A 70,062-nucleotide genomic window follows, 5' to 3' on the forward strand; every position below is an offset into this window, starting at 1 on the left:
GCAGGATTTTGCTGCTCAGGACACTGACAGAGTGACCCTCGGGGTACTACATGGCCCATCTGATTCCCATCCTTTTCTCCACTTCCCGGATCGTGCAGGTCAGTACCTTCCCCCAAAGGTCCCCCTGGACAACACTTCCCTTCTCAGGGAAACCGGTGCTTGGGCACGCAGCTGCGTCACCTGTACCAGGGGCAGAGGCCCCTGTTCCGTGGTGATGGACCCTCTGCTCCCTGCCCCATTTGATCCGTGCCCCAGGCAGGGTTTGGCTTGAGGCTGTGCCGTGTGGCACCCGACAAGTGCAAGGGACACTCATCCCACGAGGGGACACCGGCCAACTGGCCCAGGGGTCCCATTCTCCTGCCAGCACAGTGCCCCGCCTGGGCCGTGCTCTGCGTTCTCCTCCCCGTGACACCTCCTTCTCCCCCATGCCCGCAGGAACCCTGACCTCTGTTTGCTGATTAACTTGGAGCCTGGAAAACTGCCAAGGGTCAAGGCAAGGCCCAGAACAAACACGGCAACACCATCACTGACCTTTGTGACCCACCGTGCGTACCAGGGACCCTTGGGACGAGCCCTGGGCCGTCTCATCACCCCATCCCTCCGCCTGCACTGACCCTGGTGCGCGGCAATGGCCTCGCCAATGCCTGAACCCTAAAAAACCATTGAGTGTAAAAGCCTGGGTACCCCAAGAGCAGGTTGAGGCGCACGGGTGGCACTAGATGAGACACGCCAAACCACAAAATGCACACAGGACCAGCTCCGCCAGGCTTGGCACCACCCACAGGACAACACCTCGCCAGAGCAGGGCTCCTGCAAGCCCATCGGGGCTGTGTCGTGGCCACCAGCATGGGACACCATACGGGAGAGACACAATTCTGTATTTGGGACCTCGATGCTGCTGTTACCACAAGATGGAGGTGTTGCTCGTGGCACCCGGCGGCAGGAGCGGCGCCTGCGTGGACGGTTTGGGTGCACAAGGCAGCGTGCTGCTGCGCGACGTGCTGACGGCCTGCAATGACTTATCCCGGGCGGCTTCTTGAGGCTGCGATTTTATAGCCCCTTAGTGCCAGGCGTGCGGTAACGCCTTTGGAGTTTTGTCAAGAGAGGAAGGCTGGGGAGGGCACTGGGAAATAAATGACATTCGAGCGAGAGTGCTCTCTGTGTATGTGGCTCCTTGCACAAAGGTTGCCGGGACCGTTAGACCTGTCAGACAGCGGCACTGAAGGGCCCTTATGCTGCAATAATTACCCAGCCCGAGGAGCAAAACCTATCAACGTGATTCATAATAACCGGTCTAGTTGCGGGGCGGATCCACGAACGTCCCGGGGATCCCCGGTGAGTGGCTGCTGTAGCAAACGCCCCTTTTCACGCAGCCTCTTCTATACATAAAGCCACAGGTTGCGAGTTGCTGCAGTTTATGAGGATTAGGATGTACATTTCGGGAAGTCCTTAAACCCAAGAGAAAAGCCCCCAGTGCTTTGCACCAGCCCCTGTTAGTCGCAAACGCACATTGCAAAAAACCAGGGCTCCCTGGGCTCACGTTGGACCGCACAGCTCACCCCAGCGGGGGTCTCCTGGTACGACATACAGTAATTACATACAGTAATTAGCCACACAGTAATTTCTACATATACATAAATGAATATGCTGTGAACCCTCCAGAAGTACCTTCTGCTCCATTTGGCAGGCCTGCTGCCCTTCAGAATCGGATCGACCTTGGGGCTATCCTTCCCACGCGGCGCTACCTTCCTCTGAAGGTACCTGCAGCTGATGTTTTGGGAGACTGCTTTACTTTTGGAACTACAAAGAGGCCGATCTGCCTGGAAAACGGCTCCCTTGGAAGAGACAATGCAATTCCACGCCTCCCTCTCAAGTGTACCACTTTTACCTCGGGCTACGCACAGATTAATTATAAACCCCCACTCTCCCGCTGAGCATCCCCGGGACCTGCGTCAAGGCTTTCTTGCTACACAAGGGGAATTTGGGCCCTGGGTTTTGACTCAAGCCTATTTGCTTGGCATTCGAGCAGATATCAGGGACGTGCTCATGCAGGGAGCCCGGCGGCAATCCACACTGTCACGGTGCCGGGGAGTGAGAGCCACGCACAGGGGCTGAGACCTCCCCCTCCTGCCACTGGGGTGATGCCACTCCAAAATCCCCCCCTCCCAACTCTCGCCCGCTCCTCTTGCCAGGCCGGTGGCAGGCACAGAGCGGGAGGGACGTACTGCGGCTTCTCGAGCGCAACGCCCGGTGCAATGTGACCTTGCCGGGCTCGCGCTGCTGGCCCTGCCGTACTTTGCCCTAGTTTAGATGGGCTTTCTTCCCAGCGTGTCTTTCATTTGCCAGGCTGCGGGTGCCTACAGACAGGATGAAGCGACAAGCGGCTGCGGGTGACGCGATCGCCCTCGCTGCTGAGACCGTGCAGGGGAGCTGAGCCGCAGGGCTGGTACATGCATCCCTGGTTACCCTCTGCCATCCACATTACTCTTTTTCACTAATCTGGTTATCAAACCTGAGACACAGACCTTCCCGGTCACCCCCTCCCAAGTCCAGCCAACAAACCCCATCCCGAAGGCGGGGGTCTTCACCAAAGAATATTTACAGCCGCTGCACGGGGCACAGCTTCCCCCGCCTGCCAAATTGCAGCCCTTCTTAGACACGGATGGGGTGGAACCCAAACCTGAGAGAGCCCAACTAAGCCCAAAGCATCGACAGACATGGGTTTTGTCCCATCCCCTCTGTCATCCCGGTTAGATGGCACCTCTGTCCCTGCCCATGTTCGCTGCCCACTTGGCCTCTCTCCTTTCGCTCCTCGGCTGTCTCGGGGAACCGCTCGCCCTTGCAGAAATAACGAGAGGCTTTGCTGGAGCTCTGCGAGTGGCAAGATCCGAGAGCTGTAGGGAATGATTACTGCTCGGGATTTCGAGCCAGGGATTCCTGGCTTGAGAGTGCAGAGAGGGGAAAGGAAAGGATTAGTGACCTGCAGGGCTCAGCCCCACTGAGAGATTTGGCTCCTCTGGGAAAAAGGCTGCCAATTCTTCATGTCAAAGCTAGAAGACCCACAGATCATCGTCTAAGTGACTGCTCAGAGCGGTGTCTTGCAGAACTTCCCAACGGACGGGCACTGTGGCATGCAGACACCACTCGGCCATGCCAGGCTCCCCAACCACGCCGGACACTATCGCTCCTTGGGCTTCTGCTCTCGGCAGACGCTGGATCTTGAAAAAATAATACGTGACAGCCCGGATCAGGGCAGGAGGGCTCAGAGGTCCCATCCCCTGAGACCTTTGGTTCGAAGGCAGGTCCTGCGGAGACCAGATGCCTTCCTCTTTGAAAGCTCCCTGCATCCTACGACCTGCTTTCCCAGGAGCGACGTGCTCCGTCGCTTCCCAGATGAGCTGGAACAAAGGCAAATTGCCAGCCCTGCTCAGAGACCTGCGCGTTCGACACACACCTCGATTTGCTCACTCCAGGAGTGAGCCGCACGTGTGGCCCTTCTTCCCACGGCAGCAGCGGGCTCTTGCCCCCAGCACCCCTGCACGCTGAGCTCTCTGCTGCGTTGGGCCTGAGATTGGGCTCCAGCAGCGTGTTGGACTGTTTTACTCCCCGACTCAACTCCAGTGACATGCAATGTCTCCTTTAAACAACTCTATCTGCTCTCTCGCTGAGGCTCTGCGGGGGGGATGGCTGTTCCAGCCCTAGGGTCTCCAGAGCCCTCCGGGACTTCTAGGGCTGTGCTGGGGAAAGGCAAAGGGGAGAGGGGAAGGAAAACCGAGGGGCTGGGGGCTCCTCTCCTTGCTCTCGGAGTTCATGGCATTTGCTGATGATGAAATCCAGATGGACCTTAAAATAAACTCTGCTCTGTTCCCCCTCCCCTTTACGACAGGAGACGGGTTCTTTTTTCAAGAAACAAAAAGTACCTTGGCAAAGGAAACGTGTGTTTCCCTCCACAAAGAAAGAGCTATTCATCTGTTAGCATTTACCAGCCCTAGGTTCAGCCGAGAGGTCCTTGCTCCCGCGCTCTCCCTTATGCCCACCACACCGACCTGGCAGGAGGGAGGGAGTCCCGCAGGGGGGACGGGGACCCTTCCTGGCTCTGTGCACGAGCGGACGGTCGCGTTGCTCAGAGCACCCTGCGAGAAGCGTGAAACGGAGGCCAGGAGGAGGACAGTGAACCCCCCGCGCCTCGATTTCCTCCATTTAGAAACTGCTACAAAGCTGCTTCCTCATTTCTTACTATTTCTCATTCTGTTCTCCCTCTGTTCCTTATTTTGGGGGGGATTTGGTGGGGCAGAGCGGATCACTTCACGGTCAGTGGAACGTGGCAGTCCTTTCAGAAAATGCCTCTGTGGCCTTTTTGGGTCCCTCTCACCTGCCTGCCACGTCTGTCCCAGAGAGCAATCGGCTAGAGAGATTCCTGCACAATAAAACTCCCTTATTGACTCTGCCCTTACCCACAGTGACCTCCGGGCCTCAGGAGGGACATTACACCAAGTCGAGACTGCTAAAAGCTTTATTAGGAGGGCTTGTAATTGTATTGACTGGATAATTGAAATACACTAACTAGGTTTCTAGGTGAAAGCACCTCAGGGAAAGTTCTGGACAACGTTTGTGCTATTAAAGCAAGTGAAATAAGGGGGAGCGAGACTGCCTTGGGGCTGTCCATGGGATTTATAAACTCCCATTCCTTTGCTGATGGGTCACATCCATTTTCTTTGAAGATTTCCCGACAATGTTAGAAATGGCAGAACAACGTATGGCACACGAGGCGGAAGAGACGCAACCCATTAGTCTGCTCTCAGGGCCTCTGAGACAAAAGAGGCTAGAAAGCAGGTAAGGCCTTTTCTTAGCAGCAAGACTATGCCTGGAAAAACACCTCTGGCTTACAGAGACAAGCCGGGGCCAAGCAACAGGCACAGCTCAACTCTCCCATCATCTCCCACGGTCACCCCTGGCTTCTTAGAGGGAGCTGCGGATGAGCAGGACACAACCCCTGGGACACGGCACTGCCCAGCACCAAAAAAGGCTGCACATGACAAAGATTTCCTTCGGAACGGCCGCACGAGCCCCAGGCAGGGATGGGGCAAGCTGCTTTCTGGAAGGGAGGCACGAGATGTTCCTCTCGTGGCTGCGGCAGCACTGGGGAAATCCCTACAACCGGGAGACCAGCGCTTTGGCCTGCCCCGATAAAGTGGGGTTGCGGCCACTAGCAGCGGTTCTGCACCCTCCTCGCATAACCACAGCCCATCTCTGCCACGCTGGTGAGTTGTGGGGACCGCACGGTGAGTGTTTTATGGGGGAGCACACAGCTAGAGAACCTGACCCTGGGTGGAAAGAGCCGCTCCACTGGCACAGCTCAAACCCGCCTGCCGGGCACCACGGGTGGGAGAGGTGGCAGGAGGGCCCGGAGGGACCTGGGGGTCCTCTGGCTTCCTGCTCCCCCCTGCAGCTCGGGTGAGACAGCGCTGACCTTCGCAGCTCTGCCTGGAAGGAAGATGGTGGAAACTGGGGTGGAGAGCTCTGAGGGCTGCCAGAACTGTACCAGGAGGAAGTTTGTCACCATAATGTATGAAATCATTCGCTCCTTTTCCTCGGTCCTCTTGACATCCATCCACACCTTCATCTTCCCATCCAGGGACAGCCGCAGCTCCTCACTGCACCCACCCCACCCTCTCAGCAACAAGGACCCGAGCCCACATTACTGCCCGCCGAGCCGTCCCGCCAGCAGGTCCCTCGCTAGCCTCTCCTCCTCACAGCCCGGCGGGGAGCCCAACCTCGCAGCACGTATGACCGATCACCGGGAAAACTGCTCACCCAAAACAGCCCCCCGGCACCGTGCTTGATAAAAACTAGATGTGAAACATGACTGTTGACCCACAGGATAATCTCCCCAGTGCATATAGACTGCACAGACCTCATAAATCTTCGCTTACAGGAAACAGCTCTCTACCAGCTGCTGTTTTTTCCCATTAAATATAAGATGTAGCGAGGAGCCTCAAACCGATGCACAGAAAACCATCGCTGCCCCAGTCGTGTGACTGCATGAGGCTGGTAGATGTTTAAAACCAATGAGGGGTTCCTGGGGATGGCTCCGCAGCAGTAACTGCCCGAACTACCAGAGATACTGGTAAAAACTGACTTGGAGAAAGAAGAGGGACCGGGCACATGTGCTGCAAGCGGGACCTCCAGGAACGGACACGAGCAGCAGAGAGCTTCCAGGAGGTTGGAAAGGGTTCAAAATGGCAAGTCAAGCAGATTCCACACTCCTCACGGTCAGTGGTGGGATTAAAGTGGCCAGAAGAGCTACAGTGCCAGGACAACCACCCCTCCTGTCTATCCCTGCTCACCTGGAGCAAGACATTTGATCAACACGTTCAGTACACCAGGGGAAGGTGATGGTCATAGGGAGCACGAACCCTTTTTCCCCCAATAGGCCCCTCAGGTCCTGATGCAGAAGGGCCCCGTGCTCCCAGCCCAGGCTCTGCAGGGAGCGGGGACGTGCTCAGTGGCACCGATGCGGGTCCGGGGCATCCCTGTCACAACAGGGTCCCCGTGCATGAGGCCCACAGTTACCCCACGCATGCACAACAGCCTCTGCCTAGGACACGTGGGCATCTGCAGTTTTGGCATCTGTTTTCAAACATCCCCAAACCAGTAGACAAATGGCAAAAGCAGCAGATCACCGGTGCGAGCTGCAGCAACAGAGGCGAGTCGGGCTTTTGTTTGGCAACTGGCAATTTCCAGCGCCGTCCTTCCCGACACCCAGACCATGCTCGGCCTGCCTGATGCTCCAGGGGTCCCCACGGGCCCCCTCACATTAACCACCCCCTACACAGCCACGGGTGACATCAGTGGGGACCAGGCCTGGAGCACTATTAAACCTGTACGCTTGCACGGGCAGTCACAGAATCACAGAGTGGTTTGGGTTGGAAGGGACCTTAAAGATGGTCCGGGTGCACCCCCCTGCCCCAGGCAGGGACACCTTCCAGCAGCACAGGTTGTTCGGGGCCCCGTCCCACGCCGCTGCCCACCCATACCGGGGTGCTTTGGGCACACACTGCCGGGGTGCGCACGGGAGGGGGAGTGCAGCTCGGTTTGTTTTTTTTTTTTTTTTTTTGGGGGGGGGGAGTGGCAGGAAATCCTCACCCATCCCCCACCGCTGCACCGCTTTTATTTGATTTCATTTCATTTAGTTTCATTCCACCGGACTTTATTTCTTGTCGTTTCGTTGCCCTCCATCCTCTAACTTCCCTCCCGTTCCATTTCACGGGGATCCCCAGCATCCTCCGGAGGGCTCCGCCGCCCGCCTTCGGGGAGGGGGGCCCCGGGCATCCCCCGAGGCGAGCGGGCGGCGGGGGCGGGATGCGGGCGCGGGGAGGCGCGGAGCGGCGCGGGGAGGCGCGGAGCGGCGCGGCTGCCCATTGCACATTCTCTCCGGGCGGCGGCGCGGCGCTCCGCTCCGCTCCGCTCCCCTCCGCACCCCTCCGCTCCGCTCGGCCCGGCCCGGCCCCGGCGGCACGAACATGGCGCCGCCGAGCAGCGGCGGGACGCGCCGGGCCGCGCCGCTCCCCCGCCGCCTCCTGCGGCCGCTGCTGCTGCTGCTGCTGGCGGCCGGCGGCCATTCCGCGCTGCTGCGCGCCCCGCCGCCCGCCCACCCCCCGCGGAGCCGCCGCGCCGCGCCGGAGCCCATCCAGGTGTACGGACAGGTGAGCCGCGCCGAAATACCGCGTTACATCACCCCGCGGGGCGCTCCCCCCCCCCACCCCCCCCCGCGGTGGGGACACACGGGGGGCCGCGGAGGGCGGCAGCCCCACGCTTGTCCCCCCCCGGGGCGGTGTCGCGAGTGGGTTGCGTGGAGCCGGGGGCGCCGCTCGGCCTCGGCGCCGCAGCCCCCCACGGGTGTTTCTGGCGCGGGGGGGGGGGTGTGCGGCTGGGTGGGTCGCACACTTGCTGCTCGGCAGGTAACTTCCGCGCCTGCGGGGGTCCCGCGGGGGGGGTGGCAGTTGCTGGCGAGGCAGCCGTGGCTACTGCTCATAGCTCGTTTGTTGCCGACCACTTGCCCCGTGCCACGGCGCAGACATTTAGAGGCGATGTGCTGCCGGTCTCTGCCTGCAGCTATTCCCCCTTCACTCCCCCTTCCCCCCAGAGCCACCTCAAACTAGTGGCACCGTCAGGTTTGTATTTTATACTTGGGGGTTCGTTGCCAGCAGGATGAGGAGCGGTGGCTGCCCGGTGGCCAAGGGCACGCGCTAGCCAGAAGGGCTAGCTCATCCCCTCGGCCCGTGTGCGGGATGGGAGCGGTGGGCTCTGCTCCTGGAGATGCTCGTGTGGAACATTTCTGTGCCTAGCAGCTGAGCGGAGGGGGGGGGGTGGCTGCTGGTAGAGGCTTTGCTATTTGTGAGGCACCGTGCCCTTCTCCGTACGAAGGGCTCCTCTCCGAATCTCTGATCCATCCTCCGCTGCTCCGTGAAAAACATAGAAACTGCTATTTCTGAAAGTGTCCCTGCTCGAGCTCGATTCCCTGGCAAGTTTTGCTGCCAGGACCATAAAGGCTCCCCCTCGCCACCCCCTCTTCCAGACAACCATCACTTTAGGGGTGATGTGGGGTTACACTCAGGCTGCCTGGTGTCTGCCTTGGAAAGCTTCCGCCTTAAAGGGTCAGCTTTATTTTTTAACTATAACGCTACACTGCAGTAAGTTGCCCCACTTGACCCTCCTTGCTTACACTGCCCGCATCCCATCATGTGCCCGAAAGGCTGCTGGGAGGGTGGGGGGACCAGCCCACACAAGGACAAGAAATGCTCCAGGAGCGGCTTTGAGCCTTCAGCAACATGTGTTTGCCTCCTCGGCTAGCGCTTTCCCTTCTGGGTGCCCTATAATTCCCCCTTTTTGGTACTTGTAGGGTGGGAAAGAGCCGGCCGTGAGACAGGCCTGGCTCTGGAGCGGGGCTGGTGCTGCTCCTAAAGCCCTGCTCCTGCTCCCCCATTTAGAGGATGGGAAAAGCTGTTCCTACTCCGCTTGAAAAATCTGCTTCGCCTCCTCTACCTCCTCAACGTTTGGCTGTTTTTAGCATAACACAGCTACCCCATTTTAGAAAAAAAACATGACACTTGTCTCATCTACAGAAAGACATCTGTAGCAACTTTCCCTTCCGTCTCCCCGTGGCTTTCATCTGCCCGGGTCAGGCAGAGCTGCTTTGGCAGGAGCAGTCTCCATCGCCTGGACATGTCGCTGCAGATCTAAGAGGGTGCGGTAACCCCGGCACTATCCAGAACAGGACTAATAGGAAGCAGTGGGAATTCAACAGTTCACCACTGTTTGGTCTTTTCTCGTTGCCTTAAGCTTCCAGAGGGGATTTGCCTGGAGAACAGAGTTGCTCTCGCTGGTGGCATGGCTAGCATACAAAACCCCAGCCCTCCCGCCGCTTCGGGGCGGGACGCACAAATTTTGAAGCATGTCACCAGGAAGAGTTTATTGGCACTAAACAACAGTTCTGAGTTCTCCCAAGAGCTACAGTGCTTTAAATCAGGGTCTGCTTTAATAAAAGGGATGAGAGGGAGCCCGTGTGTCCTAGCCTCCGCTACAGATCTGATCGCAAGAATTACTAACGCCTACGAAGCCAGAAAACTGTGCAACACGGTGCTCGGGGGTCTCTCGCCTTGTCACAAGCACCTAACGATCCCCGTGTCCCCCCTTCCCCAGATCTCTGGTGCTCTAATACCAGCAGGAAATCATGCAGTCAAAAAAGCAGTCCTCTCTCAGGGGCACCATCATAAGGGGCAGTGCTTGGACCGAGCATCCTAGTGCCGTGCCACTGCAGTCCCTTATCTGGGGCGCATCCTGCTCCCGTGTGTTTGGCAGGTCGCTCGGCCATATGTTACGCGCTGGCTCGCACCCCAAAGTTCCCTGCCCTTCCCCAGTTCTCGACACAGCCTCGGTGGGCCGGCTTAGAGCCCAGGCTCAGCTCAGAGGCGAAGGGAAGTGGCTCGGGAGGTCGGTGCTGCCTGTCACTGCTGCGGGTGACATCGCCAGGGGACCAGAGCGAGAGGGAGGGACACATCGCCCCAGCTGGAAGCAAGGAGGGGAAGAAAGTCCAAAGCTGTTGTGGCTCCTCAGGAGCCAAACACAGCTTACTTGGCACCGTCAGCAACAGGCGCGGACCCCTCTTGCCATAGACACCAAAGACACAAGCACAAAACATTACTTGGATTCCTCATCCGGATCCTCTCCACTCAGACCTGGATACAGGTACTCAGCTCCATGGTTTTGCATTTCCAGGGCACGTCCCCACCATCCCACATAAATCCCATCCTCTCCTGGGGGAAAGCCAGACACGAACCACATCGCCTGCAAGGACTTCGCTTTGTGCAACAAACAACGAAAAGAGAAGTAGCCGCTTTGGCTGCCTACCTGGTGCTGGGTCGAAGCGTCCTCCGTGGCGGTGAGGTTGTGTGTCTCACGAGTGTCATGGTGTAGCCACAGCAGACAGCGAGGAGAAGCACCGAGGCCGGGGGCCAGCGTTTGTCTGCTGGTCCTGAGGGGCGAGAGAGGATCAGGGTTATGGAGAGCATTTGCATTGCTGGGCTGCTGATACAGACACACAGGTCTAACCTTTATCTGCAGACACCCCTTTTCCTTCTTTGGAAAGGGCTTATCCTAAACCTCCCCCAAAAACACAGAACTCACAAGAAACCTTTGCCTTAAACCATGCTGGGACAAAGGACATCTTGTCTAACTGCTGGCGGCTCCAGGCTCCAGCCAGCTCACCTTCCATGCTGCTGCAAGGCCGTGAGTCTCTCCCCGTGCTCCGAACTGGCTCACGGCCATTGCCTCTGTGCCCCCCTGTCCCCTGAGCTGATGTCATTGCCTGCCCTAACATCAGCTCATCTCTTTCCCTTCTGGGGTGAACCTACTTCATTGCTCTCAAGCTTCCTAGTGATAACCAATCCTGCCCTTGAGGAAAAGGACCAGGTTTTCATCATTTACAGGCCATTTACTACAAAATTACCTTTTATCAGCCCACCTGCTTGACCTTGACACCACCCGCCCCGCACTGATGAAGACCTCAGGTGACCCCCTCAGCTGCTCGCACTCGGAGTGCCACATGCAGCCTGCGTTAGATTAAAACCAACGCCGCACCGTGATGCCACTCAGTGATCTCTAAGACAGAAGTTTTTCAAGACAACAGAGAATAATGTCACCCATGCACATAACAGCACGGCGATGACTCTGTGCAGATGTTAACACCTCTGGGTCCGTGGCACAGCGCACTTGCAGACTACCAAGAAAGCGGGTGCTCGGCCGGCAGCCACGCTGCGGCTCATGGGCAGAGCTGTGCTTAGGCCTCGGGATCCCTTCCCTGCACCGTGAGCTGCCCTAAAATACTGTTAGTACATGGCCAAAATAGTGCCTGAGCAGGGATAGCTGAAGCTTCTCTTCTTTTGAGGCCACTAGCACGTCCTGGGTAGAGAGCCCCTCTCTACCTTCCCTCACAACCTGCAAACTGGCAAAGAGCCTTTCTTCTTTCAGAGAAGACACAAAGTGCTTTGCAGGGTAAATGCCATCCAGCTATGTGAACAGAGACATCAATCACGCTGCATTGGAATTGAACCGTACTTAATTTTGACCTAGTTTGCCAGCCCGGCAGAGACTTCCCAGATTAGACTTTAACCTTCTGGAGGTGCCCTGCGTGGTGACGGCACATCCTGGCAGAGGGCTGGCCACGAGCTCCTGGACCCACCGTCTTTTTCTTCCTTCCTCCCGTTGGCAGATACCCCTCCCCATCGCTGCGTCTCCCCAGGCCACGGGCACCCCTGCCCCTTTCCCAGCTGTCCCGGGAAGCGTCCCCGCTCCCAGCACTTGCTTTTTGCACCTGAGCTTGCCAGGAGAGACGGATCTCCGGGAGCCACACAGTTTCTGCTCCCGGCACCGTGGCAGCCAGGAGAGGTGTTTGTGTTTTTGTTCATTGTTTCTCCTTCAGCAGGTTCTACTGTTGGACTAAGCAAGCGTTGCGGTGTCCCAGGGGCATCGCTTATGCTTTCTCTAGCTGTAATGACTCGCTCGTGGCGCACTTCGCCAGCAGCGCTTTAGACCTTTTCTGCTGCCTTCCTCCGTGCCTTGGTTATGGGAGAGTGACTTTCATCAGCGCTTACCCAAATTTGCCAGGGCAGCCTCGATTCCTCGTCACACCACCCCTCCATCAATTTAGAAAGAGACCGGGACCTTCTTGCCTAGGGACCCACTCATTTCTGGGTAAATGAGGCTCCCACCTCGACCCCGATCTTCCCCCTCCCGTACCCTTTTCCTTTCTCCTAGAAACAACAGCTAACAGAGAGCTCTGTTGGTGGTAGCAGAGAGAAAACAGCCCTGCAAGCAGATGATTTCAGTATTAACAAAATTAACATGGGCCTGGCACTCTCTGAAATGAGTCACCCGTGTTTCATATCAATGATTTCAGACCCTGGCATTTTCAGTCCAAGCCACAAGCAGCGCTACAGCAGGCACAGCCTGTATTTTAAAATATCATGGCAAGGCTAGAAACAGATGCTCGGGAGCAGAGCAGAAGGTACAGTAATGAGGCTTTAGTGGGAGCGCACGGGGAACGCGGCGTGCTGGGAATGCAGTAGCCACCCATGACACTCGACTCATCTGTGATGCCGGGCTATTGCATAAGCCTTGCCGGGGGGAGGCAGAGGAAGGGAATGAAGAGGCCCAGCACTTGTCCGCTGCGGCTTCCAGCGAGCTGGAATGATGAGGAGCCTGGTGAGAGCACCTTTCTTTTAAAAACCTTGTGCTAACCGAGCCACAGCTTCCCTTCTGGGCCCTTTCAGCAATAGCTTTCTTTAGCCTCATCCTCATTCCACCAGCTACTGGGTACCAAATGTTTAGCCGATTCTTCTTCTGCAAGCAACTCCTGACAGCCTTCAAGCCAAGATCTGAGCTGCTGGTGAAACTTTGATGGTTGCTCTCCAATACCCTCACTCATCAAGCCATAGTAATAACTGTTAACTATTCAGAAATTGCCTAGGAACTGCATTTGTTTGTAGGCATCCCATTTGCAGTTACATAACCAGGACGGGAGAACACATCAATGATCCCTAGCAGTCTTTTTTTTCTGCACACCCCCAATTTTACAGCACTGAGCCTCAGCCCCCGAGTAGTCGCGCTGCGTCGCCTCCTGATTAATAGCGAGCGCCTGGGTCGAGCTGCGGTCCGAGTCCTGCAGCTAGAGTGTTAATCCTCGACAGAGCAAACCCATCGACGCACACGGTTAGCTCCCGAGCCCACTCGGCACCAAGAATAGCCCCGGCTGCTGTCCTGACACTTGTCGCTGCGCGCGGGTGCTAGGCGCTATTATAAGTCAGCGAGCGCGCAGGATTTCTGCTTGTGGTTCATCGGTGTGATTTCTGCAGGGGGAAGTTACGCTTCCTACGCAGAGCAGCTCAGCCTCGCTGGTGGCTCAAAGGCTGGGATTCAGAGTCCTCCCGGGATGGAAAGGCCTGAGATACTGCCGTCTAGCCTGCCAGCAGCCCTAGGAGTAGCTACAGCAAGGTGCCCACGCCAGAGTCGCTCATCTCCTGGCCAGCCTGCACCATTTTGGAGCCCAGGGCTTTTGCTAACGCTGCAGTTTGTCATGTGGGAGGGGTGAGACACCTCCTCCGAGCTTGGCAACCAAAATCCTGCCCCGACCTCTCCATTCTGGGCACGTGATGGGAAGGGGAGCTGACGCTCAGGCGTTGCAGGTGCCAAGGAAGGCAGGATCGGGGCGCTGCCCCTGGCCCCGGGCACTCAAGGAGCCTGGCAGCGCACGCTACGCACCTGGGTCCAGCTCACCTACCGACAGTCATCGCCTCGGTAGGCTCGGCAAGGCAGTGCTGCTGTCTCGGTTCCCCCTCCCAGCCCAAACTGGGAGCACTGGAGCTCCAGCTGAGCCCCTTGAGAGCTCGTACCTCCTCTGGGGTGTGATCCCATGGCACAGCAGCTCCAGGGGCTGTCCTCTTGGCCTGTTTCTGCAGGGGATTAATTTATTGGAAGATACTGTTAATGAAAAATAAATATATAGCGTGAGCAAAGCGAGCAGCATTAACTACATTAACTAGAACTACAAGCAGCCTCTGCTATGTCTTGGCTCCTGTTCTCCCCTCCTGGACTTCATTTGGCACCTTACATATTAGGAGGACAAATTAGAATTTCATGCATATTTCATATACACTTAATCACTTGGCAAAGACCAACACACTACCCCATTAAGTGGAATTTATGCTAAATGCTGTTTCCATTAGGCACCAGCCATTGCCTGTTCATAGGTAAGTCAGTTCCCGAGGGAGGTTTGCCCCATTCGGGGAGGCTGTGACAGTGGGCTCCTGCAAAATGAGCCTCATCCCCGCAAGCAGGGCAGGGTCACTCGTGTCAGGGGTAACAACAGCCTTTTGTGAAGCTACTTCACAAAAAACATCCTGGTCAACGGGACATTGGGTGCTTTTTACCAGGGGGCACAATGCAGTGCTGCTGCCTGGACAGCAAAGACTCGGGGTCCCGTTTGTGGCTCCCCTGAGCCCGTTGGGTGGTCGATTTTTTTTGCACGAGCCATTCCTGGAGGACTTACAGCCTAAGGCATCCTTCTGGGGGCTTCTCTTTCCTTACACCCCTTAGTAAGGCATGCTCTAGCAGTCTTTAGCTACTCCCAAACTTTCTGCTGAGCACAGCCCCTAGGCACTCAGTGCTGATCTTCCTCCCTCCTACCAGGGAACCAAACCCATTATTCAGGCCCTGCTTGGCCCTTATGCAGGGGCTCTGCCCTAATTAGTCTGGTTAAGGTCACACAGCTCCCAAAGAGTAACGAGGCTCAGCTGCCTCTTCTGAGCCCAAACACGGTGCCCCTGGTCTGAGGAGGGGGGTCTCTGGGGCTCGTTGTTTCTTTCAGCTCACAAGGGGAAAAAAGCCGTAGAGGTTTACTGCTGAGGTTGGAACAAGGCACAGGTAGGAGTCTCTTGTGGTTTTTCTGGTTTTGAAACTGTCCTAGTGTCAGATTTCTTGCAGAAAAAAACCACGAAGTGCTACTGAAATTGCCACAGAGGTGGTAACAAGCCCCTCTTGGCTGAGGGGAGCTGGGGAGGGTGTGTGCAGGGCAGGGCTAGCACATCTAGACTTTGGCTTTCTTGGGGGGAGCAGACAAATCTCCCTCCCGAGGGGCTTTCCGGGGCAGGGAGGCTGGGCAGGCGTTGCTCACTTCTGTCTCTGGATGGGCAGCGATGGGCTCCCCCTCACTATCCCCCTCCCCTCCAAATAACTGCAAAACTCTAGCCGGGCTGATAAACCTGAGCAACCTCAGCCCGGGCACAGCTGGGAACCCAGAAAAGCTGCACCCAAAATCACTAATATAGGTGTAGGAGATTTAGATGGGGTTATTCTGCTTTTAAAGGAAGGGAGGGGGATTGGGGCTGGGAGCACAGAGCTGCTCTGGATTTCAGACCCGAGGCTGTATGTTGTCTGTCTCAGTGGGCATCAGCAATTCCTTCTTCTTCTCTGCCCTGTTTCCCTGCATCCTCAAACAGCATTGCTTCTTTTTTTTTCAGCGGGTACGCAGGGCTACCGCTGCCTTGCTTTGTAGCTGATGCTGCTGCCTGACCTAAATCCCTGCCGCGTTTTCTATCCGGGTGCCGTGGCGCGGTGTGCCCGGTGTGGGGGTCTCCGGCTGGGCAGATTGGGAGTGCAGCTGGGGGCACTGGCCCTGGGGGCTCCCCCCTGCCTCTCTGCCAGGTTTTGATTTATTTTTTTTTCTCCCTCGTGTGAGCCTGTTGCATAAGAGGGATTTGAGGGCTTCTGCTTCACTCGCCGCCCCCCCCCCCCCACCTCTTCCAGAATAAAGACCTTGTTTTTCCAAGCATTTTACTCGCCAGTCACTGGCGGAGGTTAAACCGGCCCCGTACCCCTGCCAGCGCTCCTCACTGATCCCGGGGTCAGCGGGAGCCGCAGGGTATCAGGCCTAAGAAGGGCTTAGCCCTGTATTTTTACAGCTTCCCAAGGCCATGAGCTTAGGGGTTACCAGCCCTCGGCTGAGCTGCGGTGGCACGCGGGGGCTCAGGCACGCACGTCCGTGGCCGAGCTCTGGCCGCTGCCGAGCTGCTTCAGCCGGCTTCCCCGGCGAGGCTGGCCGTCCCCGCTCGCTACGGGCACCAGGTTTGCCCAGCAGCTCCTGCACCTTCAGCTCCTGCCACAGCGATGCTGCGATAGCTTCCCCCTAGAAACCAGCCCCTCGCAGCTGGCGCTGTTTCAGCACGCCCAGGGAATCGCGGGATCGCCTGTGGCTGCGTGGTTTGTGTTGGAAACCAGCACGTCCTTTCGGGTACGGAAGAAGTCGCTGTAGGAAGGTGACTCTGTTTCCCTTCGCCTAGTCAGCCTGGATTTGAATTCATTTCTCGGTCCTTGGCTTTAGTTTTCATTCTCATCGTCCCCCAAATCCTATTTCTCTGAGGAATAATAAAGGGAAGACTAACCTCTTTGGGCACCTGGATTTTGCCAACATGTTCATGAGAGATGCTGCTTTACATGGGGCCATGCTCGGACACCACCATGCCAAGGAAACCTTCTCTTTAACTGTTTGGTGGCTCGCAGTGAGTGCTGGAATACCTCGCTGTGGTGACCTCGTTGCTCGGTGGCGCTGTCTGTGTAATCCCCGTCCCCTTGGCAGAGGTTTCCAACCTCTCTCCTGCTGAGCCTGTTTGCTTGGCTGTGCTTTAAATGGGGGGGCTTTAAATGAGAATGCAGGGGGAGGTGGGAGTGCGATGAAGGCACAGCAACCTGGAAAAGTGGTGGTGGAAAGATAAAGCCCTCGGCATGCACCTGACAGTTATGGGCCATCCCGTTGCATTTTAGCCCTCCAGGCTGCAGCTGAGCTCACCAAGCGTGCCTGCGGGCACACCCCCGGCCCCTCTGCGGTCTGAAGAGCCAGACACACAGTTCCCCTCTGCTCTTTACCTTCTGGGCTGTTTAACTTCTGCCCCTGGTTTGAATGAGTTTCCCCAAAGTCTGTGTTTTTCAAGGAGGGGTGGTACAAGCAGGCGTTTGCTCTCCAACTGTCGCTGCGGGTGAGGTTGTGGCTCAGGGTGCCCTTGTCCTTGGCGTTGCAGGTCAGCCTCAACGATTCCCACAATCAGATGGTTGTTCACTGGGCAGGAGAGAAGAGCAACGTGATCGTGGCCTTGGCCAGAGACAGCCTGTCTTTGCTGGGTCCCAAAAACAGCGATGTAAGTAATGCAACCTGGGGCTGCCTCGGGGCACCCTCTTCGCTTCTGTGCCAGGTGAGGTGGCGGCGGCTGCTGAGCCACGGCCCGCTTGTCTGTCGTGCTCTGGGAAGATGAAAGAAAGGCTTCCCCCCTTGTAGTTTTCTGAGTTTTTACCAAATCTGTCAGAAGGGAAGCCAGAGCTTTGCATTCCTCATGCTGGGGCTTCTCCTTTGCAGGTTTACGTGTCTTACGACTACGGGAAGAGTTTTAAGAAGATTTCGGAGAGGTTCAGCTTTGGCGGGGGGAACAGCAGCGAGGTGGCCATCGCCCAGTTCTACCACAGCCCGGCCGACAACAAGAGGGTGAGGAGATGGGGCAGCTGGCCCCAGCGGGTTCCTCCACGGGGCACAGCCGCTTTATCACTGCCGACAGCACGAACACGCACGGCCCTCGGTGCCGGGGCAGTTACACCGCAGTGGCAGTGCCTGTAGTGATAGAGCTGCTCCTTGGGGTGGGAGCGGTAACTGTTAAGGTATTCCAGTGTCAGAGTGACTGCATCCGTGGCACCTCGTCTAACAGAGCTGCGTGCCCATCACTAGCATTGTTACAGAGCTGCAGACACAAATATTTACTTAGTGCTTTATCAGCAGCAAGGCCACCTTTGTCCTGGCTGAAGCCCTTCTAGGGTGAGGTGAGATGTCCTTGCCCTGCAGCAGGTGAAGCTGCCACTTGCCATCCCTGTGGGTATTCTCCTCTCCAATGCTAGGATGAGGGAACTGGGTGTGCAGTCACCCTGACCCATATCTGTGGGTCACGCTGAAAACTGGCATCAGGAGCATCGGAGCGTGGTGGAAGAGGGGGCGGCTGGGGCAGGGAAATTCCTCTCCTCCAGAGTTTGCCTTCCCAAAGGCTCCTCCAGGACATGTGCCTTTGTTACTGCCAGCCTGAGCTCTGCTCCGACCTCCCGGAGGCTGACCACCTGCTTTCTTGTCATGCCCTCTCTTCCCAGTACATCTTCGTGGACGCCTTCGTCCCGTACCTCTGGATCACCACCGACTTCTGCAACAATATTCAGGGCTTCTCGATTCCCTTCAGAGCAGCAGACCTCCTCTTGCACAGCAGGAACCCCAACCTCCTCTTGGGCTTCGACAGGTCTCACCCTAAAAAACAGGTGAGCGCTTCTGCTTAGATGGGAGGGCCAGCATCCTGCTGTGGCATTTGCCCTGGCCCCTTTACGTGCCCCACAGCCCTTACGGTGTGCCAGGAGCCACCCTGCCTCATGCTTTGACCATCCAGGGTGTCTGATCTCAGGTTGCTGCATGCAGAGCTGTCCCAAATTGGCCAGGACACCCCCTTCCCTTCAGGTCAGTCTGGTTTCTGACCTCCGGAGCGGTGAGGATGTAGTACCTGCAGGATGGCTACCTTGAACGTTTCCTCTCCCTTTTCCTTCATTTATGCTGCTCCTTCATCCATGCCGCTCCTGACCGTATCGATCTCCCTGACTATTGCGGTTGTAACTCGCCGCGGAGCGCTGGCAGCCGAGGCAGGACTGACCTCTGCAGTATTTCATGCGGGCATGTGGTTTGGCTTTGGGTCTTGCATAACAAATTGCTTCTTGAAAACAAACACTTTTTTTTTTTTTTCCCCCCTGGAGCTGTCGGGTAAAGATTGTAAATAATTACAGCACCTTCCTATAGACACAGGCAGTGTAAGCAAAACCTGGAGATAAACCAGCCATCCCCCAACATGTGAATGGGGACAGTCGAGCAAGGTACAGGCACAGTCCGTGCTGTTTTCAGGGTGTTGCTGATGCCTTCCCGGGGGCACAGAGCTGGCTGGGAGCGGTACCTTCCCTGGGCAGGCTGCCAGACTGACTGTCGAGGCTGGAGCCTGGCTGGCTGTATCCACATACCCGCAAAAAAGAGGCAAAAATTGCAGCTACAGGTGCCACCATAGTGCTTGGAAAAAAAACCAGGCCGGTTTCAGAGACACGGGCCCTTCAGGGACGGGATCTGCAGAGGGGCTGATGTGCTGTGGGCTGGCGTGTTTATCGTTGCTGCTTTCGTTGGCGCAATGAAAGATACTATCTCTTCTCTTGACCTTTGCCATGCTAATGCCTGCAGATCTGCAACAACAGCGTGTCGCTGTGCTCGGGGTTGTAACTGCCTCCGAGGGAGACACGGCTCTGCCCAGATATTTGCCATGGCTATCGCACTCCATGAGTACATTATAACAAGTTATTTTTATTTCTGAGTTAGAGTAGAGGCAGGTGGATCAACAGACAGTGGGAAATCCTTCTGGTAGGAGACTAAAGGACGGTGTTTTTCCTGTTGGAGTTATTCTCCTGCAGCTAGAAAGATTGCTGTTCCTCCAGGCAGCTGCCACATAGAGAGAGGTTCACAGTTTTGCGATGGACTCGTCTCCATCCTGCCTTTGCTGCCTGAGCTTGGGTCTCTTACAGGATTGGGCCTGTTTGGTTGCCCAGTCCCACTGGCATCTCTCACCTTTGTCGTTGCAGCTCTGGAAATCGGATGATTTTGGCCAGACCTGGATAATGATTCAGGAACATGTGAAGTCTTTTTCTTGGTACGTGCCGCTGCTGGGTGTGATGCTCAGCTCCTCTCTTCTCTCACTCCTCACCTCTTGCCTCGTTTGCTGCCCTACACAAACCAAGGACCTGGGTACTGAAGCATGCTCCAGCCCCAGCCCCCTGCTCCCCTCACCCAGCAGAGACCCCCCACCATGGGGACGTGGCACGGTGTGGTGACAAGACACAGGCACCTGGGGATGCTCCACGTTCCCCCTGGTTCTTGCCCACCCACCCCATCCCATGAAAGGGCTCCTGCTCCTTGGTGCCCACAGCCTTCTGCATTGTTCTGGGAGTGCAGAAACAACACCACCACCACCATCTTTTTTTCTCTTTCCAGGGGAGTTGAGCCCTATGATAAACCAAATACAGTGTACATCGAGCGGCACGAGCCTTCTGGAGCGTCGACTGTCATTCGCAGCACCGATTTCTTTCAAAGCCGAGAAAATAAAGAAATAATCCTGGAAGATGTTGAAGACTTTCAGCTCAGGGACAAATACATGTTTGCGACAAAGTCTGTGGTAAGCATCGAGCGAGCAGTTCACCGCCGAGGGTGACGGTCGGTGCTTTGGCACAGTGCCACAGCGGGCGGCAGTTCTGCTTTCAGCTGGGACCTGTGTCTAAAGCATGGTGAGAGCGTTTGCTAAGGATGACTCCTCTCGCTGCTGTTCCTCGTGGCCTTCAGACCTCACGTTTAGCTTTTGGGGAGGTGTCGCTCAGGCTGCCTGCAGCTGCCTTCCCCCCTGCTTTCCCTGGCAAAAAAAGCATCATCTACCGATGCCGCTCTGCTGGCCGGAGCAGCGGCGTTTCCGAACGCCTGCCTTCAGCAGGTTGGGCAGAACTAGGTCAGGCTGCAAAGTGCTGGGAGCCGGGAGAAACCACAGGATGCCTGGGAAGGCCAGCGAGGCGGGGGGACGGCGGGGCGGGGGTGGCAGGGGAAGGGGGGATGTGGCTCAGCAGCTCGGTGGTTAGGAGGCTCCTTGTCAGAGAGGATTATCATCAAACGTGGACTAGGGCCAAGTAGCCTAACGTGCTCCAGCCTGGAAAGAAAGCTGGATTTTCAGTTTGGTTTCCTAAGAAAAGAAGATGCGGATGAGCAGAAGCCTCTGCAGGCAGGGCCTCCCTATCCTTTTTGCAGCTTTTGGCCAGTTTCAGACAAACCTGAAAAAAAGCTAGAAAGCATCTGTGCTTTCTCTGAGGGCAAGTCCTTTATAGACGATCAGAGACACCCCAGAGGGATAGAGTCCTGTTCTAGGATTTAAGGAGCAGTTTTCTTTTAAGAAGATGCTAGCCTTGCTTTCCTCCCCTGGAAATCGAGTCTGTTTTAACGAGTAACTTCTACCATTTAGGGGTGTCTCCTTGCAAAACCACGTAGGGTTTCCTAGGCAGTAAACAGCAGGTGCGTCACCTCCGGCCACCCGAGCAGCCGCAGAGTCTGATGCTGGCAGGGGACATGTTTGCAGAGCACTTCCAGTTTCTCAGAAGTCTCTCTTGCAGGTAGTACAGCCTGCAACTCTTAGGGCCCATCCCCTTGGCGCTATGCCTGATCTGAAGCCTGCTGCGGTTTGCAGAAGATTTTATCTAGGCTCACTGTTGGTGTTGGGTGAAACATGGGGGATGGTCTGTGTCTCTGCGGAGAAGCCGCAGGGCTCGGGGGGCAGCATCCTGAAAGCGTGAGGCAGGTTTCAGTCAGGACCTTTCAAAGCTTGAACTCAGTTTGGGGGTTCTTTGGAGTTGTTCCTGCTTGTGGAGGGCTCAGGGGTCCCAGGGACCACCATCACGCTCTCTCTTGCAGCTCTACTGACTGGTGTTACCCTAAACAACATTCAAATCACCCGTATTCCATGCCGAGGCAAAGACCGATGGGGAACAGAGAGACTGGGAGGGAGGCCGGCCTGGCTGCAAACCCCTGATTTGGAAATTATATCCCCAGGTCTGGAATTGGGCACTTGCATCAAGTCTCAGCCACAGCAGGGGCGATGCTGGGGAAAGGCTGGGCTGGGTGGCAGAGGCACCCAGGACTCTGACTTCTGCTCCTTTCCGTGGGAGGCACGGTTGCTTAGCGATACGGAGCCTGGGAAAATCAGGCTGCTTATTTTTGGAGCCTAAATCTGGGTTTAGGTTCTTACTGTTGGCATCCCATACAAAATAGGTTGCCCCCAGCTTTTTACTTTTTTGGCTTTGTGCTGGTGCCTTTCATTTTGCACAAATCGTTAAAAATAGGAAGGAGAGGACAGACCGCTCTGCAGAAAGAGGAGGGATTAAAACCAGCCTCTCTACGTCCACCTGACTGGCCAGAGAGGGCAGTTTTCTCCTTGCTGAGCGCTGCCTGCAGCGGTGTAAACCATGAGCGGGGAGCGCTGCTCCCCACCACCAGTCCCAGGCAGCTCCCACGCTTTGCCCACGCATAGGGAGGATAAAGTCCCAGGCACATGGTTTGTGGGTTTGCCCCAGTCTTGCCTTTCGGCTGCTGCTGGAGACGAGGGTGATTTCGGGGGCGAGAGCGGCTCCTAATGTGTCCCTCTGCTCTGCCGCAGCATTTGCTAGGCAGCTCGCAGCCGCCTTCGGTCCAGCTCTGGGTTTCCTTCAACCGCAAGCCGATGCGCGTGGCACAGTTTGTAACCAAGCATCCAATTAAGGTAAGTGGTGTTTTCTGAGAAGACCTCCTCTCCCTCCCTTGCCAAAGACGCCCTCGGATGTCAGCAGCAGTTCTCTGTGTTTCACTGCGGGAGTTGGAGCTGGGAAGGGACCTCATATAACCCTGCTCGGGTGGGCTTGGCTGAGCAAAAGCTGACGTTAGGATGATCTTGTGGTTTAACGAGGGTACGTTATTCTAGTGATTCGTGCCTCTGGAGTGCTGCTGTGCGGGGCCAGGACTGTGCTGGCTGTGAGGCTGTCTGGAAAGAGACAGCCACCGAGTTCCTCCAGCACTGGTGATGGAGGCTGGCAGCAAAGCCCAGATACCCAGAGAGGCGCTGATCTCAGTTCTCTCAGTGCTTTGGTTCTGCTTTTGGGGACCCTACTTCTTCCCATGGCATGGGGCACTAGGTCGCTGAGCACGTGTGGGCTTCACCAGCATGGCCTGGAGCATCCATCTGCTCTGGGGGGGGGACAGCCAGGGTTTGAAGAGTGTGATCCATTAACTAGACATGCTGTGATGTCCCCAGGCTGGTGGGACGAAGAAGAGCACGAGCAGTACGCTCAGCAATTGGCAGAGCAGTGGGGCGTGCTCCCGGCTGCGAGACGCCCCCAGCCTCAGTGGGGTCCAGGCAGGGAGAGATCCAGCACCCATGGGGCTTGGCACCCAGCGCTGCTTCTGGGGGGCTCTGCCAGTGGGTTGTGCAGGGCAGAGGATAGCGATTGCTGGAGGAGGAACACAAAAGAAAAAGGAGGAGAGGGGAGATGCTTATTTGCCAAGTGGAAAAAATACAAATGGGTGGAGGGGAGAATAACTTTCAGCTAGCTAAGAGGAAATGTTAAACCAGCCTGCATGTAAACCCTGCTTGTGTGCCCACACGTATGAGGCCTGTCGTTTACATCCCAAAGGAATATTATGTTGCCGATGCCTCGGAGGACCAGGTGTTTGTGTGTGTCAGCCATGATAACAACCGTACGAACCTCTACATCTCGGAGGCAGAAGGCCTGAAGTTCTCCCTGTCTTTAGAAAACGTGCTCTACTACAGCCCGGGAGGAGCTGGAAGTGACACCTTGGTCAGGTAACGTGGGACGTGCCTAATCGGCTGCGGTAAATGAGAACATCGGCCAAAGCTTTGGTAGTTTTTGTCTGTGTTTGATGAAATCATTGCCCTGATCTCCAGGCTTGACAGTCCCCCGCTCCCCAGACCCAGGGAGGCTGTGTTTTGCTGATCCCACCTTTGCATTTCCTCACAGGTATTTTGCCAACGAGCCCTTTGCCGACTTCCATCGCGTCGAAGGCGTGCGGGGCGTCTACATCGCCACCCTGATCAACGGCTCCTTCAGCGAGGAGAACATGCGCTCCGTCATCACCTTTGACAAGGGGGGCACCTGGGAGCTGCTGCAGCCCCCGGCGCAGACGCGCTACGGGGAGCAGATAGACTGCGAGGTAGGGCGGGGGGGCGAGCGTGGGAAGAACCCCCCGCAGAAGAGGCTGAGGTGGCAATCCCGCCGCGAGGGCGTCCCTCCTCGCCTTCCCAAGCGGAGACGGCCGGACTAGGCGGGGTGAGGGCATGGGCAAGTGCAGGGTGGAGGGTTAATGCTGCTGCGTTTTGCTTTTCCAGATTTCTCAGGGCTGCTCTCTCCACCTGGCCCAGCGCCTGAGCCAGCTCCTTAATTTCCAGCTGCGTAGGATGCCCATTCTCTCCAAGGAGTCGGCGCCGGGACTGATCATCGCCACCGGTACCACTTCTGTTCCCGCAGCTGCGCAGGGGCTTGGGGCACGTTGTTGCCAGGGCGTGAAGAACTTGGCAGCATCTAGTTTGTATATGCAGGTTACAAAAACGCAATTAAACTGTGCGTTTTGCTGTCCCTTCTCTGCTGCAGTCCCCCTACAGTAATTACAGCATGTATATTCTACGGCAGCACAGTGACATGAGAAAACTTGCCCGCTTTATTCTGATCCTCTTTCCTGCTGCTATTCATGTGAAGTGTTTCTTGAACATACCGAAATCCCTATTTGTCTTGCTCTTTTACTGAAGAAAACATTTGCACATTTTGTTTGATCGTGTTTCTAGCCACAGGTTTTTCCCCAACTGCTTTTAAAACTTGTAATAGTCTTTAAAATATTTGTTTTTTAAGGGACTAGTTTATAGTGCGAAGAATCAGCTCAATCACTGTCACTTTGCTCCCAGATAAAAATAGTTGAGAGGTGTCTGGCTTCGTTTTAAGCAATTGCATTGGGATCCTCAGGAAGAATGATTTCTCCTGTTCTCCTAGGCTCCATTGGCAAGAACATGGCAAGGAAAACCAACGTCTATGTCTCGAGCAGCGCCGGAGCGAGGTGGAGAGAGGTAAGGCTGCTTTTTTTTCTTGCCAGCTCAGCCAAGGCAGTGGTGCAGCAGGTGGGATGTTGGCAGCAACGTAGATAAGTGATGTGCAGCTTTCAGGCGTTAAAGGTGACCTCCACGTATGCATCCAAGAGCTGTAGTGGAAGGTGCTGAATATCCCTTGAGAGCAAGGGAAAAGGTCTTTAAGTGAAGGACCAGGCCTGGGTTGGTGTGGAGATGAACCTCATGGTGAAGGCAGTGGGTTCAAATGCAGGAGTGCTCCCTCCTCTTTCTTCTCTTCAGCTGGCAGGACTTGCCCCTGGCATGGGGCATCTGGCCCCTTTTAGACAGGACTGACAGCCAGCACTTTGTATGTGAGGGTGTCTGGACAGGCTCCAGCATCTTCCAGAAAAATGGGATGTTGCCCTTGGTTTATGGGGAGTTTGACACTGTTTACTAAGTGGGTGTTCTGGTCTGCGGCAGTATTTGTGGTCTGCCTGTGCATTCTGCTGCGAGTGTAATATGGTATTTCAACATCTGCAAGCTATTTAATCTCGTGAAATAAACGGTCTCCTTTTCCTCCTGTAAGTGCTGCGCGGTCTGGGTTAATGTCTGGGCAGCCCCGGCGGTGGTGGGGACACGCCACAGGTCCAGCTGCTGCCAAAGCCGACTGTGGTTCGGAGGCTGGCCCAGGCTGAGAGCGGGCGCCTCCGAAATGCAGCCGGGGAGTGGCCCTGGGGACCTGCTGTTTCTCCCTGCCGGAGCCTTGCAGCAAGACGGGCAGGGTGTCCGACAGCCGAGACTTTCAGGTGCCAACCTCCCCTGGCTCGCGGGCAGGTCTGCGCTGAAGTGCAATTAAAACATGCCGAGGAAGCGTTGACCCACAGTTAACAACGCTGAGCTCCTGACTTATTCGGGCCCTTTGTATCGCGAGCAGAGGTGCAGAATGACCCAGCAGTGTAGTTCCTCAGCTGGGAAGCAGTAACTCCTTCCTCTCGGCTTTGGCAAGCAGCAGGCTGGAAGGCTCATTGCTCTCCAGGTCACTGCTATGATCTTACAGCACAGAAACATTCAGTGCCTTGCGTGAGTTCGTCCCCAAGTGTGTTAGTGCATCCTGCGAGCAGTCAGGCTTGTACATGCCTCCTATTGTCATCCTGAGCTGCGCTGGGCTCCCCAGATAGGAAAGCAGAGGTGATTTTGTCTTGGTGGTCACTAAATAGGGCTGGAGGTGAGCGTGAAATACAAGTTTCTTTCTGCGGGATGGGGGTATGAATCGTCTCCGGACCTTGTTTGTGCACACCATGGCCCTGCTTGTCTTTGAGCATTCGAAAAACCAGCTCTTGCCTGCAGTCCTAGGAAGGTGGTGAGTCCCTGCCGAGCGTTGGGAAAGCCTCGCAGACGTGGCAAGGAGCTGCAGACAGAGAGGACAGCAATGGTTTCATGCTGTGGCACTTCTTCCATTGATTCTTCCCCTGCATGTGGTGCGGGAGGAGCAGAGTCCAGGGCACAGTGCTGCTCTTAAACACAGCTATACATGTAGGGAAATTGGGCTGGCTGCTCTTCTCTACAGATGTTGGCCCATAAACACTTGAATCTCTGGTGCCTCCAGATACTTGGCTCAGCCCAGGCGACCCGAAGTGTTAGCTCAGATCAGGCAGCATTTCTGACAAAGCATGCTTTCCAGCCAAGCTTTCCCCTTAATTCCGCACAGCTCTGAGGCACCCCTCGGCACTGTTTCTCTTGCAGGCACTGTCTGGACCCCACTATTACACCTGGGGCGACCACGGTGGCATTCTGGTGGCCATCGCGCAAGGCACCGAGACCGACCAGCTCAAGTAAGGGGCAGGGCAGGGGCCGGGAGAGGGGGCCCTGCGGTGGGCAGGACCTGCCCCTGGCAGCTCTCCCGCTCTTCTTTCTCCAGGTACAGCACAAATGAAGGGGAAACCTGGAAAACGTTCACTTTCTCAGAGAAGCCGGTGTTTGTGTACGGCCTGCTTACCGAGCCCGGGGAGAAGAGCACCATATTCACCATCTTCGGCTCGTACAAGGAGAACGGCCACAGCTGGCTGATACTGCAGATCAACACCACTGACGTGCTGGGTAAGGGGACAGGTGACGGAGCTGTCGCTGGCACTGGTCGTGCAGGTGGGAGAGCCGTCCTGTCTCCGTCCCGCGGCTTTGCAGGTTACACGTGCTAATAAGCCATCACCTGAAACCAGCCGGTCCCCACGCCGCACAGCCTGGCCCAGGCACCACTGCGGGTGAAAGTGGGATCTTGACGTACCCTCTCCGGGGGGCTGAGAGTGAGGAGGAGGTGTGGGAGAGGTTTTTGGAAGCCCAAAGTGACCTGGAGAGCTCAGGCTATGAGCCATCTATTTAGTCATCTCCTGCGGAGACTATTCAGTCATCTCCAGGGACTGTGGCACCACCGTCCGTGTTCGGGTGCCCTGTCCCTCGTGTCTCATGTCCACGTGGACGTGGCTGCTGAAGGCACTCGTGTCCCCTCTGCTCTCCCCATATCCCCTCCCTTCTCACTGAGGAATTTGTTGAAAAGGAAAGGGGAAAAAAAAAATCCTTCTGAAGGCTTGTGCCTATGAATGTTTTATAACCCATTTCAGCTTTGATTGCAAGGCAGCATTTTAATCAAAGAGCAGTTAAACCCAGCAGAGGAATTTGCTTGACTAAAATTTATAACTGATTCCCTTGACATTTTGTTAGAAACGGATCTGTTTGGTAACCAGAATGACTTCATTTAAATGAGGCATCGCAAATTCACTGTCACCGCGACAGAGCTGCTTGTTGCCTCCTGTCACCGAGTGCTGCTGCACGCTCTGAGCTGAAATGCTTTCTGCTCTGCCTTTTCTTTCGGGTCAGGAGCTTTGCAGGTGGGGGGAAACTGCTCGTTTCATGCCAGAGGAGGGCGGCGAGAGGGAAGGGGCAGTGGGCAGTATTGTGGTGCATGGCTGGGTGCCAGCGTGTCTGCCCTCGCTCCAGGCACCCCGGGTCTCGATGCCAGTAGCTGTGGTGAGAAGCTGAGGTTAATGCAGCCTCCTCGGAGCCTGGGCTGGCTGCTTGGAGCCCGCAACTCCTCCCGGGAGGCCTTTTGCACCTCCTCTGAGAGCAAAGGTCTCTGCATCCCCCCAGTCCCGCTGTGCGGCGCAGGGCGTGGGGCCGTGCTTTGCACATCCTTGCCAGGCACGCATCAACAGCAGTGACCAAGGGACATCTGTGGTTCTTTTGCTTTTAAACCCTTGGTCTGGGGTGCCCCAAGGACTGTGTCTTTCTTTACCCCAACCTTGTGGCTTCTCTTAGGGGTCCCTTGCACAGAGAACGACTACAAACTGTGGTCACCCTCCGACGAGCGAGGCAATGAATGCTTGCTGGGGCATAAAACTGTTTTCAAAAGGAGGACTCCTCACGCGACCTGTTTCAATGGGGAAGATTTTGACAGGCCTGTCATGGTCTCCAACTGCTCTTGTACAAGGGAAGACTTTGAATGGTAAATACCAATTAATTTCTTTTAGTCTGGATTGTAAGTCTGAGATAAATATCTGTGACCAATTGCTCAAAGTGAACAAACATCTAATCTACTTAGCTCTGTGTGTGTCTGCTTGATTTTATAGCAAAGAGGAAACTAAATAGACTGAAAACATCCTTTCATTAATAACGGGGCTTGAGACTTAATTAATGTCTATAGAGCCTTTCGGGGGCCTCTGAAAGGTTCCATAGAAGAGGAAAGGATTGTTAATCCATCACCTTCTTTCAAATGATGGATGACGATTTCCCATCACATACAGAGATCCTCCACTAAAAACCTGAGTAACCCTATAACCACAGGGATGCCACTGGCCATGTTATACCATTTTATCTGCAGTTTGCACATTACTGACACTGCAGAGCTCTCAGGATTAGGAGACATGCTCTGGCAACCTGATGCAAAGTTTTGGGGTTAGAGAGTGAACTGCTTTTGAGGGCCTGGCCTTTCATTGGAGCTCACAGTCAGACTGCTCGAGTGCCTGGTACCTGCAGTTAAGGGCAGGGGTCTGGACCTGCCTGTCCGATGCCAAGACAGAGGCTGAGTCTGGCTTGCCAGGAGCAGGCTGAGAATAGGGCTGGTGGGATCTGATTCCTGCCTCAGAATCGCAGCCCTGGGCTCCCTGCAACATCAGATTGACGTAACCTCTTCCACGGTGTTTTTCAAAGAACAGACACACTGTAACTCCCATTTTACCACCAGGAAAAGCCAAGAGACAGACCAGTGACCTAAGCCAGCTAGCAGGGGAACTGGGGCTTGCAGCCAGATTTTCAGGGCACGCTGGCTCAGCTATGCTTTGCTGCCTCACCTACCCTAGTCTGCTCAGCCACTGGCAAGCTTATTTGCAAAATGTTCTTGAAACGTCCTGGAGACAGAAGCTGTCTGGCTGTAAGATACTATTATGCAGCTAAATACCGATAACAAATGAATGGACTTCTGAGATAACGTGGGTTCTTAAAACTTCTATGCAAAAATAGAGCAGAGTAATAGGATAGCATGGCTGCATTTTTCCCTTCTCCCCTGTCCTTCCTTACATCTTTCTTCTCCTCGCAGTGATTTTGGCTTTAAACTGAGTGACGACTTATCATTAGAAGTTTGTGTCCCTGACCCTGAATTCGCTGGGAAACCGTACGACCCGCCAGTCCCTTGCCCCGTTGGCTCAACTTACAAGAAGACTCGAGGGTACGTGTTGTACTTGGGAGGGGAACCTGATCTTCCAAATGCCGGGATTTATGCTGTTGGTGGTTAAAAAAACCCAATAACCACAAAACCCACACACAAACGCCCCATGAGTGGCAGTAAACGAATTACATGTTTGGACGTACATTGCAACATCTAATTTGTAACTAAGTACCGCTGCTTATTCTAGCTGCACATGATGGTGTGTTAACAGTTTCCATGAAATAAACTGCCTGGCTGTGTATGTTGCAGCTACCGAAAGATCTCTGGGGACACTTGTACAGGTGGAGACATTGAGTCGCGGCTCGAAGGGGAGCTGGTACCGTGCCCGCTAGCTGGTGAGTACGTACAGGATTGCTCCGGACACAAGGGCTTCATTCATAAAACCTTTGGTGCCTGAGGGACCATGCACAAATTCCCAGAGGGCTCTCAAACAAAACCTACAGCACAGAAGCTGAAATGCCTCAGCCGGTTACAAATCCATCATCTCCTGTCCTGTCCAGGGCCTGGAGAGCTTCTGAGGGACGTGCTCAGGCACAGCTTCAGCCTGTGGTGCGGAGCCCTCTCTGCTCCTGAAGCTCTCAGAGCAGGCTGCGGACAGGAGCGCTCTTGTCCCCATCGCATCCTCGCTGTAGCGGGCTTGAACCCAACCAGGAAGACAGGAGTGAGATCAGAGATACCCTTGGGGAGGTATCACCCTGAGACAGGCCACGGTTGAACGATGGCTGTTTGGGGCCAGACCGGGGCAGAGGCTGCCCTTCAGTCCTCACGTGTGCCCGCCAGGCTTCGCCTCCATCCTTATTTTCTCCTCTCAAACGTACGAGGCACTGAAACGGTCTCATGCTCCTGTGCTGCCAAAGTTATTTGCATTCTGCTCGTTACAGCTTTAATTTAATCTGCCGTCATGAGCTGCGTGATTAGCATGCTGCTGCGCAGCAGCTCGGGAGCGAGCCTGAGACGGGCAAGAGGCTCGTGTGAGGGATGGGGCGGCCGAGCCGGTGCTGCGGCAGGGTGCGCCCGGGTCCGTGGCTGAGCAGAGCAGCCCAACCCACCAGTGTGAGGTTTCCCCGCACTGTCCTAAGATTTTTTTAGGGTGCAAAATCTATTTCAGGTGCAAAACGGCCTGGCGGGTGCCTGGGGAAGCGTTCCCTCTGCTGGGATTCATGCCAGTGCTGTGCTTAGTTTTCCTCCTTGTTCAGAGCCCAACACGTTATTCACCCCTCCGAGCCCTCTTGAGCTATTTGGAGAGCTGTTAGTCATGCTGAGAAGGGCCCTGCTGATTGAAAAATAAACCTGCAGTCCCCACTGGGCTGGGCTTTGAAGTGCCGTGTTCCCAGAGTATTTGCTGATCGTCTTCAGATACGTGTTGGCTTGCACCATGGTAACACTTTCATGTACAGTATCTGTTTCGTATCTCCCTATAATCTCATTAGGGATGCACAGCCAGAGTTACTTACTGACATTAGCTTTACTCATTAATAGCATTATTGGACCTTACCGTGGTGTGCTAATGCCCGGGAGACTTTGTCCCGGGCCGGGATCCCATTACACTGGATTCGGTGCAATTTAGAAACAAAACCCGCTCTGGGATATTTACTGCGGTGCCGGTGTCCCTTAGGACTCACAGATTTACATCACTCCCACCTTTTTTATGAGATATTTTTTTTTGAGGAACAGGAGATCGGTATTTTGTTTCTAATTGGCAGCACGCTAACGTGGGAAGGGAGGGGTCACGACAGATTTTGCCATCTTTACCTTCCTCCTTCAGCCTCTGGAGCAAACAACGGCCTCAGTGTGTTCCTGGGCACGAGCGCCCACGGGACCCGCGTGAGGCTGTTAGTGTGTTCTCATTAACCTAATCCCACTGAGACAAAGGGCCTTTGCCTCCCTTGCGCCGAGGTGCTAAACCGTGCAGTCAGGGGGAAGAAAAAATACCTGGTATTTTCTTTTTTTGCCCCTCGAGTAGCCTAAAACGGCTGGAGGCGTCTAAACAAGGCGCTCCCTGTTCTTGCAGAGGAGAACGAGTTCATTCTCTACGCCACCCGCTACTCCATCCACCGCTACGACCTCGCCTCCGGCGTCAGCGAGGAGCTGCCCCTGGCTGGGCTGCGAGGGGCCGTCGCCCTGGACTTCGACTACGACCACAACTGCTTGTACTGGGCCGACGTCACTCTTGACGTTATACAGGTGAGCCGGGGAGCGCGGGCGCTGTCACAGTCCCGGCCGCCCGTGTCATCACCTTGCACACTGCCCCTGAAATACAAATATTTATCTCGGGTACTCCAGCCCTCCGAGCTGTTACTGCTTGCCTGACCGCGCTCGCCTCGAGGCTGCGGAAGTTCATCATCTCTGATTCTGATTTTTTTTCTTTTTTCAGCGTCTTTGTCTCAATGGCAGCTCTGGGCAAGAAATAATCATAAGCACTGGGCTGGAAACAGTGGAAGCTTTGGCCTTTGAACCTCTCAGTCAGTTACTGTACTGGGTCAACGCTGGGATTCCCAAAATCGAGGTACAGCTATGCCCACCCGTGCTACAAAGAGTGGTTGTGTCAGTGCATCTCTGAGGCGGCTGCCCTGACGTGTCCTTGCTGGGGGGGGCATTGCTGAACAGTGCCCCTCGTCCCACATACCACTTTATTGCATCTAAATGCAAACAGGGTAGGAGAACATTCAGCCCTCTGCACTTAAACTGAGATCAGCTCGTGAGGCCAAATCATGCAGCAGAAATGGGGGGGGAGGAAGCAAGATCCTTGCTCAGTACACCCAGGCAGCACAGGGTACAGACAGAGCAGCTGGGCACTCGCTCAGTCACACAGAAATGTCAATAAATACCCCGATCTATGCTCTTTTATCACCTGCCTCACGGTAACTGCTCCCTGCGCCCATGGCAGCTATTTTATTAGGGAGCAGTAATTACCTGCCATGGATTTCATGTCATTTTAACCCGTGCAATTGCCCTCCGTGTCTCTCGGGGTAAACACACCCCTCCTGGTTTTGGTTACGGCTCTAGGTTGCCACTCCAGACGGAGACCTGCGACTCACCGTCCTCAATTCCTCGATACTTGAACGACCCAGAGCCCTCGCTCTGGTTCCCCGAGATGGGTAAGGAAGCATTGCCAGTAGTCAGGTGCTACACTGGCAAGGGGTGAACTTGAGGGTGGGTGCTGCACGGAAAGCTTTGCGAGGCTGGGCCCCGAAGGGATGGGGGCGGTGTGGTGGGGTGCAGCTCCCATCCCTGCCCCGTGGAGCCCACTCTTGCCATTGCGTGCCCAGCTAAGGCACCAGCTGCCTCGGAGCAGAGATCACAATCTCTTTTTATTTTCGATGAAACTGCTGTTTTCCTACCCATATGTATCTACTGGTAAATAACATTTCCTGCCAGTAAAACTGGTCTGGTCAGTGGGGAAAGCTACAGTGATGCATGAGAAACCGAGTCACCCTGAAATTCAAGAGCCAAATGCAAGTTACATCTTTCCAAGTACGGTTTTGCCGCGGCTGCTGTGCTGCAAACGTCGCGCTGGCAAACCTGAGCTGCCTTTAGCTTGTGTGTGCTGAAACAAAGCAGTTCAATACGAGGTAACCCACGGCTCGCTTGCATCACTGCAGCTAAATAAGCCTCTGCTGGTTGTAGATCTGCCGGTGGCGTTCATTAGAATTGCAAAGAGCTCCCTTTCCAAAGGCACGTCTTGCGAGAGATGTGGAATGTAAAGCATTCAAACCTCTGCTTCGTAACCTGTTTCCTTTTGATGAGCCGTTTTGTTATTATTTCGAGTAACCCCTCTGCCTGCTGTCAGGTTGATGTTCTGGACAGACTGGGGAGACTCCAGAGCTGGCATTTACAGAAGCGACATGGACGGCTCATCGGCAGGGTGCATCGTTTCCGAGGGCGTGCGGTGGCCAAACGGCATTTCTGTGGATGATCGCTGGATCTACTGGACCGAAGCCTATATGGACAGGATCGAGAGGGTCGATTTCAATGGGCTGCAGAGATCCGTGATCCTGGACAGCCTCCCTCACCCCTATGCTATTGCTGTGTTTAAGGTACGTACGTGGGGGCCTGTCCCCAGTCGGTATGCGCTGCCACAGCATGCATGCTCGGGGGTTGTCCATACGGGGTGGGCAGCGGAACAGCACTGAGCACACTGGACTTGGAGGGTAGGAGCGGGTGCAATTTCTGCTGTATTGCTGCTCCTGGCACGTTCCCACAAAGCCCTGAAACAAGGAGGCAGGTGCAGTTGAAACTGGGATCAACATCCAAGTGCAGCTTTCCACGCTGCAGTATCTTCCCCAGACTGTGTGCCACCCAGCAGATGTGACTGCTGCTTCTGTTCCCGTGCAAATCCCAGCTCAAGTCTTCCTCATCTTCCTCCCCTTGGGTTGAGGAGATTTTTTACTCTCAGTTGCCCTGCACAGGGCAGTGAGGGTGGCTTAGCGCAGGTAACTGCTGATGAGCACTGCCCTGGCAGCACTGCTCCTTGTGCTAAGAGCAAAGCCTGTGTTTCAGAATGAAATCTACTGGAACGACTGGTCACAGCTGAGTATTTTCAGAGCATCCAAAAACAGCGGCTCAAGAATGGAGATCTTAGTCGGCCGATTAAATGGGATCATGGATATGAAAATCTTTTACAGAGGAAAGACAACAGGTGAGTTGCATGAGCGTGCAGATGATCTTTCCTGTGGTTTAGAAATGTGTTCATCCCCCGTTCCCACAGGTTCCCAGGCCTGGCTCACGTTTCATGAGCCTGAATATATCCCCATTCCTGCAGGGTTTGAAGAGCTCAGGTGCTGTCATAGGGAATGTGTTTTGTGAGCAGTGTACCCTGCTTTTCGGCTGCCAGTTGAGATACTGCCTGTCAGGGAGAGAGCCCACAGGGCCGTTGGCTGTGGTGGCACCTCGTAGTTTAGGTGACAGACCATGGCATTTCCATGCAAAGGGCTATACAGGCCAAAAAAAATACAGGATCTCAGAAGTGCACAAGCTTTGTCCTCCACTGAGTCATCTGTCTGGGCTGAGATAAGGTGGCGGCAGCCCCTGTGTGCTGAATGTGCTGAAGGGAATGGCTTCGTTTTCAGGCGGCTGTAAGACCATCACAGGGCTTTGCCAGTCAGCTGCCTGCAAGAGACTGGGAGGACCTTTAAGGCCCTTGCTCTCCCTCGAGCAGATGGCTCTGTGCATTGCTAAGGCCAGCCTCAGCACTGCAGAGCTGGTTCCTAACGGGGGCCTGAACCCAAAGCCTGGGATGGCAGGTGAAGCTGGGCTGCCCACAGCATCTCCAGCCCTCTGTCCTGACCGTGTCCCCTTCCTCCCGTGCTCGCCCAGGGGAGAACGCCTGCATCACCAAGCCCTGCAGCCTGCTCTGCCTGCCCAAGTCGAACAACGGCAGGAGCTGCAAGTGCCCCGAGGGGGTGTCCAGCACCGTGCTGCCCACGGGGGAGGTGAAGTGTGACTGTCCTCATGGCTACATCATGAAGAACAACACTTGCATAAAGGAAGGTAAAACCACGCTCGGTTCTTGCTGCTGCTTTTTGTTGAGAGGAGGTTTCTACCGTTGTGAAAGGTCAGCATGACCTTTCCGCTGCCCTTTGGGCGAGGAGGAGCACGACCTGTCTTCTGAAAGTGCGGCGTCACGCCTCATGCCAGCTTGTTTTTGTTTTCCCTTTTGCACCAGAAAACACGTGTCTGCCGAACCAGTACAGATGCTTCAATGGGAACTGCATAAACAGCATTTGGCAGTGTGACAACGATAATGACTGTGGGGACATGAGCGATGAGAAGAACTGCCGTAAGTGTCCTGCGCTGGCATTCGCCCGTCCAAATTTAGATGTCTGCTGTGTCAGCACTGCACCTGAGCCAATGGTCTACGCTCCCTTCGTACTCATGGAGAGCGAGAGGCGCTCTGGGGGTGCAGCTCCTCTCCTTTGGGAGACATCCAAAGCCGATCGGATGAGTTGCGTCCTGCAAGGGCCGATATCTCCCCCTTGATCCGCTCAGGTGTAAATGTCTAAAATTCATTGAGTCTGATGCCAGCTCTCACGTGAGGGTGTGTGCCTCTTGCATTAATTGTCTTCTGAGGCTAATTGAGGGTGCAGCCAATGCTGAGGAAGAGAGTGCAGATAAAAAGTGACTTTCTGTCTGCATCATACGGACATGGGCCTCGTGTTGAGCTAATAAATCAAGTTCACACATTAAACATGGAGGTCACCTTTTCCAGTAAAAGTAGGGACCACCAGTGCATGCAGGAGGGGCAGATGTTCCGCAGCTGTGCAGCGTCTGAAGGGTTTGGATTAGTGTGCCATGGAAGAAGGGCTGGGTTTAAAGTTAGGAATCGGTGGAGGACCAGGTGTTCCTGGAGAGATGCCATTTATGCCTGTTTTGTACTGATAAGGAGCTTATTTTCCTGCCAACATTGAGATACCAGTCAACAGAGTCCAAGTTTGAGTTCATTGCCTGGCTCCCGGTGAGGGAAAGCCTCTGTGGCTACCTGTTCCTCTGCGGGGGCTCGCTGGGGGGTCACCAGATTGGCACAGGGATGCTGCCTTGGGTAGCAATGCTCATGGCCAGCTTTTCCCCTCCTTTGGCTGCCCTGTCTCATCCCACCATTTGTGGTTGCAAGGCCCCTTTGTGGGCACCAGGCAGCTCTCCAGCCTCGGCTTCCTTGCTCCCTGGCCGGGAGGCACTGCCCCTGGGTTGTGAGTGGACACGACGGTGGCAGGAGCTTTGGTCCAGATCCCAGACAAACAGCTAACCCCTCTCTGCTCTGCTTTACACAGAGTGCTTAATAATGACATTAAAACAGGATAGCAGTAACTCAGGCTGCATTGAGCAAAGCGTGCAGGATGCTGTCCCTCTCCCTTCGCTTCCCTGCACTGAATACACACACTCGGGCAGCAGAAACCATTTTCTAACCACCACCTTAATCTCCTCCTCCTCCTCCCCGCTGCATTAGCCACCACCGTGTGCGACGCCGACACCCAGTTCCGCTGCCAGGGCTCGGGGACCTGCATCCCACTGTCCTACAAATGTGACCTGGAGGACGACTGCGGGGACAACAGCGATGAAAGTCACTGTGGTGAGTGCCCTCACCCAAACCTCCTTCCCTGTCCCTGTGCGAGGGTGCTACTTGTAGACGCTGGAGGGCAGGGCAGTGCTTCAGCAGATATCCCTGTTTATCCTGGCTAACGGCCGCCTCCTCCCATCATTTACTGGGAAATGAGGGACAGAAGAGAGCGAGGCCATGCGCTGGTTCTCCCCCTCGCTGTGGTCCGGCCGGGAAACTTCTGTGCTGTTATCATCCGTCTCTCCCGCTCTGCTGCTTGGGTACTCCTGTGACCTGAAGCTAAATGTTCGGTGGAGATTACAAGCTGACCTTGGGCAGCTGCCCAGCCAGCGCACGGGAGGCGTGGGTTGCTCCATGGTGCCATGTTTGTGGCCATCCACCCCCGGCTCGGCTGTTTGGAATGAAGGAGAAAAGAGGCTGGCAAACAGCAAGGCAGTAGCTCGTGGTCGTTCAGGGCTAGGGATGAGGCGGGAAAACATAATTTCAGCGTGAGTCTGCTTTGCTGGGCTGTCTAGTCTGTCACCTCTGAGATATCAGCCTCCTCTCCTCAGTCAATAGCCCATGTGAAGCTTTTCTCCTCCTCTCCCCTGGCCCCACAACATCTGAACTGCGTGTGCTTGTTTGCAGAGGCTCACCAGTGTAGAAACGACGAATTCAGCTGCAGCTCAGGGATGTGCATTCGTCTCTCCTGGATGTGTGATGGCGATAACGATTGCAGGGACTGGTCTGATGAAGCAAACTGCACTGGTAAGCACTTCGATGCGATCGATAATCTCCTGTTGCAAACGCTCATTATTTACAGCCTGAGGTGCTGTGAGACATGAGCCAACATCTTGTGCCTCAGTTTCCCTCCTTGTTAGCTGAACCACCCAGCAGGCAGCCAGGCAGCCTGCAGCTCCCCTCGGGGTGACGCAGTGCTCCAAAAAACAAAGGGTTTCTTTCCTCCAGTGCCTTCCGCAGGCCTGAGGGCTCACTGTGAATTTGCTGACAGCTTTGCAGTGCTTGCACGGTGATCCAGCTTTGCTTTTTCCTTGCAAGATTGCACTGACAGGCGTGCCTTGCTGCAGTCACCACAGGGCCCTCCACCTGCAGCGTACCAGCCGGTGGCAGCCGTGCCTTTGAAGCTCTGTTGAATGCAGAAGCAGGTCTGTAGCTGCTGGGCAGCCAAAGGATGCTTCTGCCCAAAAAGGGCTTCCTCATTGCACAGAGGCAGCGAGCAGGCCAGCGTGCACTGATCACATTTCACATCTTAAACTCTGACCGTTTTCTTGGCGTTAAATACATTGCAGAAAATAGGCATGTTTTTGCAGCTTCTCCACAATTAATTGATCTGAGGGAGAGGCAGATTTAGTTTGGGAAGTGACTCCTCCTCTAGAAGCCTCACTTTGCTCCGTGGGTTTGCAAATCTAAAGAGTATGGAGTCACATGTGGAAGATCCGCTCTTGTTTTTGCTTACAACTCGTATTGATGCAACCTGGTTGCCAGAAATAGTATTGTTCCTCGTTTACGCCTCCTGTGCAGCAAGTCCTACCCCTGTGAGCCTCATTCTCTGTTTGCAGTTGAAAGTCACAACACTCAACTGTCCTCAGCTCCCTCGGCAGTGTCCTGAAGTTAACAGTCAGGGCCTTTTTCTCATTAGAAAAGACAACAGATAACAATGTGTTGGTCTTTTCCATTGGAAGCAAACTAAAAAACAACCAGGCCAAAAAAGCAAAGTATTTGCATGAGAAGAGAGTTCTGAGAGTAGGCGGTGCCTCAGGTGATCAGTGAAAGATGTAAGATCATACTTGTAAAGCAATACACGGGATATTTCAAGGTAAAAGCAGTGGTTTCCATGCTACGTGGCTGAGATCAGCCCATCAGAGCAGACGGGCTGATGGGGCCGGGGGAGCCCCGAGAGCCCCCGGGGCTACAGGCAGCAGCTTTGCTCTGGCTGCAGCTCCGTAGCTGCTGGGACAGAGCGGGGCTAGCTGGGCTAGCTGCTGGCTTGGGGCTGGCACGAGGATCTAGGAGATCCCTCTCAGGCCTCCGGGCTCCTGTGTGCTCACCCCCTGTGGCATTTGCCGTGCCTCGAGCATATGGGGTAGCACGGAGGATCCTGGTCGTTAGTATTCTGAGTGCGTGGCTATATAAGAAGGTTTAATTTATATTGGTATCACTTATCTCTCATATGAGTTTCTCCAGAGAGAATTGCTACAGGAAAGGAACCTACTTCAAAAAGCGTATCGGGTTTGTAAAGCCTAAGGTTGAAATTATCTAAGAGGATCACAATTATTTGAGAAACATTTCATCTGACTTCACCAGCTGCAATTATTGCTCTTATCTAAAATAATTACATTTCACGCTGAATACCTAATAGAATATTACTGCCACAAGATTGTAGTATTTTGAAATATCTGCAAGAGTGTGTCACTCGCTAACCGAAAATTCAGTAGCATGCAATTTAATTAAGTTGAACATTGCTTTTCTTCTCAGCAACGACGAGTGCTCTCCTGGTTGAAGTGCGGTATTTGTCTCTAAAGTGACAACATAGACTAAGCTTCAACCAGGATACCCCACAGGCAGATATTTTTGTGACAGGAGCCTAAGGAAAGCCAGGGCCCTTCTCCCTTGGAAACCCAAGATTTGTATTTCTAATTTGCTTTGGCAACGTGAAAAAGCATTGCCTGCCTTAATTAAAGGCTGTCTCTGAGCCTGTCCTGCCCTGCATGGGGGACCCTGCTGCTCCACCCAGGCTTGCTTGCTCGCTGTGATGTTTCTTGCCATCTCCGGCCAGATGCCACCACTGTCACCTTTGCCCACATACACCAAGAACAGAGATCAAATGGGAAAAACGCTCCTGACTGGGAGAGCTTTGGGAGGGCCACTAGCCTCCAAAAGCCATCCTTGAGACCCAGCAGGCTGTGAGCAAGTGTGGCACGGAGAGGAAAAGACCACGGTGTGCCCCAGGGAGAACCTGGACTCCCGGCACTCTCTTGCCTGGGGTGCACGGGGTGGTGGCTTGTGCCATGGCGTGAAGTCCTGGTGCAGGGGGAGGGAGCTGGGGTGCGTGGTGGCGGGGCCAGGCTCGAGGCGTCCCACGCTCAGGCGGTGCCCCCGCTCTGGTTTCAGCAGTATATCACACCTGCGAGGCCTCCAGCTTCCAGTGCCAGAACGGCCACTGCATCCCGCAGCGCTGGGCCTGTGACGGCGACGCCGACTGCCAGGATGGCTCCGACGAGGACCCTGCCAACTGCGGTAACGCCTGCGGAGGGGGCTCTGGCGCGGGGTGGGGGGTGTTTCTACAAACTCACTGAGAGAAACCTGCGGTGAACTCAGGGGGTCGATTCCCATCCCTCCAAAAGCAGGCAGACGCAGGGAGAAGGCAGCTGGGGCCGTGCCGTGGCTTTTTGTAGCGAACTAAAGGCAGCTTTAAAAACCCACACAGCGTCCACCCAATTCTGAATTTCAGAAAAGAAGTGCAACGGCTTCCAGTGCCCGAACGGCACTTGCATCCCAACCAGCAAACACTGCGACGGCATCAACGACTGCTCTGACGCCTCGGACGAGCAGCACTGTGGTGAGTACCGGGGCCCTGGCAGCGAGGGCCGACAGCCTTCATGGTCTGCCAGAGCCTGTCTCGCTGGGAGAAAAGCCCTGGTGGGATAATGGGAAAGCCTTAGTTAGCATTCACGAGCCCCCTGGGAAATCAGCTGGTCTGCCAGCATCAGCAAAAGGCACAGGAGGCAGGGCAGGGAGGGCGTTCAGGGAGGTGACCAAATCCTTCCTGACGCCTGTGCCAACCCGCTTGCACCCCGACGTGAGCGAGGGCAGCCTGGGCAGGGACAGAGCGCAAGCGATTTCTCTTGGAAGCCTCCTGTAACTTCCTGAAATCCGGCTGCTGCGCTCAGGTCTGTGCAGCCCGCAGCAGGTGGCATTCCTGCTGTCGAGGACAGCGGAGGTGCCATCCCCTCCCCTCCCCTTCCTCCAGAACCCCTGTGCACCCGCTACATGGATTTCGTGTGCAAGAACCGGCAGCAGTGCTTGTTCCACTCCATGGTGTGCGATGGCATCATCCAGTGTCGAGATGGATCAGATGAAGATGCCAGCTATGCTGGCTGCTGTAAGTGTGCTACTGTGCATCTTTGCAAAAGGAGGGATAGAGAATGAAACCAGAGGCATGGAGAGGCGAGTGCATTCTCCAGGGTACCAGAAAGATGCCAGATCTCCTAAGAGGTGGCTCTGTACTGTAACGCTCTGCTTATAAACCCATGTCTGCCTCTGAGCGTGCTCCTTCCTTCCTCCTCAATGATGAGCTTCCCTCAAGCCCTTGGTCTTTACACCAAACCTCTGATGTCCCTCTGTGCCGCCCTGCAGCCCAGGACCCCGAGTTCCACCGAACCTGTGACCAGTTCAGCTTCCAGTGCCAGAATGGCGTGTGCATCAGCCTGGTGTGGAAGTGCGATGGGATGGATGACTGTGGCGACTACTCTGATGAAGCAAACTGTGGTGAGCAGTACCTCAGGGTCTCCTGTCATTGTAGTCCCAGCCTCCTCTGAATTTCAGGAGCAGAGAGTTCTGGCTTCTTCGTGTTTTACATACACACTGACGTGTGTAGCATTCCACTTGCACATTCCAGTGTCTTACATGGAGATGAGTATCATTTTCCTCATATTGCAAGTAGGTGAACTGAAGCACAATGAAAAATCCGATCTGGCTGGCACATCCTGTGCTTGACTAAGTCGTATGTGACCATATTTACTCCACAGATCCCCAGCCCAAAGCAGACAGGCAGTTTTCAGCCAAACTCAATATTTACCACTGTTCCCTGGGTAGCTGTAGGAGCTGTACCCAGCCAGATGAAGCAGTTGCATCTTCATTTCAGAGTTGCAGGTTTTGCTTCTCCATTTCTGCCATGCTCTGTCTGAACGTTGCTGTCAGCTCTGGTTCTGAGATCAGAGGTGGTGTCTGGCCATGAAGCATCCAGCACACAGACATAATAGTGGTGGCACCAGGCTCATGAGGAATGGGGATGCTGGAGATGGAAGAGAAAGGACCCTGTTTAGACAGATAGACAGGGTGATGCTCTCTGGGCCAGCCGTAGCCCGACCTGAGACACTCCCACACCTCAGCTGTGCTGAAGACTGCTGAGCTAACGCTGAGGCTCACAGGACTCTCCTCTCATTGTCAGAAAACCCAACAGAGGCCCCAAACTGCTCCCGGTACTACCAGTTCCAGTGCGGGAATGGGCACTGCATCCCCAACCGGTGGAAGTGTGATGAGGAGAACGACTGTGGGGACTGGTCCGACGAGAAGGACTGCGAGGGTAAGGGCACATGGCGCTCTGCTGCCAGAGCCCTGGCCGAGGCTGGGCTGCGGCTGCTGAAGCACCGCTGTCACCATCAGCTGCCTTCCCGCAGGGCTGCCTGGGACAGCCTGCACCAGCCCCCCCCCGACTCCAAAAATCCCCAGTGAGTGGGCTGAGCGTGCATTCTGATGCACCTTTTTATTCCGTGTTTTTGGAAATCCTCATTAGGAGAAATGCAGATACAACCAGATGAAAACATTGGGCTTGTAATGCCTTGCCTGCTCCCCACTTCCCTCCGCTGGTTGTGGCTCTCACTCTGCTGGCACCAGGCACAGCCTGCCCGCAGCAGCTGGGATCTCAGATGAGTTCTCCCCGGTGTATTTTTAGGTTCTCCAGTTCATCCCGTTACCACATCGGTCCCACCGACGTGTTTACCGAACCACTTCCGCTGCAACAGCGGCGCCTGCATCGTGAACAGCTGGGTCTGCGACGGCTACAAGGACTGCATCGATGGCTCCGACGAGGAAGCCTGCCCTACTTCACGTAAGCTTTTCTCTTCCTCACCCCATTCCTTTCTCTGCAGGATCACATCTGCAAGGACTGTCGGCCTTTCAGGCTCAGAGCCTTGCCAGATTACAGGGTTAAATTACACCGTGGTGTAAAAGCCCACCGTCTCCTCTCTCCCTGGGGTCAGACCCCCTGCCACCAGCTGGGACACGGCTCCGGCCTCACAGGAGGCAGGAATTACTGCCACAGGTCCCTGCTCAAATGCTGTTGGGTCTGAGACTGTAAGATCACGGAGAGGGGGCTGCAGGGTGGTTTTTCAGCTCACACCTACACTGAAGGTAAAAGAGGGTCTTTTTCCTGCTGCGGTCCTTGGCTTGCCAAGCTCTGAGCTGGTGCAGGACAGCCCCTGCAAACCAGGTGCTTTTCCAGCCCTCTGCAGTCAGGAGAGAGGATGGCTGAGGCATCCCCCCAGCAGAAACCATCTACCTGCTAGATGGGAAGAGATTGCCATCTAGTGGAGTCGGGACCTGGGGACAGGTTTCGGTCCCTCCCGGTGGCAGCTTGGCCTGGCCCTGCCTTGGGTGGTTTCCTGACTGGCTGGTGTGTGCAGGACCCAACGTGACTGTCACCTCCCCGGCGCTGCCGGGCCGCTGCAGCAGGTTCGAGTTTGAGTGCCAGCAGCTGCACAAGTGCATCCCCAACTGGAAGCGGTGCGACGGCCTGCGGGACTGCCAGGACGGCACGGACGAGAGGAGCTGCCGTAAGTGCGGGCAGGGGAGAGCGGCTCGCCGGGCTCTTGCCCCTGGGAGAAACTTTGTGAGGATGGGGGAGCCACCGAGGAGTTTTACTGCTGGTGAAATCCTTGCAGTAAACGCAGCATTACGCTAAAAAAAAAATACAAATCCAAACCACCAGTGCCATTCCAGTTGTTTTCCGTGGAATAAGCTCCAGGTTCTTCTGATTCCACCATATCAGAAGATGCAGCCACCCAGCATCACGCCTGCTTTTGAAGCAGCACTGGCACTGCAAACGGCCCAGTGCTGGTGAGGGAACTTCCCTGCCTTGAGTCCTGAAACTGTTCTGCCTCTTTCAGCTACTCACAGCACCCTGTCGTGCCCTAATGGTTATAAATGCGAGGACGGAGAGGCCTGCATCATGGTGACAGAGCGGTGTGATGGATATCTGGACTGCTCAGACAGCAGCGATGAGAGTAACTGTACCGGTAAGAAGCAGCAGCCCTCTCCCATTTCTCACGCCCTGCTCTGTGTTAGCATGCAGAGGTGCTCTCCTGGATACATGACTGTTCATTCACAACATCCTACACGCATCTGCCTCTGTTCAGTTGTCCAAGCTACCTCCTCGCCCATTTATAACCAGCTGGGACAAACTTCCCAGACAGCTTCTGCACTGACAATTTGTCTTCCAGCAGCCTCAGACACAGAAAAACAACTTTAGGATGGGTAGGAGCAAAGCTGTCTATTTTACGTGGCCCACGGGTGAAGCAATAGTCTCCAGCTCTGTCTTCCTTTGCAAGGTGACCCTGGGAGCTGTGGCACGTGCCCTGCTGCCATCGCTGGTCCTCCCACATGGCCTGTGGTGGCCCTGCAGAGGCAGGCGGGACGCAGGCAGCAGCCCGCCCTGGGCAGATAACAGCGATCGATCGCTGTCTCTGGCCAGCCATGAGATTCAGCTGCTTTCCCGCTGCACTGCTTGGGGGTTTGAGCATCAATCAGGTTTTAGTTCTTTAATTAAATATTGATTGGGAGAGGCTAGCAGGTTCAGGAGAGCGGGAAGGAGCTGCCGAGATTCACGGCTTGGCTGCCACGCCGAGGGGAAACCATCTCTTTTCCCTCGGATAGCGTGTCCAGCCGTGCCTGTCTGCAGACTCACATGCCTGCTGGGTTTCATTTCCAGTTGGTTAGGGAAAGCAAAGCAGCACCAGTTTGGCTCCGCTCTGCTTGGTTTCTGTACAGCCCTGGGATGGAAGCTGAGCATCAGAGCAGGGCCAGACCGCGGCGTTTGGATGTGGCTCTGACACGTGGTCCCCTGGAGGGAGAGAGCAGGGAACGGCCTGGCGGGAGCAGGGCATGGATTTGGGCCATTTCCAGCAAGCACCTCCAGTCCCCACCACTGCCAGCGCTGGATTTCACAGTGTCCTTATCCCCTAAATGCCTTTCCCAAGGTCAGGCAGTAATTCAGCTGCAGAGCTCGCATCAAGGCAGTCCCCAGACTGCTGCCTTAATTACCAGCCTGTGCTTGGGTCCTGCTGAACGCAAGATGTGATAAGGAAAACCACGCAAAGGCAGGCCCTGGGTGGCTTACACTGACAGCACGGGTTCGTCGCATGAGTAGAGGAGTGACTGGGCTTGCACTGATCAGTTTGTGCTCATACACTTCCAAAATGATGTTGAAGAGTATTTCATTAACAGCCACACTTTATCTTTCCTTAGGGGAAAGGGGATGCTTGCATGATGCTGCATAAAGACAGCCAAGGCATTCTGGGGAGAACTGAGAGCACCAGGGGTGTGTTCCTGCTCTGAACACCCACCTAAATTACATGTCTAATTTGAATGGTGCAGATACTCCCTTTGCTCATACTACTGTTTCTACCTCCGCACGTTGTTTGTGCTATGAATGTAACTCCTCTTTCTGTTCTGGGCAAAGGGCTTGTTTCCCTCCGATAGACTAACTTTTCCCATTGCCTGCTTAGATGACACAATCGTGTACAAAGTCCAGAACCTCCAGTGGACAGCCGATTTCTCCGGCGATGTCACTCTGACGTGGGCTCGGCCGAAGAGAATGTCCTCGACCTCCTGTGTCTACAACGTCTATTACAGGTACAGCACCTGTTGCACTGCGTGGCCCGCTGCTATTCCTAGCAAGTAAATGCTAAAACCATGAGCACAGGTATCAGTGTGCCCATGTTTACAGCAAAGTACCGTACAGAATCAGGCCTGAAAGACTGACAGCTGTGCAGTCTAGTTCTGCTTGGAAATCGTCTCATACTTGCTTGCAGAGGAGACCCAAAATAGCTGTAACTAGGGGGCATTTGTGAAAAGCTGTATTTGCTTACTCAGTGATTGTTTACTCAGACAGTAATGTAGCTATATTCGGGGGTTTTTCCACTTGGGTCTTGTTTTTGTGGGACTGCTAACAAAAGAACAAAGTCAAGAAATTAGAGCACAGCAGTTATAGAATACCTCAGAGGACGGTGCTTATAAGTCACTAAGGTATGTTTAGTTCAGGCTTTAGAGAGCATCTTTTCAAGCCAGTGGTGTGGCTTTACTGAAAAGAAAACTAAGCAGCAAGCTCTTAACATACAGATAGATGGTTTCACCCTTCGTTAGTAAACACTGTCCTGACCAGAGGGGTGTGACTCTCTCATGCAGGATGGTTGGTGAAAGCATTTGGAAGATTTTGGAAACCCACAGCAACAAAACCAACAGCATTTTGAAAGTCCTCAAGCCTGACTGTACCTATCAGGTGAAAGTCCAAGTGCAGTGTCTCAGCCGAGTCTACAACACCAACGACTTCATCACCCTCCGGACACCCGAAGGATGTAAGCAGACCTGCACGGCTCGTATCAGTGACCTGATGCACGCTGCTTTGGCTTAGAAAGTAGATACTGTGAAGGTATCCCGGTTACGAACAAAAGGAGTTGTTACAGAGGCCTAGGAATGGTGCTGGACTGGGAAGAAGGGCTGCAGGATCCCTGCCTAGAGTCAGTCCTGCGCTGAGTCACCCACCTGCCCTCTTTCTTCTCCCTGACTCGGTGGTTTAGCACCACGGGGAAGTTTATCTGCCCTTACAGCGCGGTGAGGAGCCCGTGGGACCGTTCCGTACCGCACGCAAGGAGCAAGATCGTTCTAGCTGCAGAGTGGAGGTCAGGTTAAGAAAGGGATGCGAAACAAAGCAAAGAGCTTAGCGAAATCCTTGCTTCACTGCAGTTATAAAAAAAGCTTCATTGCTCCAGTGCAGGGGTGAAAAGGCCTCAGGACACAACTGCAGGAGTACAAGGAGCAGCTGAAGGAACTGGGGTTGTTTAGTTTGGAGAAGAGGAGGCTGAGGGGAGACCTCATTGCCCTCTACAACTACCTGAAAGGAGGATGCAGAGAGCTGGGGATGAGCCTCTTTAACCAAGTAACAAGCGATAGGACAAGAGGGAATGACCTCAAGTTGCGCCAGGGAAGGTTTAGACAAGAAATTAGGAAGCATTTCTTTCCAGAAGGGGTTGTTGGGCACTGGAATGGGCTGCCCAGGGAGGTGGTGGAGTCCCCATCCCTGGAGGTGTTTAAGAGTCGGGTTGACCTAGTGCTTAGGGATATGGTGTAGTTGGGAACTGTCAGTGTTAGGTCAATGGTTGGACTGGATGATCTTCAAGGTCTTTTCCAACCTAGACGATTCTGTGATTCTGTGAGTAAGACATCTCCCATGAGCCAGGACTGCTTGGCCATGGCCCCTCTGTCCCAGCCTTTCAAGGAAACCCTGCTTTTCCCTGTGTGATCCAGACACACAACTCAGACTGTCACTGACACTCTGTTTCTCTCCCTAGTACCAGATGCTCCCTTTAACCTGCAGCTGTCCCTGAAGAAGGAAGCGGAGGGTGTAGTGACGGGCTGCTGGAGTCCCCCCGTGAACCCCCACGGCCTCATACGGGAATTCATCGTGAGTCCTGCTGCCCGGCGGGGCCGAGTCCAGAGCAGCCCTGGGACAGGGAGGGCTGCTGGGGGCTCACAGCAGCATGGGCACAGCTATCTCCGCAGAGCGGGGTGGGCCAGGAGTAGCACATTTTGTAGAGGAAATCTGCTGAGAGCATGGGGCAAGTTGGGAGAAGAAATGCTGCAGGGCTGTGGGTAGCGACACAGCCCTCGAGTTCATACTTTAATTCCCTTTCCAAGCGTTCGTACTTCTTTCTACTGAGATTTTTGACACTGAGGGACCTGTCACCCCGCGGTACTCTTGACTGTGGAGCCCTCATCCCTTGTTTTGATGCTCCTAGGTGGAATACAGCAGGAGTGGATCCAAGGAGTGGTCATCCCTTAGAACCACCAAGAACTGCACTGAGATCAAGAACTTGCAGGTCAACACATTATACACCGTTAGAGTGAGTATTTTCAAAGCTGTATCTGGGCATGCTCTCACTACTTTTCACTAAATGGTCTAAGTCCTGCACAGTCAAGTACTTGCTAAAAAAAGTATGTTGTTAAAATCCTGCCCTTTAATGTCAACCCACAATGGGGGCTTGGAATTTGTGCTGCTAATGTATATAGTTCCAAAGCCTGAGTTAAGGCCCTTGGTTTGTTCCTTCTCCCAGAAGGCCAGGCTGTGTTATGAAATCTGCACTACTAATTGCCCATTCCAATGTCACTGCAAGTGCACTGGATCTGGGCCAGAGATAAATTTGGTCCTTACTATATCACTGGGAGAAGAACCAGATCTGCCCATGGGGAAATGTATGCACATGGGAGAAGCTGGGTAATTATAGACACAAGTAACAAGAATAAGAAAAGAAAGTCTGCACAGTGAGCCCTGGGAAATGTCTACTCTGCCATTGTCCATCCTCCCTGTGCTGAATGAGGAGGGTTCTTGGGGGAGTTCACTGGGAGGTGGGATAAATGCCCCCCCCCCCACCCCCCGCCCCGCCACGAATCAGTATTATTCTCACAGTTGGTTGAAGTGAGTCTTTCCTTCCATGGTGTTCCTTCCCCTACTAATCTGCTCCCAAATAAATCTTTGGACCTAGATTCAGCGCTTGCGTGGACTTCACTGGCATGGTTCTTACCTACGCTATGGCTGATGGAGTCCAAAGCTCCTTATCTTGATGGACTCCTTATAAAGATCTCATAAGAGAGCGGTTATCTGCAAAGAGGATGCACCTCCCTCTTAAATTCCTTTAATTGACTTAAAGTAGTCTGCTTTATCTCAGTAATAAGCATTTTATTGCCAAGTAATTAAGCTATTGTTTGCTTCAAAGTCCTTTTCCCATGAGCTCCGCCACGTCCGTAACCTTGCTCTAACCTCGTTCTCTGTTTGCATTATACAATGTTGGCGGCGGACATTTGTTCATATTAACTAACCCTCTTATTTGAAAAGGTTGCTGCGGTAACTAGTCGAGGAGTGGGAAATTGGAGCGATTCCAAATCCATAACCACCGTAAAAGGCAAAGGTAAATGTTGTTGTTTCAGTCAACCCGGACAACGTAGCAAAAAGGCTGAATATAAGCTTGAAGTGTTAGCACCAGCATGCGTAACCACCTCCTCGTTCTTTATTCTTCCCTATTGAGTGTTTTACACTATTTAACAACTTTGCTGTACCATTTCGCTTAATTTGAGCTGCCTCAAAGTTCGGTGGCAAGTCTAAACGGGTCTCTGACTCTTCCTCTGAACTCTGTGGCAGGTAGGACACATGTACCGCCCTGGAAGTGGGCGAGACGCCTGTCCAGAAGGTGCCCCTCTCTCCTCGACTGCAGATGGATTCCCTCTGACTCGTGTAGGCTAGATCCTACCTTCAGATAGGCAAGACACATTACCACCAACTCCTTCGCTGTCGCAGGCTGAAAGGATGCTTCCTCATTCTTCTTTCTCTTATGATTATGATGGTTTCTGCATCTCACATAGGTTAGACCACCAAAAGACCATCAAGGCTCCCAAGGACTATCACAACATTACAGTAAATAACAGAGTAAATCTTTTCCCTCCAAATGTTTTTTAGAAAAGCCATTTGAAATCATTTCTATTCATGCCAAGTTTTTCTTCCAAACCTATATTCTGATGTCAAAATTGTCTGCTAATTTGTTAGATAAAAGTGCATCCTCACTACGTTGACAAAGGAAGGAAAGAAAACACCATGCTACTAAAATTGCAGGATTCAGATAACGTGAAGTACACGAGTACCTGATGGTTAGAAAAACAGAGGTAGAAAGAACCGTAACAGCTTTCACTTCAGGTTTTGCATGAGTGTTTGGCAGCTGTGCTCAGATCCTCTGAAGGCCAGAAGCCATTAACTGGGATACGAGCTTGTCCCACTGAGTTCAGAAGTAAAATGCCTGTGTCCAGACCTCTCTGCTTTCAGCCTGTGCCGAGCAAGGCACAGATAAGGCAGCTTTTAGATGGTTGACAGAAAAAGTGATGGAGGTACAGCATGTCAGTGCCTTCGCTGAGAGGTGTGTGTCTTGGAGACAGGCAGGGTTGGGGCTGGAAAAACGGGGGGTTCCTGGCCTGAGAGCTGGTTGTCGTAATGAAAAGCTGTGTTTTACCTGTCCCCTCTCAGTAAGTATTTGCATTTCTTTGTGCTGCAGTAACAGCTGTTTCTCTCTTTTCTTCCAGTCATTCCTCCGCCTGTCATACACATTGAGAGCTACAGCGAGGACTCCATAAGTTTCAGCCTAAAAATGACTGCTAATATCAAGGTAACACTTTTACTTCTGAAACTAAAATAAAGAAAAAAAGAGGCCTGTGTTGGGTAGATGGTAAATGCTGGATGGGATCAGCTGTCACCTATTTAAGTATTGCAAATACTTTTTGAAACTAGTTATTTCATGCCAAATCATTTCTCCCTACTCATAAACCACCCCAGCTCGCTTAATTCGGGTGGAGAATACAATGCAAAGACTTTCAGTGGTGACTCTTTCACTGCATGCAAAAACAGCTGAACGGATAGTTTGTACTGTGTGTCCTTGCTGCTTGACAGGTCAGCGGTTACGTTGTGAACGTCTACTGGACATTTGATACACATAGACAGGAAAAAAGGACTCTGATTATAGAAGGAGAAAAGTCCATCCAAAAAGGTAAATTCTGTGCAAAGTGTGCTTTAGTCGACACCAAATGGAAGGTTTTATGGAAAGCTGTAGGATTCTTTTTTTCTCTTTCGCAACTCTGTTTAGGAGAGAGTAAGTCTGGAGAGGACAAAGCAGCAAATCCTTGGCCCCTGTTTTTAGGACCTGGAGATTTCAAGCCCATTTGGGATTTATCCCCCAGAGCTTCACTAGCCTTTTCTCATCACACGGGATTTTGTTTGTGGTTCCTTATCTGGTCTGCAGAAGGTCAACAATTCTTGGGCTTGTATACAGTACATGTCCCTATTAATCAAATTTCTGTTTGGAAAAATCTCTGGTTTGCAGAGTCTAAATATGGGAAAGCATCCCAATACAGAAAAGCACAGGCTAGGTTTGAGACCAGAGTCCCAGGTGCTTCTGTATAAAGGAAATTACTCAAAATTAATGAAAACACAAACCAAGAGAGGCAGGCTCCTTCCTTAGACTGTTTGATGTCGCTGACCCTTTCCTAGTGCTCTCACCCTGCCATTGCAGTACTTTACCTCACCTAATAGTGCACGTTTCTCTTCTTGCTCAGTGGCAAATTTGACAGCACACACCCCCTATGAAATTTCTGCTTGGGCTAAGACGGAGCTGGGTGACAGCCCTCTGTCTTTTGTACATGTGGTGACCAGTGGGACAAGACCTGCACCGCCAAGTCTCAAAGCCAAGGCCATCAACCAGACTGCGGTGGAGTGCAGCTGGACCGGACCGAGGAATGTCGTAAGACACCGACCCTCTTTTCTCACCAGCTGGGATAGTGTCTAGCTCAGAGCCTCAAAACATGAGCAAAATCTTAGAAGAGGATTATTTGTAGGGATTGAATTGCACGGCCCTGAAAACTTTATGCTCAAAAAATGGGGGAAAGCACTTGCTGCCCCTTAAACAGAATCATTTGTTCAGCCACCGATCGGTGGAGAAGTGGCTCAATACAGGTAGCGTGATGCTCCAGGGGTTTTTCAGTTGACTGCTGTGTTATCAGAGCTGAGACCAGGATTTTAGGGTGGGGAGTGCAGCGGTGAGTGGGTAGACTGAACTTGAACTTGGGCAGGAGAGAGTGCCCACAGGAAAAAGGGTCTTTGCGTCATGTCCCTAAAAAGCACCACCCGGTGAAAGTTTGGGTGGGAGCTCCAGCCCTTGCCAAAATCTGTACCGCCCCTGTTGTGCTCTTCCTCCGCAGGTCTATGGCATCTTCTACGCCACATCCTTCCTAGAGCTGTACAGGAGCCCTCACAACACCACCACGAGCTCCCACAACATCACGGTGCTCGTGCAGCGGGACGAGCAGTACCTGTTCCTGGTAGGCTCCTTTTCTGTTCCCCCTCCGACCCGCGCTGTGGGCTGTAGTTTGGTACCGAAGGGTGCAGGCACAGTATTAACCGCTGTGTCATCCCTTCAAGGTCCGTGTGATGTCTCCCTACCAAGGGCCACCGTCTGACTACGTCGTGGTGAAGATGATCCCTGACAACCGGCTGCCCCCTCGGCACCTCCACTCAGTGCACACCGGAAAGACGTTCGCGGTCATTAAGTGGGAATCGCCCTACGATTCGCCTGACCAGGACATGGTAATATCTCACAGCGCCTTCTCCTGTCCCTTTGCGTGCAAAACCCTGGCTCAGAGACAGATCCCTGCCCTGCTGCTGATGGAGAACTGAGGCTGAGATCAGGTCTACCCTCCGTCTAGTCATCAGCAAGATGCTGACAGCTCTGAGACCTGCATTTCCTCTTTCCAAATTACTGGCCATTAGCTCAGGCCTATAACATTCATGCTGCATGTAAAAAGAGTCCAGTCTGGGATATCTGTTGCTGTCTGAGTCTGAAAGCAAACTTGGGCATGTGCTAAAACACCTTTCTGGGCTTGGGCTTTGCCCGGTGCCTGGGCACAGCCCGCTGGCCAGCGGGACGGGCGTCAGGCCAGGCGGGCTGCAGGCTCTGCTCCTGCTCCAGCCACGCCGGCGCGGCCCCAACAAAGCCTGGTTCTGTTTTCTGGCCGCTGGCGTATGGTCAGGTCTCGCTCCACTGAAGGCCAGTCATTTTCTCAGCAAGCTTTCCGCTCCTATTCTGGTCCACAGACTTTAACGGCAAAGGTTTAAAGGTATAAATCTTCCCAGCAAAACTGGAAACTTTGAGAGGGCAGGAGTGTACATTGCATCCTTGTGATTCATTAAGAAATACAACCTGAGATTTTCCTCCTCCCCTCATCTGTTCCAGTAACTGCATTTTCTGTATCTGTAAATACTGATCTCGGGCAGGGATCCAGTGTGTCCAGCAAGAGGCTTGAAATCTTACTTCCCAGGCTTTCTGTAGAGTGCAGGCATGTTTTAATTTAAATTTTGTCCCCCCGCATCTAATGTCCTACCATCATATAAGATTGCTAGCAAGTCTGCAGGGAAGTAAGATCTTTCACTGTGTGTGCCTTTCCCCCCACCCTCCAGTTATACGCTGTCGCAGTTAAAGATTTAATAAGAAAAACAGATAAAATCTACAAAGTGAAAACCCGGAACAGCACAGTGGAGTACACCATTAAGAAACTTGAACCGGGAGGCAAATACCATGTGATTGTTCAACTGGGAAACATGAGCAAAGAATCCAGCATGAAGATCAACACAGGTAAAGGGAAGAGGACTGCTGGGTGGGTGCTGGGGTGAGTCCTTGCAGCAGTGTGCGCTGTAGGGAACCCAGCACCCATCCCATGCACCAGCCATCCCACCCCTGCCCTGGTAGGAGGCTGCAGTAGTGTTTCTGCATCGCTCAGTCCTCTCCCACAGCCAGAGCCCAATTCTGAGAGGCCTCCCTGCAGCTCCCGGGGAAGGCAGTTAAACCCCTGAAGAACAGCAGCGGAGAGGAAACCTCTCAAACGACAGCTGGGGAGTTTCTCCTGCCTAGATGGAGATGGGAGAGACACCATGAACTACCATTTATGGTCCTGCCCTAAAAACCCACTGAAAAGCTCCTACCAGGTTACATGCCACAGCATCACCTCCTCCAGTACAGCCCTTTTCTAAGCAGAGTATTGTGCTGATCCTACTAAGTTTCAGAGGTGACCCCATTGCTGTTTCTCAGCCAAAAGAAAAGTGTCATCAGTGTTAAAACCTAACCTGCCTGCCATTTTTTTTTCTCATTTGCAGTTCCACTCTCTGCACCAGATGCCTTAAAAATTATTACAGAAAATGACCATATTCTGCTTTTTTGGAAGAGTTTGGCATTAAAGGAAAGTAATTTCAATGAAAGCCGGGTAAGTCGCGCTGCGTCTCCTGTCCTACAGGCAGTATTTCAGAAAAACCTAGAGCAGAATCACTGCAAGGCTCCTTTCACGGGCTCTTTAAAATATGCCAGTACGCTCTGCTCCCCTAAGTGTCCTTGATGAGCCCTCTGTGTAGAGCTCACTTCAATTCCTATCACGACCAAGGCACTAAAGCTGGTAGATCTGATCGGTCACCTTTTAGGAACATAATTATCTGCTTGGAAAAGGTCAGCTGTCACACGTGTGAAAGGACTGGGAATAGGACAAGGCCCAGCCGTGCTGCGAAGCACATCGGTAGCATCTGAGAATTGTCATTATTCAGACTTTGATAGAAAATCTGTGATGTGTTCTCTGTCAGGGCCCGGGCAGGTAGCAAACGGTGCCAAAAAAGACATCACTGTTTTGAGACTGTGTTCTGGGTGGTCTCGGGTGGATGCTAAGAACAGGGTGAACCAGACAGACTGAAATCTCCTCTCCTCCCTGAACTGGCCAAGGTCAGCGCACACTGACGGGGCCGCCTGGAGGAGGCTCCACATTGCTGTCTCCCGGCTGAAAGCCCAACGCGTTTCATCAAGGCTAGATTCGGGAGGAAAAACAAGTTTCAAAGCCCTGTTAAAAGGAGCAAACCTGACCTCTGCAGCCAAGTGATTTGGGGTGTCTTTGTTTTCACAACTCTCAGGGTTATGAGATTCACATGTTTGACAGCTTGATGAACATCACAGCTTATCTCGGGAACACCACAGAAAACTTCTTCAAAGTTTCCAACCTGAAGATTGGTCACAACTATTCATTCACCGTTCAGGCCAGGTGCCTGTACAGCGGGCAGATGTGCGGCGAGCCGGCCACGCTTCTCTACGATGAGCTAGGAACTGGTGAGCCCCTGGCGTTCCCCCATCCTCCTTAACCAAGACTCAGGAAAGCCTCACAGAGTCGCTAGAGGAACGTACTGTGGGTTGCAAACGGCGCTTCTCTTCCTCCCTCATCTTAGGTGAAGACTCCTCTGCAGCAAGAGCTGGTAGATCCACAGACGTCGCTGCCATCGTGGTACCGGTGCTGTTCCTGCTGCTGGTGACCCTTGGGATTGGCTTTGTGGTGCTGTACATGAGGCACAGGCGGCTGCAGAACAGCTTCACTGCCTTTGCAAACAGCCACTACAGCTCCCGCCTGGGCTCAGCCATCTTCTCCTCGGGAGATGATTTAGGTACGTAGCCCTTGGTTTCATGCAGTGGCATTTCAGGGCAGCCTTAAGGATGTGAAATCAGTGCAAGACCTAACTTCTCTATCATGCTTTGGCCTGAAAATCCCTGTGGATTTGATCTTAAGAGTACAAAGCTGGCCCAGGGTAAATGGTTTTGGCAACTTCACTTAAACCTCTCCCTCTGATGCAAATCAGTTTGAACCTGAATGTAATAGATACAACAACCAGGTAAGAGCGTGAGCGAGGCCTCGATGTACTGGTTTTGAGGGCAGTTTTGTGGCCAGCTTCAGCAGCCTGTTCAGTTGTGCCCTGTGAAACGCTGAGGGCAGCATAACAGCACTCTGGGTTTGTTTTTCAGGAGATGAGGATGACGAAGCCCCAATGATAACTGGATTTTCAGATGATGTCCCCATGGTCATCGCGTGAAGCGTATTTCTGACTGTAAAAACCAAATGGTGTAAATATTTTATTTGATAAAAATAGTTGATTGTTTATTTTAAAAATGCACTTTGAGTTGCAATATGTTATTTTTATATGGGCCAAAAAAATTTTAAAAATACACTTTGTAGTAATCAACTGTGAATTGCAGACTAGGTTGGTTTAGTAACAAATTGCTTTGATTTAACATTAATTTAGTCTTACAAGGCTATGCTTGCTGGGCATGCTTTTAAGTCTGTGAGATATTTTCCGTTGACTAAATTGGCTACTCGTTTTATTTTTCTAAGACAAGAATAAATTTATTTAAAAAAAATTCAGGAGATTATATATGTAGAGAGAGATAAGTAATATAGTCCCTGAAGGTTTTGCTTTTACTTTAAAAAAAAAAAAAAATCCTTTGGACTTTGTTTTATATGAAAGTATTTTTGTTGTGTTAATTTATTGGGAAATCTGCTTGAGAACAGATTTCCAAAGTCGTCAGACATTGTACACATTATTGTGTAGAACATGTGCCACTTTATCTTGCAAGGCAGTAGTATCTTGGCATCCCCATCATTGTTCTTGCCATGATAATAAAAATCCTTATTTTTACATATTTTTCCCCCTTACTAAGAGACTCAATCTTTCAGAAAGCTCAGAGCCCAAGTCAAGATACTGCAGCACATACTTTACGTAGGAGTTTAGCTTCCTGCTGCCGTACCTATAAGCCAAAAGCCACGCTGCCAGGGGTTGTCCAAACCCTTGCACAGGGGCATGACGCCACGGGCCGTTACCAGGAGGGTTTCTGGGGCTCTGCCCGCAGGAGAGAGGTTCTGCATCCTTGTGCAGCGCTGTGCAAGCGCCCAGGCTTTGCAGTTTTGACCCTGGCTTTCGGGTGTGCTGTAAGAACACACCGTTCCCTCCCACCGCTGCCCGAAGCCCTTCGGAGGGCACCTGCAGTTACTGAACTGCAGCCCCTGCCTGTCACGCGGGGCCTAATTAATCTGTGGTTTATGTCAGTAGCGTCGCTGAAAAAAAAAATGCCACCACCTGAAGTTAAAGCGCACACCTTAAAACACACTTCCCAGCTAATCAGGACCCCTTTCCTCTGCGGAGCTTCTCTCAGATGCTGCTATGTCGGTGGGACAGAAGGGGGAGCCTGCACTGTGTGCAGCGAGGACACTGCTTCGCATACAGATTTTCCAACAGTCATACAGAGCAGTAATTACTAAACATCTAAATTCATTTGGTTTACAGCAGGGATTCGATCCTCCTTCGTTAGCATTTCCTAAAAGCAGCTGTAGTTTCACCTTCAGCTTTGCAAATAACATATAGATATATATACACACACGCATATATATTATTTTCCCATCACTAGTCATCTCACGTCTCCAGGAGACATAATACTGGCTACAGAGCTAAGCAGTAGAAATGTCTGGTGACCACTGTCGAGCTTTTTTTTTTGTGATAGCAAAATGTGAATCTCGCCACGAATCCAACTACTTGCCAACCCAAGAGTGACGACACAAGCGGATGTTCACGGGTCACGCCTGTCCGTGCTCTATATATGCAAAACTTCGCACCAGTAAAATACAGCACACTGTCTTGTCACACTGTTTTCTTTGTTTAAACCAAAAGTATTTTTGCTGTGTAAATTAAGTTATGATTGCAGTCTTCCTACAGATGAAATGAGAGAGGCCAACTATGTTTTGATACGCGACTGATCCGTTTAATTTCACATACAGAAAATGTATAAAAAGTTGAAGTTCTGTATGGTTTGATACTCTATAGAAATACTAACTCTATTTTCAAATACTGGTGTTGTTATTCCCGGTGACAGTCTTTTTTTTCCCCCAAAGCTGGGACCAAACTATAATCAGGTTTTTATAAGTAGCAGCAAGCTCGCAGAGTTGCAGTATTTTTACCTTGTTAGTGGGTCAGGGGCTGTTGAGGAGTAAAAATTTTGAGTAAATTAACCCAGCATGTATAGCTCAATTTGCCTAGAATAGAAAGACCAGAATCTGACCCAGAGGCTAAACTATTCTAAAGATATAAATCAAAAGATTTTATACTGGAAAGAAAGCCTAAAAGCAGAGGTAAAGAGTATTGGACCTCCTCCTTATTAAGCAGATATTTCTGGCACAGGTAACTGAAAACTACGTTATAGTATCCTAGAAGCAGGTATCTCTCTGGTGAGAATTACTATTGGTTAAATACTGCTGCTTTACTCCCCCAGGGTAAATCCTGCTCCGGTAAGGCGAGTAGAATTTAGCCCATGTCTAGTTGGAAGACAGCTGCCAAGGGGGACCCTTATAACCACTTTACATTCTGCAGAAATCCCTTGGTCGGATGCTTTCAAGCCTCAGCTGGGGGACAGGTCACTTCTGGCCTCTCCGAAAGGCTCCTTTGTACCCGTGGCTCAGCCACGCTCGTACGGAGCTCAGTCTGTTGCCAGCAAAGCGTTTTGTTGTAATACTCAAAAGCAACCCCCTCGGTTACCTGTGCCTCCCTAAGGCGCCTCTGCGCTCGCTCTGCAGAGTCATCCCGGCGTTGCACAGGGGTTCGGGGGCACTGCAGCAGCCAGGCTTTGTGCAAAGCTGAATTCACCTTGTGTGGACATAAGGCAGAGGCGCGCTCCACCCTCCGAGACTTTCCCTTCAGTGCAAAAATCACCACTGTGCTCTCAGCAAAGCGATTCACAGGGCTAGCGAATTTTATATACAGATAAAAAAGTCTAAGCCCCAGGCAGGGAGTGAGCAGGATAGACACCGTTCTGGGTAAATTGTATATTTTTATGAACTTTTGAAGCACGGAATCTTGTTCACAGAGACGTATAGGGGGTGGGAGGGTTCTGGTGTAAATATGGTACATGGATGTGGATGCGTATTTTGTTCTGGTTTTGTTTCAGTAGCCTTATGCAATATTACATGATTGTTACCCTACTTTTGGGAGGTGATTTGGGTTTACCTCGTAGGAACCCAGGGAAATGTTTGAATCCACAAGGAAAAAAAAAGGGTATGGGAAGTGCCCTGGTTAGGAGGAACTTCTTCAGTTAATTTGTGTTTGCATCCATTTCAGATTTCACTGCAGATGCCCGCTGGTACTCCTAAGTCCATTTGAACAAGACTAAGGTTGAACACTAAAATCTGGTGGGGTTTTGGACTGTGAGGTTGGTTTTGCTTTGGCTCAGGCTTTTTTTGAGGGTTTTTTAAGGGTGGGGGTTTTGGGTTTTACAAGAAAGGACAAGGAGGTGCCATTTTTCCAGGTTTGACATCTGAATCACAGAATGGTTTGGGTTGGAAGGGTCCTTACGATCATCTAGTTCCAACCCTGCCGTGGGCAGGGCCACCTTCCACTAGCCCAGGTTGCCCAAAGCCCCATCCAACCTGGCCTTGAACCCTTCCAGGGAGGGGGCAGCCACAGCTTCTCAGGGCAACCTGGGCCAGTGTCTCACCACCCTCACAGGGAAGAATTTCTTCCTTAGATCTGATCTAAATCTGCCCTCTATCAGTTTAAAGCCGTTACCCCTTGTCCTATCCCTACACTCCCTCATAGAGTCCCTCCCCAGCTTTCCTGTAGGCCCCCTTTAAATACTAGAATGACCCATTCAAGGTCAAAAAAGCCATCCCTTTCAGCGTGAATAAATCACATCACTCCTTTGCCCATCAGCTGCCTCCTGCAGCGACCTGCACACACGACCACCTCTGTGAAGCCAGGCACCCGCTCCGGGCGCACACGGGAGCCAGCTGGAGCGTGAGCTTACAGCTCCTCTGCTGCTTGGCTGGTGGCCTGTACCCTGGGTAAATGCTAAGAGGAATTTCAGAGAGGGGTGAAGCATCTCACGTTCACCGCAGGGGAAAACTATGCATGTAGATATTTCATCCGCAGAATAGCTGGCGTGCTGTAAGTTCACGCCCTGGCTCACCCTGCCGTAACTTGTTCCATGTGCTCCTACCTTGACGCAGCATTAGCAGGAGAGAGCTGTGGATTTAGTACTGGGAAAGGACTATTTTCCTTGGACAGAGCTCAAGTTACATATAGATGTATACAAGCGCATACCCAGCCAGAAAGGGGAGGAGAGAGCATGCGAGCGTGAGGGAGCACGTGCCGTGACAGTGCTGGTGACTAACATCCAGACCATTGTCTTTTGGCCTCGTGACCAAAGGAACCTTTGTGTTTGCGGGTCACCTTGGTGGTCACAAAATGGTTATCACTTCCTGCTGGGTTCTAGAAACCCTCGGAGAAGTGACTTGAAAGCTCCTCTCTGGATGGAGAGGGATCTGCTTGGCCCAAACAAGCGACAGGGCAGGATTATTTCCTAATCCAGATTCTAGAGTCACCAAATGCACCCCCAGGAGGAAAACATCACCTGAGCCAGCAGCTCTGTCTGAGCAGCACAGCTTTTCCTCGCAGGGCGGATTCCATCCTTAGGATCTGCATGCTTGAAATCTCTTAGCAGGGACAGAAAACTATTTAATGACAAACTTCGCTAATTTGCTGGTGGAAATGTAACACTGTTCAGGAAAGACCAAAACAACATTTTCTGAAACAACTTTCAAGTCTCCTTCAAATGGACTTCAGAAGGGAAATGGTGCAATTGAGTTAGTTACTTTTGAACCCAGAGAGCATCTTCATTACTGGAACTAGCTGTAACATTTTTAATTAATCCTTCAACATGTGCAGCAGTCTACAAGCAGCCAGTCTTTAATGAGTTTTTTTAGAGGTAGTGTCAACTTCTAATCTGGTTCCTTAAGTGAAGTTTAATACTAGACAATTTGAATTGCTACTCTGTGTCTTTTTTTTTTTTTTTCATTCACTGATTTCTGCTATGTTATTATTGCACAGATTTTGAAGGAATTTTTGTCTGTTTTTTCCACTTAATGATAATAATAAAAATGGACTGGGTAAACAAAACGATTTCTGGTTTCCGAAATTATTATGGAGACTCTGTGTGTCTAGTAGAATAAAAAGGAGACTTTTTCTGAACCATATTTGGTTTTTGTTTTACATTAGAAGGACGCGTTGTATAACCTAACAGGATGATCAGAAACAGAAAAATTGCGCTTTCTACAGAAGGAGCAGCAGAGTCCTGCTAAGAAGGTACCACTAACATTCATAATGCAATCACGTATCTGGCTGGTTCTCGGTCCCTTCCTTCAAGGTCAGCAGCAGTCAGTAACACCCTCAGACACCAGACAACATTTCGAGCCTTTCTGAGCTTCACCTTCATGTTTGCAGAACAACATCTCCAGTGCTAAGCCCGGCTTGCCGCTCACATCACACATTATTTCCCTGGTTAAAATCTATTTCCACAACAATCCTGTCCCTGCGCCGCGTGGTGCGTTTGCACTGTTTGGCTGTTACTGTTTGAAACCCCCGTGTATGCAAGTACACCTGACACCCAAGCAGCTGAAAGCAAGCAGAATTACTACTAGCAGAGAGAGGTAATGAGCAGGCAGCAGTCTCTTCACACGTACCTCATTTTTTAGCCTACATAATTGGAAAGGCAACATGTGAGCTTGGTGGACATAATTGAGGCATGCAAGCATCTTAAGTGTTGCACTTCATTAATGTTTAGCTTAAGGCAACATTAACAAACAGCCTTTCCTTCCCCCCCGTTGCCCCCTTCTTCATGAATGAAGCTGATTTTTCCCTATTGTTGCTGAAATAGATTGCTCCCCCCAGGAGGTACAAGAAGTTACACCTCATTCCCATACACCTACTTTCTGCTAAAGTAGTCAACGTGACTCTTAAGCCTCAGCGCTAAGTGACACTGAGAAAATCTTGACAGAGTAAAGGCTTGACAGAAAAGAGATCTATTTATGCCTCCCCTCCCAACAAGACTTGCATATTTTTTATGGATAGGGAGGATTTTCTCCCTAATCCTTTACTGCCTTCATCAGAACTGTATTTATCAAGTTACCTTGTGATAAACTGAAGAAATGCTGCTTTGAGCAACCCAGCCTCTCCTGCCCACCATCTCAGTTACAAACCTTTCCCTGGGCTGCTCGTGGACTTTATATCAAGACCCCACCGGCCCTCACCTGATCCTCACCTTCAGACCTGCAGACGTCACCTGGAGAGCAGCCACAAAGTCACAGGTGCAGACTAAACCCACCTGCCCTGGAAGTCCGCACTGGAATTTTTTCCTGGCTCTTTTCTTTGTATCTTCTCCCTTTTTATTGCTTTATGACTTTTCCTTATTAGCTAGTCTCTAAACTCAACAAGCTCTTGAAAGAGAAGAGAGTTTCTTGTACAGTCTCTATAGTACCTGTGCGAGTAGGTACACCCTGCTCTCAAACATTTTGGGTAATGGTATTGGGCAATGACTCCTAACAAATAAAGGTGTCTTAAATGTTGCTGAACACATGGGCAGTTCTCAAATTAATCTCCCAGCTTTGCTCATTGTGTGGCTTCATTTTCTCTTTGAGACCCCAGTTGTCTCTTGTTTTACATCTGAAGCCGAGCGTATCACAGGAAGCATCCAGCCCTCTTTTCCCCACTGCTTTCAGGCTGGAGAGTCGGAGTTTCGTAAAGAAACACAGCTAGGCACGATCACATTGCTCAGGTGTGTTTCTCTGAGCCTCCCCTTCCCCACAGCACCCTCTGAATCAAGCACGTCTGACAAAGGGGGAGAGGTCTCAGAACATGCCACTATCCTACGTGTTCCTTGAAAACAGGAGGCTACGCAGAGGAAAGAGACCCAAGCGAGTGTTCCTGCTGCAAAACATTTTTCCCCACTATGAGACAGAGGACAACCCATCGAGGAGGAGGAACCCAACCACCGGAGGAGCTTGGGTTGGAGCACACAGTGGAAACCCAGCCGGGAGGCACAGATCCAGGCTCCCTTCACTCTGCTCTTCCTGAAACTACATCTCCCTCTCGCACAACTAACATCAGGGGCTGCTTCCAGCAGATGGACCGCAACCACTGATTTAGGACTTAGTGAGCTGCCTGCAAGAGCGAGGAAGCCAGGTGGAAATACAGCAAGGCCAAGACTGCAAAAGCACTTCCCAGCATGGGTTAAGCATTTCACAAAATAGATGCGCTCTGATCTTGAGAGAGAGCAGCTGAAGTTCTGGCTCGCTGGTCCTCTTTTGAGTAAGCAATCCGAGTTTCTTGTGCCAGACTCCTGAACGTTTGTGTTTAGCCTTTCTCGGCAGGAAAAATGAAATAACTGAGGATATTTCACAGCAGAACTCAAGCTGGAATTTGGGATGGAGGAGCCAAGAGCTCCCAGATAGCCCAGCCCCTGCTTTAAGGAGGGAAGAGAAGGTCTGTGGGAAGGAAAGATTCATGCTAACCATCAACATCTTGGCTCCTGCCATGAACCTCTCAACCTGCCAAATGTGGGACGCAAGAAAAATGGCAGTCCGGGGCTCTTCCAGGATGTGTGGTTTATTTCTTCCCTGTAAATTATAGGCATCCAGAAGCCCACATCCCCCAAACTCTCATAGCTGGGCTCACATGATGCCCAGCAGATTTGCTCTCCCCAGACTCTACAGAGTGAAGCGGGGAGCGGACCTGACTTCATATTCAGCAAGAGCACCTGCGTGGGGTTGGGCTGGGAAAAAATCCCACTGCTTTGGAGGATGATGGAGGGTGAGGAAAAAGGAACTAGACAGTGATTTGGGAAGGAAAGCCAGGAAGACAGTGAATGGGGAATGGGGGTGTGAGCTGAGCAGAAGTTAACTAAATATATCCTGAAGCTTGCTACAACCTGACACTGGCTGTACAGGAGGGGAACAGGTTTTAGAGATGGAGGATCAGAGGCAGAGATTGACAAAATGTGGCACTCGCATCACCAAGCCTCACATTTCCAGGGTGGCTCAGCCAGACAAGAAGGGTTATTTTCCCTGGATCTTCCTGTAGCCAGCGGAGGGAAGCAGACACCCTCCAAGCAGGAATTCAGAACCTGAATGAGCCATTCTCAAACGTTTTTCTACACTTTTTCATTCCCCTCCCACTGCAAGAATGGCTGCTTGGGCATTTTGTATTTCGCCAAGACTGAGATCCCAAAGGGTAATGGCAAGAAGATAGAGAAGAGGTCAGAGATTCCTCCTGGCCTGGGTTCTGTGTCACGTTAGGCAGGATTCATCCTTGCCCAAGATGAGAGGGTCACTTCAGGCCCCTTCTGTAGCCAAGGATGAGGCACAGCAGTTCAGATCTATCTTAAAATAGATCAGATACTCTTTGGTGACTACCTCACGCTGAGGCTTGTGACAATAAGACACTACAGCCTATGTGAAATGAATCCCAAACCCCCTGGTCTGGGTAAGAACGATCCCTAGCCCAGGGGCTGGCTGGACGCAGCCCCTTTCTGCTCCCAAAGCAGATGTGCTGCCTTCAGATCCACGCACCCTGTGCTGCAGGCTGGAGAGGAGAGCTCGCCGCACAGCTCTGCCCCTTCCCCGAGCAGCTTCCCAAGGCCCTGTCCTAACACGCTCCATGATCCCCCTTTGAGGACTGCTGGCCCGGCATCGGGGTTAGTCTGGCTTTCTGAAATTACACGGCTTTCCTTTCCCTGTGCTGTGGCTTTCTTGAGATCCCTCGGAAAGCCAGAAACAGAAGCCCAGAGGCCAATTCCCAGTTGTGTGTTTAGTCACAAGACCAGCTTCATTTTCAATCCAGTTCCACTTCGCAGTGGCTATATGTAACTCAAAGCCAGCGTGTCTATGTACCCAGGAAATTACCATGGCGGACTCGGAGCTGGTAAAGACAATAGCGTGTTTGGCTCATTCATTTGGATCAGCATCATTTCAAATGTACTTTTCCTCCTAAACTTATTTAACCTCGCAACCAAGAGCCACAACGATGGTGAGCTATTTGTTTCAAGACCAGATCTCCTGGGAGAATAGGCACAAAGAATAGAAGACAGCCTGGAGAGATGGAAGAGAGAAAATTGAGAAAGGGATTCGAATGCATCGCCCTTGGAGACCATGCCAATGACCTGCTAGAGAGTCCAGCCATCATAAATAAATAGACTCCGTTTATTGTCTAGCCAGGCCGGCAAGCACGGTAATGCTTGAGCCAGTTCCAGCGGGTGGGGCTACCGACCAGCATCGCTCTTTCGTGCTGCGCTTTCTGAGACAAAACAGATGTCGGTCACCGAGCGCCGGTTTTGTCGTGTGATTTGTGATGCAGCCACTCGCCTGCAATTGATGAAGGCTTTGTTAACGGCCCCCCAAATCGGAGCCAAAAACTTCTTCCGTGGTGGTGAATCCTAAGCAAGTGGCAACAATGCAAAACGAGCGCGGTTCCAAACCTGCGACAATTAAAGCACCGTGTTCTGTAACAGACCCACCAGATGCGCTGCAGTGGTTAGAGAAAAGCCCAGCCAGGCCCAGCTACGCTCATGCGAAGGGCTGCGTGGGGTGTGCGGAGCCCTGAGCCCACTCCGTCCATAGCAGAACCGACGATTCACTCTTTAACCTGTTTTGGGGCCAATTCCATCCAAAGCGAGCCGTTCCCAGCTGGCCCTACTGCCACCCACGTGCAGTAGATGGCAGCAGAAGCTTTAGTCACTGGCCACCAAACTCACCAGGATTCCTCTTCCCCCCCCCACCTTTTTTTTTTTTTTTTACTTTTTACTTTTGGTGGCCTCAAAAATTATTAGTTCCAGATGAGCTCCTGCCATTGTAATAGTCCATTTAACCCGATCCACTCTGCTCAGAGTCAGTGCAAGTTCAAATGCAGCATTTTCACATGTAAACTATACATCAGAGACATATTTCTGCACGGCTTTGGGCATTCCTTGTGCAGCCGAAAAGGGGAAATGCAGAAGGTTAAACCTCACACACACACACACACACGCACGGCCCCGGCCGTGGGCAACAATGGCACTTTGTCAAGCGAGCGCTGCCAGAGCGGAGCTGAATTTATGAATTGAACCAGGAACCTCAGGACTGCTTCACCCTTTGAAGATTAGCGCTAATAAGCCAAACCAGTGGGTATTTTGTTTTATAAGGAAAGAGCATTTCAAGTCACGTACGCTGCTATTGTTGGACACAAAACATGTACTGTCTCTGCCTGCGGTGACTTTAGTAAACGCTGCACGCTTGTCTTTTGCTGGGATTACCTTTATTTTTATACTATATTAAATTTACCTCCCACCATCTTTCAGGCCTATTAAAACTGATGACGTTTCCCATGGCTAATTACACACACGTATATAGTTAAAAAACCTATTTGTACTATTTTACCATCATATTCAAATTTTATGCCGTATGTGGATTACGTATTCAGAAACAATAATCAAAACTACCAGATTTCCCTCCTACTGGAATAATAAGCACATCCTATATAAACAAGTTACATATAAGAGGTACATTAAATGATTTGTTTCTGGTAAATGAAGACAGCTCTAGCACAACACACAGAAAATTTCATGTTGTTTGCTTTTGTAATTCACTGTACACACAGCCTTTAATCTGAGGATCTCCAAGCACTCTGCACAGTTTAATTAAGCCCCACAACTGCTATGTTGGGGAAGTATATTGAGTGTTGTTATGCTGATTCTTTACAGATGGGTAGACTCAGGGCCTGAGCTGTGAGCTCCAAACTCCCCTCTCCACATTCAAGATTGGTCCCTTAAAGCTCTTGCATGTGGCCTTCCCAATGACAGCCAGAGAAAATATATGAGTTTAAAACCCCAACCAAACCAGAAAACCCTGCCTTCATCGAAGTCTGAGCCTTCCAACAGCATGTTGTACCTGCAGAGCATCTGAATGCCTTCCCACTCCATCAGTGCTGGTGGAAACCTGTCCTTCTGTCACGCGGATCAGCACAGTGCTCCGAGCTGGGCTATCTTAAATAACTCTTCCAACAGCCTATATGCAATGGGTTAAACCCTAAACTCATGTATTGACACGACCTCAATATCAGGTCAGGAGCCAGACCCCATCCCAAACTCAAACCTGACGGGCCCCTTTCGCTGCAGAGCTGGGCAGAAGAAAGTCCCAGCATCTTGGCTCCCAAACCCCCATTTTTCCACAGTATTCTCTCCTGTGGGATCTGTATGGAAACCACTCGCACTGCTGAAGCCACAGGACAAATGAATGGGAATTCACCCTGCCAGTGATATCCATCATGAGACACAAGTCTTTACAGGGGAGGGGCACGCTCAGCCCTAACCAGCTGCACATGTACAGCGTCTGCCTCATCCAGCCCCTCGGCTCGGGGATTAAACAGTTGCTAAAACTTGGGAGCAAATCGGGCTCCCAGTGAGCGGCCCCGGGGCTGTCGAGCCCAGGAGCAGCCGAGCTGCCGCGCGCTCCTGGCTCTCGCCCTCACACCTAGTCCGCTCGAGGTCACGGCTTCCTCGATGGCCTTGGGAATGGCTGAGCAGCCACCTTTGGCCAGGGTATGAATAGGTGCTGAAGTAATTCAGGTTTTCCCAACATTGTTTTAGCTTTGTCTGCATAGCAGATCTCCATCTCCCCCTTTTCCTTGTTCCTTCCCCCTCTCCTCTGTGAGCTCCTTTGTTCTCGTGTTTACAGCAGCATCGATTTGCTGTCAGAAAGCAACATGGCCTTGGAGTTTCACTGTACACACAGTCGAAATCCAGCCGACTGGAACCTGCCCCTCTCGCACCCCGACTCCCGGCGATGGGCTGCACTCGGTGCTTCAGGTGTCGGTGCCCTTTCCCGCCCCATTCCCTCTCCCGCAGCACTGCGGGGGAAACACCGCTCCTCTTTTCGGCTGCCGGGGAAGGCAGGAGGTACAAGCCATGGCCCCGTACAGAGGAACCCCTGGGCAGGGGCTGAGGGAAAAGACCCCAACAGCTCATGACCTGTCCACCCCCTCTCCATGGAGTAATGCACCCTGCAGGGAAGTGTGTCCTCTCTTCCCTCTTCCCCAGAGCTCAAGCTGATTCCTGACACCCCAAACATTTTTCAATGCCGGAGTGAGCCGGTGAGCCCTGCTTTCCTCAGTGCAGCCCCAGCTTTCCAAATCATCAACCACATGGGATCTGTGCAACCACATAGCAGCCTGCTGTCGCTGGACCTTGAAGCACTTTGCAAAACCCAACACATCCGAGATGTCCCAGCAGGTGGGACTCTGTTTACTCACCGGCAGAGAAACTGAGGCAGAGAGAGATTAAACAACCTGGCCAAGGTCACAAGGAATCACAAGAAAGTGAGCAACAATGAGGAAATCTGGTTCTCTGGACCCTTACGGTCACACCATAGAATGACAGAATGGTTTGGGTTGGAAGGGACCTTAATGATCACCCAGTTCCAACCCCCCTGCCAGTGCCTCATCACCCTCACAGGGAAGAATTTCTTTCTTATATCTAATCTAAATCTGTCCTCTGTCAGTTTAAAGCCGTTACCCCTCGTCCTATCCCTACGCTCCCTTTTAAAGAGTCCCTCCCCAGCTTTCCCCCTTTAAACACTGGAAGGCCGCCATGTCCTTCCGCTCCTCTTTCCACTAGCTGAGACGTCTCAAAGGTTTCAGTCACATTTTCCTATTATGACTTGATAACACATCCTCCCTGCTGCCTAAACAAAAGTATGGGTTACGTTTTGCAGAGTGAGCTGATCTGTCCTCAGTCGCTTCAGACACTCAAGCAGCTGCTTTCAGACACACAACCCCTAGGTAAAGGGAATCCAGGCACAACCCTGCATACCCATGTTGCTTTTGAAACTTTCCATGGGCATTTTAGCACTGGGGAAGGGTGCTTGGTTAGCAGCCTCGAGACTGCAGTTCTCTGTGTATTTGCAGAATAGACAGAGTACATGCAAGGACAGGGCAAAGCTCCCCTTCTGAACCCATCTCCCTCCTGGTCTACCAGGATGTGATTCAGCTTCTGGGTCTCCTCGGTATGTCTGTCCAAGAGAAGGGGGCGATCACTGCCAGTCCTGCTGATGCTTTAAAAGGGACCATGGGCTCCATTTCACCTCCCAGTCCCCGCAATGAGGGCAGCTGGGGGTAAAAATAGCCAGCAGTCCCCGAGCTGGATGCTGTGGCACTTTCCATGACCTGTTAACAAGTCCCTGCCTCGCTCGGCTGCCAGCAGGCGTTGCACCCAGCCTACGTGTCCCAGGCCTCCACCCAGCCCTATTAACTGCCAGCACACACCCCTCCAGCCTGCAGCAAAACCTCCCATGGCAACTCCCCTGACGTGTGGTAACTCAAGTCCCTTTAATGGCTTCTCGGAGCGCTGAAGACCCCATTTTTACTTGGTTCCAGTTTCCAGATCCTCTCCCTTTTCCCAGCTCTATTGCTTTCACCTGCTTTTGTTCAGCTCCCCTGTGAAAGGAGGGGTTTGAAGGGGTGACAGGTCTGTAAATATATCGTATTGTCTACTGAAAAAAAAAGGGTAGAGCAGAAAGAGTGATGGATACACTCTTCCCCTCCCTGCACTTGGGACAGATGAAGGAAGATGGCAGATAATTGCTCTTTATTGTGCCCCAGGTTCACCTTAAGATGAAGGAAATGATAAGATTTCAATTAATGTCATTTAAGATTCCCTGCAAGCTGTCCTGTTCCTTTCTTGGCTTCTTTCCTTCTCTGAAATTGTGGTCCTCAGCGCTGCTTTTGTAGCCCCATGGGAACTCCCTAAATGGGCCACATCCTCACCTGGTGAGCACTGTCAAGGCGCCATCAACATCAGTGGAGCAATGCTAATTTAGACCAGATGACAATCCCCCTCCAACCCCGTGCTCGATTTATTATAGGGCAGGATAGATAACATACTTCATTATACAAAGCAGGGATCATTTTCCAGCTTGCCCAAGAATGAACCGAGAAGCTTTTCTAATCAGCTTAAACTGATCAAGATATCCAGGCACAGAAACCACGATATCCAGGTTTCTGTGTAAGACACCTTACGCTGAGCTTTCTTACTTTCCTGAGTAATTGCATCGAATTCCTCGGGACTGCTTTCTTGAAAAGAGAGAATACAGTGAGATGCAGACCCCAGAGCTGACTCCTCGCTGAATAATACACACCCACTGAGGCAGAGTGAAATCTTCACTAGATATTTTTCTTTTTAAAAAATCAGAAAAAAGAAAGAAATGGTCAAACAAAGCTGCTCGTGAGATTTTGCATACTAGAAACATTCTAATTTTGATCTCACTTTATCTAAAACCAGAAGAAAGCATTGAATCACCAAGGTATTCCAGAACAAGCCCCAACATCTTGAAAATGTTCACACTGATCATTTCAGATTTTCAAAATGTCTCCTTACAAATATCTGCTGGCACGCAGTCATAACATCTTTCTTTCTGACTGTGCCGTTTTGGAAAAAAACCAGAAGTTTCACGTAAAGAATGACTCCTGGGTTTCACAGACTTACTAATTCAAATAAATTTTATGTGTATATATGTATTTATTTTTACAGACAGTAGTGAAAAACCACTGACAAAAATCCACAAAAGCAGCGCAAATAGCTGAAATTCTTCCCTCCCCCCTCCCCGCAGATACACTAATGTTTATTGTCCCCAAGAGCATCCATTTTCGCTCCTCTTCTATATATACACACATGACGTTTCCATATGTTCTTTAGCTTAGCTCCCTGGTAACACCACCCTTCAGGGGAGGGAGGGAGGCTGGAAGCAGGGGGTGCAGGGGGTTCAGCGGGTCGCGCAGGATGCGGGAGCAGGGTGGGGAAGGAGAGCGGGAACCCAGGTTTCGTGCCTCCTCCTCCTCCTCCTCCTCCTCGCACACCTGAACCGCGCCAGCCCGCGTCCTCCTGGTAATGCCAGACTCTGCGGCGAGGACCTGACATAGATGCCACAGTAAACAGTCATTTTCCTGCCGCATGTGCATCCACTCCCCCCTGCCCGTCCCCTGCAGCAGGCTGCCTGCGCTGCAAAACCTTCGTGATGGGCAGCTCCTTTTTACAATAGCCATTACCAAGGTGTGAAATCTGCGGGGGGGCGGGGGGGGGAAGGTTGGGAAGGGGGTATGCATCTGTGAATATGATTACAGGCTTAAAATGTGTAAAGTCTTTTCAGATTTAATGAACCAGAATGTGGCTTTCATTTTGGCTGTGCATATTTTGAACCATAATACATGTTTATTTAGTCTAATTAATTGCTTT

At 52.4% G+C, this 70,062-nt stretch overlaps 1 protein-coding gene across 1 annotated transcript; it reads left to right on the forward strand.

Moving 5' to 3' along the window:
- Positions 1 to 7,523: 7,523 nt before the first annotated feature.
- Positions 7,524 to 59,999, forward strand: SORL1 (sortilin related receptor 1). Its single transcript, XM_074851245.1, has 48 exons — positions 7,524 to 7,706; positions 17,130 to 17,246; positions 17,462 to 17,587; positions 18,235 to 18,396; positions 19,744 to 19,811; positions 20,153 to 20,333; positions 22,350 to 22,451; positions 23,359 to 23,528; positions 23,704 to 23,896; positions 24,072 to 24,189; positions 24,727 to 24,800; positions 26,523 to 26,611; positions 26,698 to 26,876; positions 28,089 to 28,275; positions 29,365 to 29,493; positions 29,743 to 29,828; positions 31,505 to 31,677; positions 31,868 to 31,999; positions 32,500 to 32,591; positions 33,284 to 33,530; positions 33,994 to 34,132; positions 34,810 to 34,983; positions 35,159 to 35,272; positions 36,437 to 36,559; positions 37,175 to 37,294; positions 39,659 to 39,784; positions 39,999 to 40,106; positions 40,518 to 40,649; positions 40,904 to 41,035; positions 41,718 to 41,852; positions 42,222 to 42,377; positions 42,952 to 43,101; positions 43,435 to 43,563; positions 45,052 to 45,178; positions 45,731 to 45,900; positions 46,894 to 47,006; positions 47,341 to 47,445; positions 48,435 to 48,507; positions 49,667 to 49,749; positions 50,031 to 50,127; positions 50,693 to 50,877; positions 51,335 to 51,454; positions 51,555 to 51,719; positions 52,590 to 52,764; positions 53,283 to 53,389; positions 54,078 to 54,270; positions 54,387 to 54,599; positions 54,955 to 59,999. Exons 1-48 carry the CDS (start codon positions 7,524 to 7,526, stop codon positions 55,020 to 55,022), a joined length of 6,540 nt encoding a protein of 2,179 aa, XP_074707346.1. The 3' UTR covers positions 55,023 to 59,999.
- The last annotated feature ends 10,063 nt before the right edge of the window (positions 60,000 to 70,062 follow it).

The sequence above is a fragment of the Strix uralensis genome, chromosome 26 (assembly GCF_047716275.1).
Source record: "Strix uralensis isolate ZFMK-TIS-50842 chromosome 26, bStrUra1, whole genome shotgun sequence".
NCBI lineage: Eukaryota > Metazoa > Chordata > Aves > Strigiformes > Strigidae > Strix > Strix uralensis.

What these genes read in the sequence shown, in the direction of transcription:
- SORL1 (XM_074851245.1), top strand. Translation starts at nt 7,524, where the DNA reads ATGGCGCCGCCGAGCAGCGGCGGGACGCGCCGGGCCGCGCCGCTCCCC. An exon ending in CTGGGATTCCCAAAATCGAG is followed by an intron (nt 32,000 to 32,499) that starts GTACAGCTATGC and finishes TTACGGCTCTAG; the next exon opens with GTTGCCACTCCAGACGGAGA. An exon ending in ATTCGCCTGACCAGGACATG is followed by an intron (nt 51,720 to 52,589) that starts GTAATATCTCAC and finishes CCCACCCTCCAG; the next exon opens with TTATACGCTGTCGCAGTTAA.